Here is a 65,480-nt window from a genome sequence, read left to right on the forward strand (position 1 = left end):
GCCTTGCCACATTTCATCTTACCACTCTCCATAACTCTCACTTTGCATACCACCCCAACCAAAATACCCAACATCTGCCACTCTGTTGTCCAACAAATTTAACAATCCTTCAAAATACGCACTTAATCTCCTTTCTTCATCAATACCTGTTATCACTTCCCCTTTTGTACCCTTCATCAATGTTCTCATTTGTTCTCTTGACTTTTGCACGTTATTTGCCTCCTTCCAAAACATCTTATTCTCCCTAAAGCTAAATGGTACTATCTCATTTGCCCTCTTTTTCAACCCCTGCACCCTCCTCTTAACCTCATGCCACTTTCTCTTATACATCTGTTATTCATATATATCTATATACGTTATTTATGTGAATCTGTATGCCGTTAATTCTCTGCATATATTGTCTTTGTTGCCGGGGCAGCACAGAAATCACATACAGTGGTCCCTCATCAACTGGGAAAACCCCTAGGTTGACAGAACTGCATTTGTCTAGGTATGGCCTTATGGGAAGTAGAAAGTTAGGAGGAGCGACCCCTGAGAGGCTTAAGTCATATTATGAGTGTTTTACCACTGAAACAGTATGTAAAGTAATGAGAAACAATGTGCAGAATTGTATAGAAAAGAAATAAAGCTTTAACATTGGTTGCAACAATGGCAGTACATCAGCTTTAATAATCTGTGCTTGGTTTCTATACTCCTAGGACAAAGCAGACAGCCACCAATGCCATACAAAAGGCTGTCACATTTGCCTTTATGGTTGATAGTAATGACTCACTGATACCAAAAATGGCTCATAACAGATGTTCCCCTATCACCATGGGCAAAGCAGTCGAGTAACTTCATTTTTCTTCAAAAACTCGTATTCTTTGCCCTTCTTGGGGTAGAACAACTCATGTCAGTAGCTTATGCTTAGAGATTATATATGAGGGTTCATATTATGGTAATCTTGAATGGAATGCAATCATCTGATTGTTACTATGAAGTTATGGTGTTTGGTGCTTTTCCACTGATTTCTGATTAGTTCAGTCAACACTGTAGTCTTGATTAGACTTATTCATCCCCACTTGTTCAGTGAACTGTTATAGTTTTAGGATAATGAGAATAAGGCGATGCTAAAATAATGCCTGTGGCTTATAAACAGAGAAAATCTGTATCCCTAAGTATTAGGTGAGATGTGATTGAATACTATGAACACAGTGAAAGTAGGGCAAACATTAGCTCCTAGAATTAAGCAGAATATACCAGTATAACACAAGCGTGGGCTATGGATAGAGTTGTGCGCAGGAGGATGGATGTGCTGGAAATGAGATGTTTGAGGACAATGTGTGGTGTGAGGTGGTTTGATCGAGTAAGTAACGTAAGGGTGAGAGAGATGTGTGGAAATAAAAAGAGTGTGGTTGAGAGAGCAGAAGAGGGTGTTTTGAAATGGTTTGGGCACATGGAGAGAATGAGTGAGGAAAGATTGACCAAGAGGATATATGTGTCGGAGGTGGAGGGAACGAGGAGAAGAGGGAGACCAAATTGGAGGTGGAAAGATGGAGTGAAAAAGATTTTGTGTGATCGGGGCCTGAACATGCAGGAGGGTGAAAGGAGGGCAAGGAATAGAGTGAATTGGAGCGATGTGGTATACCGGGGTTGACGTGCTGTCAGTGGATTGAATCAAGGCATGTGAAGCGTCTGGGGTAAACCATGGAAAGCTGTGTAGGTATGTATATTTGCGTGTGTGGACGTATGTATATACATGTGTATGGGGGTGGGTTGGGCCATTTCTTTTGTCTGTTTCCTTGCACTACCTCGCAAACGCGGGAGACAGCGACAAAGCAAAAAAAAAAAAAAAAAAACACAATGTATATTATCCAGACTCCCAAGCTTGTGTTCATTTGAGCTGGTAGAACAAAGCTGAATGTAGAATAGGGAAACAGTCATAGCCAAAGAAAAAGTCACTTATTTTGCACTAGTGCTCTTTTTAGATTGGTCAACTCTAATCTATAATAGTAAAATGAAAAAAAAATACTTTATCTTAATGAATAAAAGAAAAATCTTATTATAATGATACAACAAAGAAGCATGTGATATTGTCTTACACTTACCATGGGATAAATTAAAAATTTGCGTTAGGAGTGAATGCAAGATAGTTATCTTACCATTCAAAACTAATTTCACAAGTCTTTTGTTTCTCCCTGGATGAGTTGAGGAATATATCACTTGTTTCTCGGTTATAATTCATATATGATGTTTTATTATTTCATAAGAAGTATATGGCTTTTCATTTTACTATTTTTGTGCTCAAGACAAATTTCAGTGTTTGGGAGTCTGATCTGACAAGAAGACCAATGCGAAATAATTGAATTTTCTTTGACTTATGGTATAAAGTATTTTCTCAAGGATACAGACAGGGAGGATATGTAAAAAGAAAGCCCCAGCCACTTCAATACTCTCCCATTGGGCAGAAAAAATACTGCTGATGTGGACAACAGCATGCCATGGTTGGTAAAGTGGTATCTATTACCTTGAGCATTGATACTTGAAATCGCATTAGGTGAGGGACCTTTGTATTATCCTTTACGGCATTTTGATGGTTACCAACCCACAGATAGCATGGGGAGAGACTGTAGAAACATTGTTTAAGGTGCCAGTAATTTCTTCTTGACTCTCTACATTGCTGTTTTCCCAGGATTTTTAGATGCCCCAAATCTTGTACTGTACACTTGCAGTCAGCTGTTGGAGGCTTCCTGTGTCATGAATAGCACATTGACAGTCATTGAGTTAAAGACGGGGGTTTTTACCCTGATTGATTTAAGTATCTTCTGAAATCGCACTTTTTCCCTTTTTAGTGCACTCTCTCTTTTATGTTTCATGATAGAGTTGTGTTAACAGAGTATTCATTATGTACAAATACAATAGAGGGGATTTTGTTCACAAGGAGGTATACATATCTTTATAGTCTTTCAGATTTCTGAGTTCCTAGAAGGGTTATACCCTCATCCTTCAGTTCCATGTAGATATTTAGGTTTTCAGAATTCAAAATATTGGTTATATTTGACAGTCATTAGAATTATGGGGCAGACTTTAGGATTAATTTTCTTCACTGAAATATTCAGACCATTGTAGTAAATCCTGGTCAGTTATCTCAGTTGAGATGTTCTTTCATCCATACAAGTTTCTTGTACACTGTCTTTCTTCACACGATCAACCTGCCTCATACAATCTATCCACAGTCATCTCATTTTCAATATGTTCAACCTCTTTCATTTCTTTGGAATGTAAAGTCCAAAATTCACTTTCACACAACACTGTCAGGATTACTAGACCTTCATACTTACTTATCTTTGTTGTAACAGACCTCTTTCCACATGATCCTTAACACACCTTGAACCTTAGCCCGTTTTTCCACCCTCCAACTCACTTCTGCCTCCATGGCTCCATCCACTGGCATGCCTATACCAAGGTATCCAAAGCACTCTTAATTTCTTGAGGCCTTTCCCATTCACGCCATCCTTTCTCATCCACTTCCTGCATCTCATTACCTTGTGTTCACAGTGCTCTTGTCTCTCTCCTTTAATGTATTTTCCCATACCTTGTTCATGTACTGAGGGTTGAAATTTGAATTTCACTGTTGAGTCCATGTCATTCTTTTGGAAAAATATAGTGTTTTGCTAATACTTATTAAGGATGAATGGGTATGTTTGAAGGAATAGTGGTTCCAACAATGTTGTATGGTTGCGAGGCGTGGGCTATGGATAGAGTTGTGCGCAGGAGGATGGATGTGCTGGAAATGAGATGTTTGAGGACAATGTGTGGTGTGAGGTGGTTTGATCGAGTGAGTAACGTAAGGGTAAGAGAGATGTGTGGAAATAAAAAGAGCGTGGTTGCGAGAGCAGAAGAGGGTGTTTTGAAGTGGTTTGGGCACATGGAGAGAATGAGTGAGGAAAGATTGACCAAGAGGATATATGTGTCGGAGGTGGAGGGAACGAGGAGAAGAGGGAGACCAAATTGGAGATGGAAAGATGGAGTGAAAAAGATTTTGTGTGATCGGGGCCTGAACATGCAGGAGGGTGAAAGGAGGGCAAGGAATAGAGTGAGTTGGAGCGATGTGGTATACCGGGGTTGACGTGCTGTCAGTGGATTGAATCAGGGCATGTGAAGCGTCTGGGGTAAACCATGGAAAGCTGTGTAGGTATGTATATTTGCGTGTGTGGACGTATGTATATACATGTGTATGGGAGGGGGGGGGGCATTTCTTTCGTCTGTTTCCTTGCGCTACCTCGCAAACGCGGGAGACAGCGACAAAGTATAAAAAAAAAAAAAAAAAATAAAGAAAATCTAAAGCTTCCTAATGTTTTCTGCTTTTTAAATGTTTTTGATATGATTGGTCTGACATTAGAGCAGTATGCAAGAGATAATTCAGCATATGAATAGAAAGGATTAAATTTGGGACATTTCATCAGAAATATAACTTGATCCGTTAGTCATATGATTAGGAACTCTTTATTGTTTGATATAGATTACACCTCTCTTGTAAATGTGTTGTATCAAAGAAAAGTAATTAATTTAATATTTTCTTTATAGATAATTGCACCCAACTGGACATGGATGAAGTGGCATTGACACTTGCAACATTTAGTCGTGATTTAGTCTCCTTGGCTGCATGGAAAACTCATGGAATAACCACCAAGGGTCTTCGTGCCCTTGCTTGCATCACTACACTTCAAGATCTGGATCTAGGCTGGGCGTTAGTTTATATGAATTTGTTAAGATTAAATTCCTTAGAAAGATAATCATCAAATGTTAGTGTTGATTTTTTGAAGTTAAAGTACCTCAGAAATAATTTGGCATCTCAGTAACTCTGTGAAATCTTATTTGATGCATTAGTATCTCTTTCATGATGAGAAATCACATTTGATGTATTAGTTTATTACAGTATTTCTTTTATGAGCATGAGTGAAGTTAACAAACCAGTTTTCAAAGTAAAAGGAAAGCTGTTGATAACATCAAGATTCATGTCGTAGCTCAGAATAATTGATTGAGTGATTGAGAGTTTCTGTGTGTATATTACGGGGAGGGAGTTCTGCATTCGTGGGGATCCATCTCTTCATCTTTCTTTGTCATACAACTTAGACTCTTGTGTGCTGACAGCATTTGCTTCTTCATCTTTTTGTTTATTCCTTTGATCCACTTCTCTGATACTGCAAAAGTGCTTCTTCATATTTTCTGGCAAGTTTCCTACTTAATTTTGTATTATGACCTCTGGGGATCCTATCTGAGCACCTAGAAAGAACTGTTTGTTGTTGATATCGTCAAACAAATTTAAGAAATTGGAAGTTGTGATCGAGTATGTTTAAGAGGCAGCACATATATTTAGTTTTGCACACTCACAAAAATGAAAACAAATTATTATAGGAGTTTGATGAATCATCTGAAAGCAAGTTGGAATCTGATTCATAAATCATTGTTTTGAGGTAGAGAAAAAAGCTTTGGAGAGGATGTGAGAGAATTGGAAGTTAATGTAATATGGATCAGAGAAAGAGAGCAATATGGTCCACGCTGTTGCTGATAAGGTAGCTTAACAAGAGTGGAAAGATATTAAATTTCCATAACATTAGAACTTTATGAACTATTTATACCAGTGAAATGATAGAGATGGAGGAATTATTAAAATAATTAAAGATATTGTAAAGCTTTTCATTTCAGAACATGGTGCTTCTTTTCTGGTTGTGAATGCATTTCTTTGAATAATTTGTCTGGCTGTACAGAAGGATGAATACAGTTCACACATATAGGGTGTTGCTTCTTTTATATTCCTTTTCAAAAAACATAGTCTTATTAACTCCCTTGTCTCGAAATATAACATCAACCCACTTGTATGTGGTGTAGTGTTGCTTCTCTCTTCATTCTCTCTTTACAGACATTATAGTGGGTAAGAGAGCTACCTGCATAATTCTCTCTTAGGGTATTTTAGATAGAAAGTGACAGGACCAGGATAGTATGGCCCACAGGTATTATGTGAAACATGAATACATATGAAAAAAAAAAGAATATTAATCATGATATTCATTCTTTAGGGTACATATCTACCATCATTTTTAAAGAATGAGTGAGTTTAAATTTTCTATTATTCCTTTAAAAAAAAAATCATTGGACATTCTTGCCCTTTCACCATCCTTTGGGGTTGGGGATGAGGATTCCAGTTTGCATAATAATTTTGACAAAATATGCATATAAGTACTTGATCCACCCCTATGTAAATGTGAATGGAGTAATACATTTAGATGTAACAAAGTTGGGGATGTGGTAGGAAATATTCATGAAATGGACTGGAAAGTGTAGAAATGAGAGGGGTTAGTTGAAAAGGGCAAGAGAATGCATCTAGAAGGTGAATAAGATTCCAGATTTGGTGCAGGCTCATTTTTTTAGGTGTTTAGTTAAGGAAGAGGAGGAAATCATGGGAAATGTCAAAAAGACAAAGAATTTAAGTGAATTAATAGATTTCCAGAGAAACGAATTCTGCTGTATATGTCTGTGTGTGTATATATATGTATATGTTGAGATGTATAGGTATGTATATTTGCATGTGTGGACGTATATGTATATACATGTGTATGTGGGTAAGTTGGGCCATGCTTTCATCTGTTTCCTTGCGCTACCTCGCTAATGCGGGAGACAGCGACAAAGTAAAATAAATTAATAAATATAAATATAGATATCAATTAGATATTCATAAAGAAAATATTTATAAGTATGTTTCTACAGCTAGTTCATATTTCCTTTGATGTACTTATTTCATATTTTTTCAGTCTTTCAGGAGTAATAACAGAAGGTTTAGGGGAGCTTGTCAGAGGATGCAAAGGACTTAAAAGATTGTATCTTACGGCCCTACGAACACTTACGGATCATGACCTCCACCAGCTAACAACTCAGGCAGGGCAGCTAACTCAGCTTGACATAATGGGTACTAGAAATATAACACCAGAGGCAGTTCATAGGTAAGTTAACGATTTTTACTTTTCAGTTTACTCTTTGTAAATAAGTATCTGCTGTGGTACCTTTATTCTTAGATTCTTCTGAAAAAAAGATACCCAAAATTGACAGGCTTCCATTAATTAAGTAATTATTATGTAATATAAGGTAGAAGTATAGCAAATCCAGCACATGGAACAGGGGATCCGGGATCCCTGCATTCTTGCCTGGCTTGGGGCCTGAGGTTAGAGGCTTCAGTTCTGTGAAGTTGATTCTCAAAAGAGGTGCTGGTATTGTATAGTCTCCCTCTTGTAAAGTGTTTGTATGGTCTGCCCCATGTAAGGTGCTTGTATGATCTACCCCTTGTAAGGTACTTGTGCAGTCTGTCCCATGTAAGGTGCTTGTATGATCGACCCCATGATAGTTGCTTGTATGATCAACCCCATGTAAGGTTCTTGTATGATCTACCCCATGTTAAGTGCTTGTATGATCTACCCTATGCAAGCTGTTTGTATGTTCAGCCCCATGTAAGGTGCTTGTATGATCTACCCTATGTTAGGTGCTTGTATGACCTACCCCATGTTAGGTGCTTGTATGATCTACCCCATGCAAGCTCTTTGTACGTTCAACCCCAAGTAAGGGGCTTGTATAATCTGTACCATGTAAGGTGCTGTATAATGTATCCCATATAAGGTGCTTGTATGATCTACCTAATGTAGGATGCATGTTTGATTTACCACATGTAAGGGGGTTGTAAAATCTACTCCAAGTAAGATGCTTGTATGATATACCTTATGCCCTGGTTCCATCCATTGACAGCACGTTGACCGCTGTATACTACATCATTTTAGTTCTCTCTGTCTCGTGCATTCTTCCCCGTGAGTCACACAGGTCATGAATTCAGGCTGTGGAATTGAGTTATTTGAGAGGAGTGTGTGTTACAACTAACTGGAATGAAGAGAGTAATGAGTTGGTGTATAAGAGATATGGTACGGCAAGGAATGAAAAAGGAACAAATTGTGGAGTGGTAGAGTGGTTGAAAGGTAATACATTAAGATGGAAAATTGCAAGGTGGGGAGTTTAAATGAAGATTGTATCATAGTATGATTGAAGGGTTTAGTGCAAGAGGAAGACCACCTGTGACATGGAAAAATAGAGTGGAAAAGAAGCAAGTATATAGCATGTAATTACTCATACCTGACCTAATTACTCTGAGGGTTTCAAAACTTGATTGACTGGCTATTACTTCAGACTTATTTTTGTTCACTTGTTTAATAGTGCACATGAGATTAGGAAAAAAAACTTGTTTTCGAAAAAGGGAAGCAAAAAGCAAACAGATAGTCAAGGGTATTTGTAGAGCCATTTCTTTTTTTCCAAAATAAGAAATCATTGTCATTAAGTGGTTTATTACATTTATTTTTAACCATATCACATAGAGAACAGAACCAAGATCGGCAAATTGTGAATAGTTATGGAAATGACTAACATGTACTTGCTTGCCTTATTAGGTACCTTAAGAGCTGTCAGCATGACTGATTAGCAAAAATACAACTTTCAGACTCCCAAATTCTTATTCTGTTGATCAGTTGCCCTTATTTTGCTCTTATGAGCTTAATCTAAATAAAAAAAATTACCAAACATCAATTTTACTTCAGTTTCTGCTTCCATGAGTTGATCAGATGTGGCCATTGAAAGCCAAAGGTGGCTTGTTGTGACATCTGTTCCTTTCTCAATTCAGCCAGGCTTTCAGACTCTTTACCTTCTCCAGACAGTCTAACATGTCCCTTTCTAGAGGATAGGTTTTTCATCTCAGAAAATAGTAGATTTGTTTCCCATGTGTACCCTGTTTATGTTTTATTAAGGGCATTTCCCTGATGGGGACCTGTGGCTGGAGAAAAAAATCCCTTCAATGTGTTTCAGACAATTTTTCCAGTAAATTAGCATGGTTGAGATTTCCTTGTCTAGACCCAAATGCTTTGATGAGATTGCTGTGTACAGAAATGTTTGACACTGCAAAGTTGATTTTTTTTTTCATATCAAGTGATATCTTCAACCTCATAATTCACAGATGTATGTGCAATGCACAATATGGAGTATGATTTACACTTATTAAGTTCATTAGCTTCATATACTTCAAGTCATGATGTATAAACAGTTTTTAATTGATATGATACTGGAGGAAGTGAAGTGTTTTAGATATCTGGGAGTGGATTTGGCAGCGGATGGAACCATGGAAGCAGAAGTGAATCATAGGGTGGGGTAGGGGGCGAAACTTCTGGGAGCGTTGAAAAATGTGTGGAAGTCAAGAATGCTATCTTGGAAAGCAAAAATGGGTATGTTCGAAGGAATAGTGGTTTCAATGATGTTTTATGGTTGCGATGGGTGGGCTATAGATAGAGTTGTGCGGAGGAGGGTGGATGTGCTGGAAATGAGATGTTTGAGGACAATATGTGGTGTGAGGTGGTTTGATCGAGTAAGTAATGAAAGGGTGAGAGAGATGTGTGGTAATAAAAAAGAGTGTAGTTGAGAGAGCAGAAGAGGGTGTTTTGAAGTGGTTTGGTCACATGGAGAGAATGAGTGAGGAAAGATTGACAAAGAGGATATATGTGTCAGAGGTGGAGGGAACGAGGAGAAGTGGGAGACCAAATTGGAGGTGGAAAGATGGAGTGAAAAAGATTTTGAGTGATCGGATCCTGAACATGCAGGAGGGTGAAAGGCGTGCAAGGAATAGAGTGAATTGGAACGATGAGGTATACCAGGATCAACGTGCTGTCAATGGATTGAACCAGGGCATGTGAAGCGTCTGGGGTAAACCATGGAAAGTTTTGTGGTGCCTGGATGTGGAAAGGGAGCTGTGGTTTCAGTGCATTATACATGACAGTTAGAGACTGAGTGTGAATGAATGGGGCCTTTGTTGTCTTTTCCTAGCGCTACCTCGCGCACATGCGGGGGAAGGGGGTTGTCATTTCATGTGTGGCGGGGTGGCGACGGAAATGAATAAGGGCAGACAGTATGAATTATGTACATGTGTATTTATGTATATGTCTGTGTGTGTATATATATGTATACGTTGAGATGTATAGGTATGTATCTGTGCTGTGTGTGGACGTGTATGTATATACATGTGTATGTGGGTGGGTTGGGCCATTCTTTTTTCTGTTTCCTTGCGCTACCTCACTAAAGCGTGAGACAGCAACAAAGTATAATAAAATAAAAAATAAGAAAAAATGATACTTTATCAGAACTGTTAAAATATGATTTTTTAGATTACTGTGAAACTCGTCGTTTAGTGTGCTGCAGGTAATGAAACTTTCTTTTTCATTTTCAGACTTCTTCAGAGTTGCCTGAATCTCGAGCTTTTGGATGTAAGTTTCTGTGAACAAATTCATTCCACTTACATACACCAGTGGAATCTTCAGTTTCCCAAAGTTTCTATTAAGGGCGGACTTCGGCATCTAGTTCGCATTGTTTGAAGGTGTAGCTGATTCATCCCATTCTATCTGATAAATATTTCATTTGTCAGTGAAACACTTCAATATTGAACCAGTATATAAGGAACAGAAACTTGAACCAGTCTCCTTTGTTATTGCTTGTTTCATGCACACTACTTAACCAGTTGAAATTTTATGCCTTGACAATACTCCAGATAATTTTTGTCTTGTCTGCAGTAATAGTGAACTGTAGATATTATTGTCTTACACTTGAAATACAGTGGTACACCACTGAAGTAGAAGCACAAAGTAAAAGCAGAGATAATTGCCAGCCATCCAGCAACTCGCTTCTTGAGACATCCTTTTAGGTGTGCTGTTCGTTTCAGACAAGCATTTAATGTCCATTCCCTGAAGCTGGTGCTACTGTAAGTATTAGCTCATCACTCACATGCAAAAGAAAGGCCTTGATAGATCCTGTACTCTGTATTCTATGTTCATTTGTGGTGATATAAGTGGCAGATATTCTTTTCCCTCTTTTGAAATCTTTGTAAAGTACTGTGTGAAGGTCTTGCACATAGGTTTGAATCTTTGTGGTAGCAGTAGGTCCATGGCTATCCCAGCCATTTGTCATTCCCTAGGAGTTGGTTGATTTTCCAGCTAAGGCTCAGTCCTCTGTTCTTGACGCCAATGCAAGAAATGGCAAATATGTATGAAGAAAAAATGTTTATTATACTTCATTGCCGTTCCCTGCATCAGTGAGGTAGCACCAGAAACAGACAAAGAACGGCCCATCCACTCTTATACACATATATATACATAAACGCTCATACATGCACTTATACATACATATACATACCAACATATACACACATACATATATACACATGTACACACATATTCATACTTGCTTGCCTTCATTCATTCATGGCAAAATTCCACCCCACAGGAAACAGCATCACTACCTCTGGCTTCAGCGAGGTAGCACCAGGAAAACAGACAAAAAGGCCACAGTCTTTCACACTCAGTTTTCTAGCTGTCATGTGTAAAGCACCAAAACCACAGCTCCCTAGCCTCATCCAGGACCCACAGACTGGTCCATGGTCCACCCCAGATGTTTCACATGCCCTGGCTCTGTCCATTGACAGCACGTTGACTCTGGTATACCACATTGTTCAAATTCTCTCTATTCCTCAAAACACTTGTCTACTTCCCTATACATTTTCACAGGTGATGTCATACTTACATTTTAATACTCTGTCATCTCTCCATTGGCCTTGATTACCATCTACAGATGTCTGGGAATGGAATTTCCAAGGCTCATGAAGTATTCTAAGTCCATATTTTGGGTCCATAGGGTCTTAATCTCCCGAGTAAGGCAAAGCACTGATGAGGTGTTGCAGAAAGCAGCTGCCTGATTGTATTCTCTGAGCACCCAGTGCACCAAGAAATCTCACATGTACCCACATTTTCCTGCTTCTGGGTGAGAATTCCAGATTTCTCCTTAGAAAGGTAAGAGCCAACAATATTGAAGCACAAGTAGAAGAGATACAGTGCCCAGAAGCAAAATATCCCAAAATGAAGTGGCAGTCAGGAAGAGTAAAGAACACCCTTCCCTAAAGATAGCCTGAAGCACACTGAGGTGGGTTGCTGGTGCTTACACCATTAGAAACACTAGTCTCAGTGACCACATGAATCCACTAATGAATAGAGGATACAGATGTCCTTAACCCTGATCACAGTTATTAAGATTTGTTTCGAGACATCAAAAGCTAGGAAGCTTGTGTTTAGAAGCTGATTCATGTGGCTGTTAGCTATGAATTGATGCCTGGTTGGTCCTTGAATTGTAATTCTGAGGATCATTTGTAATTCAGGCAGATCAGATTTTTGTCCTCATATTGCAGATGATGGACTTTGTCTTGAGATTTGCTGCTTTTCTTTACCAAATTCTAAGAAACTGAAGGTTCCTTCCTTTTTTAATCTTCTGTTTGGAGGATAGGTTAAACGACAAGAATCCATATGATTACTTCATTTTAGTGTAATTCTGGAGAGACTTCAAAATATCAAGGCCTTTCTGGCCTCCTGTTTCAGTACAAGGTAGAGTACACAGAGCTTACTACATATATAAAAATTTCTAATAGAAAGAGGCTTCTCTCATTATTGTGAGAGCTAGTAGACAGCAGACTGCCAACTCATTTTTTTCATTTAATTTGTTTAGTCTGAACTACACAGTGATAGCAGCAGTTGTACCAAGAAGAGCTAATGTTGATGATGGCACCAAGTTTAGATGTGAAGTTGCAAATCATTTGCATCTGATTGTACAATCTTCAGGAAGGCAGTCATTGGATGGCTGGCTGGCATTCATTTTCAGTTTTATTTTGGACTGTATTTCATGGTTGTTCAGTCAAGACTAATTTGATTAAGGATGAGGCTAATTGTGAAGACTTTCACAGGTGATGCAGAATAAGCCTCACGTAATAAGGACACCATATGTCTGATTAAAGAAACAGTACTAATGATGTCTAGATTACATATATTTTTCATATAAGCTAGTGAAGGAGGAAAGGCATACTGTTTATCATAAGTGAAAAGTGTAGTTAAAAACCATTATCAAAGTCTTTTTTTCCTTCTCACTTGTGACATCACATCTTGTCTTGAAATAGATTCCAACTGGGAATAACAGGCTGACTACTGTACAACTGAGTAATGTGGCACCTTTTACCTTATGTGTTTCAACTTTTCATTAGAATATGAAATATTTGGTTAGACAAAGTATGGGTAGATCAGAAATGGTAGTAGTAGGAATGCACAACTTATGCAGTATTATAGAAAATGAAAGAAGGGATGCGGTAGAAAGTTAAGATGAGACATGAGGGTGAAAGTATGCTATGAGGGTATGGATATGTAGATATGACAAAAGTATGTTGACGAAGAATTATGGCAGCACAGTTGAAAGCCAGGGGAAAGATGTAGTCCAGGCAAGAGAAACATTTTGTGAATGAGATATTATCCCTTTCACTGCAACAGTCAGGTGAATGGTTGTTAATGATAGCTGCTGAAATCAACTTTAGTCCACAGCAGCCAACAAATTTTTCCTTTACTGCATTGATCAACTGTCTTCCCCAGACCTTTTTAAATGCCAGCCAGACACCTGTCTATGCTACCAGCTAGAGGCAGTCTTGAACAACATAAAGATAAACAAATGTCATTTGGCTCGCCCAAACAACAGCCGTTTATACCAGTTTTTCTGTGTATTGTCTCAAGCATGATTGTTAAAATTTAAAGTGGATTAAAATGTTATATTGATGTGACACGATGGACAATAACTACTTTATTTTTCAAGATAAACCATTCACATTATTATTTGTAATGTGCTACTTCCAATTTTCCCATTTTTGTCCATGATTTTGCCAATTAGGACCCAGAGTCCTTTCCCAGAGTTCTCTGTTTATCTCAGCTATGAAGATGTGGTTGGTGGGCTTCCTTCATATTTTGGTTCATCCCTTTAATTTTCCCCATTTTTTCCTGTATGATTGAAAATAGGAAAAGTTAGATGGAACAGATGAAATTTTAAATTGAATTCCGTATATAATTCCCTGTCAGTACTGGAATATTTTTTATACAATAGCACAAAATTTTGAGAAGTTATGGTGATATTCTGTAAACAGAATGTAATTTCATGTTCCCAGTATTCATTTGGCATCATAGAGAATCATTGAAGGACCCTTTTGGACAAATTTTGTTTTGTTGTTGATAATATAAATTCTCATTGTTTAATATTGTTCTCAGAAACTTGTATTGCCAGATATGTAAACTTTTTGAAAGTATATTTTTCTTCTGAATTAAGACTTAATCAATCTTAGTTTAGGAAAAACATATTATCAACCAAATTGGGCAGCCTAAGTGCCCTAAAAATTTACTTGATTGTATTATTTGTTTAATTAGGTGGACAGTAAAGTATCAAAACCATTCTTCTTTTATACATTCTTTACTGGATTGAAATATGGTTAGATGCACTAAAGACAGTCAACACACCTATATTTTCTTGTGAATTTAGATTTCAGCCCTCTAGTTCAGGAAAAAACATATCATATACCGAATCGGCCAGTCCTAAGTACATGCAGTAGTGGGCAACTTAGATGTATGCAGTCCCAAGAGAAGGCACATGACCACCCAGAGTGGTCACTAGCAGGTTACTAGTGCCTAATCCTTTTTTTTTGGGGTTGCCAGCTAGTAGAGTATAAAGTGCCCACAGGATTCAGCGTTGGGAAATTACCTGTATAGGTTGATCACAGTAGTAACTTGCTACGTTAAGGGCCAGTCGACACCCATAGCATCAAAGGGTTAAGATCCCTTTTTTCATGGAAAAATAGAGAGAAGATCCCCATATCTGCTGATGCTGTGAAAGGGTTAAAGTCGAAGGGTACACATGTTTATTCTAGAGAAATGGCTACTGCCCATGCACAATGGAAAGGTTTTTGAATACAATTAAAAAAATGAAATAAAATGACATTATTGTTGTCAGTATTATGCATATGCATGAAATATGGAAATCATGCCTTACTTTCACTCAACATGAGTTCAAGACGTGCAAGGTTTAGATTTTACAATGGTGCATTTATATTCAATTGCTTGTTTAGTTACTAGTTTTGTAATATTTATATTTCTAGGTAATTTATTGAAGGCATTGTGCTTTTCTTTCATACCATGTATGTGCCAGTAGAGTTTGGTTGATAGATAAATAGGCAGAATGATATGAGGCCTTATGCACTATATCAGTGCCCTGTAGAGGAGTGATAGAGTAGGTCAGCAGAATTTGAACTGAAGGGATAGTCTCTCATCCACACACATATTGACCAGATTATGATAGTTGTAGTATATATTAAGTGCTTTTAATACAAATATTCCTAATGTTTTCTTTGTAAAGTTTACATTAAGGTTTCTTTGTTTGGTAACCAATTCCTTCCATTCAACAATACAACTGAAGAGTTTAGATTTAAATCAGTAAGCTTGCATTGTGGTATGCACCATATCCTCATTCTGCCACACAACCCAGCTCAGGTTCTCTGTTTCTTTGGAATTGGAACAGACACCTATAAAGTTATATATCTGAAAACTCATTAAGATGCTGTAACTGTTTCAATTTCTTTTTTTCAGAAATGTTAATGCCATTATGAAAGCAATGAATATGTTTTAATTTTTTTGGCAGTAGCTTTTCTAAGATCAAAGAGATACTGCTGTCCTAGGGGTCTGCTATGTAGAAAGAAAAAATATTTTATTTTGATATGATATTTCTCTTTGCTGGTTATAAAAGACTGTGCTTGTATGTTCAAAAAGATGATTCAGAACTAGTAGTGGATTGTATGAGTGGCTTGGCTTTAATATAGGGGAAAGGCTGGGATAAGGTATGTCATGATGGGTATTCATTATTTTACATTGAATTAGGATAGGACTCGAGTCTTATTGTGCTATACTTGCCTATTTGCAATTACTTATGTGTATTGTATTGACATGGAATTATACTTTCATAGGGTTTCATCTCTTGAACATTCTCCATCATAAAACTTTTTTAGTTTATTTATGCTGTCTCTATACCACATCCTCAGTAATTTCATTCTATTCATCCACCACTCATATTCTTTACAAGTACTTCCTTACATCTTTTTTAACAATGTTCCTTATCTCATTTCATGTCATGACCATTGTTTGCTTCATCCCATTGTCTCTCAAAGAATTGTTCATCGTCTATGTCATTGATCTTTAAAACTTATAGGTTGTTATCAGGTCACCCCCTCACTTTTCTCAATTACAATGTCGGCAAATTTAAAGCCTCTATAAGTCTTTCCCCATAACTCAGGTCTCATAATTCTTTTATTGTCTTTGTTGCCATCCTCTGAATCTTATCTGTTAGCTGTTTGTGCTTCTATAAGTGCAGTAACCAACTTGAGAAGCATGTTCTAGTTTTGGCTTTATCTAAGGTATAAGCAGCTTGCTAAATATTTTCTTATCCATATATTTGAATGCTATTCTAACATTAGCCAGGGTACAGTTTGCCTTCATAACAGATTTCTAATATGGGACTGGGGTGAAGCTTAGGGATGATATTGACCTCCAAGTCCTTCTCACTCACAGAATACCTAAGCTTAATTTGTGCCAGTTAATAATTATTGTGCAGTCTTTTACTTTGTCCTGTCCTCATTATATTTGCATGGGTTGAATTTCATCAACCAATGCATCAGACCAACTTTGGAGATGGTTTAGATCCTCTCATAATAACATGCAATCCTCTTCACTTTTAACCTTCCTCATGACCTTTGCAACATCCACAAACATATTCAGGTAGGATTCCATCCTTTGGGCAAGTCATTTACATAGATTACAAAGAGTAATGGGCAGTCCACCCATACATTGCACTGCTGTATGGGTCAGCAGAGGAGTGTTCAAACTCCAATAATGGTGCATAACAGAAAATGGCTAAAGATGAACAAAAGTAAAAGAGAAGTACCTGTGATTGAGCGTAATGATTTTATTATGTATATATGGTGACAGACTTGATACAGGCAAAACATACCTCTATCAGAGGCCATCACGATGATGTGAAACACGAGGTCTGGTAGTAAGCAGACCCTGACTGAAAGAGCTGACAAGGGTACTCTGACATGGATCACACATATGGAGAGGATGAATGAAGAAAGACTTGACCAAGATGATATATGTCAGAAGTGGAGAGAGAGAAGACTACGTAGACAGACGGATGAGATGGAAATGGCTTTGTGGAATAAGGCTCTGACTATTCAAAGGGCGAAAGGCATGAATATAAAAGAATTAATTGGATCCACATGATATTCAGGGGCAATGTACTCTTAATGGGCTGAAAAAGCATATGGTTAAAGTAAACCATGGGATAGTGTGTGGGGTTTGGTTGTGGATGGTAGGCTTAGCTTTGAGTATATTGGACATGGCAGCGAGAGAGTGGATGTTTGCACATGAAACTATTGTTCATTTTCTCTGATGCTACCTTGCTCAGGTAGTAGTAGTTTTGTATATAAAAGAAATATATATGAAAGAAAAAGCCCAACTCTTAATCCTCTGTGAGACATTAATTGATTTTGGGTCAACAGTAAGAAATGTGCACTGCTTTATATTGTGATGCATCTCTCATTGCATACACATATCCCACTCAGCCTTCAAATTAAAGAATTTAGCTTAATATTAATACTAAATTTGTTGAAGTTGGAATGATTTTAAAACAAAATCCAAAAGAGAGATTAAGATTTCACGTCATTCTCTCAAGACAGAAGGGACCCTTCACAGTATAAGGAGGTACATGTAAAATCAACAAGACAGATAGCCTCTTACTATAATGAAGTGCAAACTAACATAATGTCCTTTGCATGTTTTGCAGACTCGGAATTTATCATTTTTGTAATTCCTGTGATTGCTATGACACTTACAAGTTAAAGTGGCATGACTTTAGAATTATAACCACCAGTTTGTAGGAGCTAAATAATGGTACAGGTACACCACCGATTTTCTGGCAACTGATGGTTTGGCACCTCCTTTATTCCGGACAAAATTATATGAGGGAACTTGAAATCAAAGCGGCCGCCAGTCTAGTTTACCAGGTGGCCACAGATGGCATTGTGTGTACGGCACGCTTATTTACATTCTTTACACTGTACTCGTCAGTGGTGATACTAAAATTCTGCGAGATTCTTAGCTTATTTTGCTTAAATTTAACCCTAGCTTTTGCTTCTGAGAAATACGAGTGTCAGTGGTGTCAAATGAAACACCAGTCCATATCAATCCAAGATAAAGTAGAACTGTTGAAAAAATGGACTGTGGTTTTTGTTGCATAAGCTGTGGACTGTGGGTTTTGTTGCATAGACTGTGTGACCTCTATAGTATTGGTTCATCGACTGTTTATGACATAAGGAAGCAAAGGGAGAAAATATTGAAATTTTATGCAGACAGCGATTCCAAGAAGCAAATGATGGTTAGAAAAACCATGAAAGATGGTGAAAGTACTGAGCACGATCGAGTGATGATGACAGCGTCGGAGTAATGGAGTGGACTTTTCAGGTAGCATGATAATGGAGCAGGCTAAGTTGTTCCATAAAGAACTTAAATTACAACATGAGCATGACTATAGTGAAGGATGGCTTCAAAGATTCAAGAAGCGTTCTGGAATTTCCATGAATGAAGTGTGTGGAGAAATGCAGTCTGCAAACCATGAAGGAGCTGTCAAAGCATGTGGATGAATTTACAAAACTCGTAGCTGACGAGCACCTCAGTCCTGAGCAGGTGTATAATGCATACAAAACTGCATTATTCTGGCGATGCACACCTAAGAAAACACTAACAACAGAAGATGAAGAAGACCCCACAGGATTCAAACAAGGGCGTATCTAGGGGAAGTAGCACTTATGGCAAGCACTGAAGTTGCGCCCGTCCAAACATATGACACAAATATTTTATTATTCTTATTACCTCCGCCAAGGAGACTGTGTTTTTACCAGCATCTGTTTGTTTGTCTGTGAGCAACTTTCAACAAAGGTTATGAACAAATTTTGAAGAAATTTTCAGGGAGTCGGAAATGACACAAGGACCAATTGATTAGATTGTGGGAGTGATTCAAATCATCGTCTGGCTCCAGGACACCATTACAGAAATGATATCAATGTGATTCCAAATGCCAAAGATATGTTTTCATGGTCAAAAAATCTAAATCTTTAAGATCTGAATCATTGTCTGGATCCAGGACGCCATTACTCCACTGCTGCCCCTCTTCAAGTGGCACCAGGGCACCAACCCTACCTGCCATACCCTAGATATGCCACTGGATTCAAACAATCTAAGGACAGACTTACCTTCTTAGGGTGCTCAAACATTTAATATTTGTTCGATTTAAATTTCTAGCAGTCCATGGTATACTTTAGACACGTGGGAGATGATATACTTAGTGGGTTAGGGGTGTGTTGATAAATCATTATTATGTGACCAGGGTTGGTCTAGCAAAATGGTTGATCCAACAAGGCTTTGGAACCAAGAGTGCTTGAAAATCGGTGGTGTACCTGTAATAAGGAAAATTTACATAGGGAGTAAGGAAGTAACTATTTGATTACAGATTCATGCACTTTGGTTAAATTTAGTTTTGTTAATGGTTCATCATTATTTCGTTTAATACGAGCTGCTGGTGTGTGGTAGAATGATATTTATCTTCTGTGCAGCCACAGATTGCTGTATGCTAATGTACAATAGTAAACATCACATTCCTAAATTCACAGCCCAAAACAAATATGACTGTAACTTCAGCTGATAGATTTATACATTGTTTATGTACTCATGTCTAATAAAGTTTATATGTTTATCTAGTCATTTTTCAATAAAGTTTGCAAGTGTATTATGGAAGTTCAATATCCTTTGTACATTTTTCTTTTGTGAAATTGGAGAAAGAATATATCCATGCATCTCCTGTGATTAAGTAGGGAGGCACAGGAGGCTGAAAGTCCTTCTTTCCTGCATGTTCATTTTCTAGACATAGGAACAAAGGAAAAGCTGAAAGAGAAATTTCCCTTGAATGCTCATTCATCAGTTTCTATCTCACTAAGGCAAGAAAGGCAAGGAAGTATTTAAGGAAAAAAATCTACATGAAAAAGCCTAACAACAACCTGTTGCATTACACATGCTAAACCTCCTCATGTTTTTGCTGGCTAATTTTAATCTACTCTTGTATGGAATTAGGTATTGTTCCATGAATAACCCAGATGATTTCACATCTCCCGTTATCAGATTGCCCACACAACCTCCCTCAAAACAAGGAGAATTAAGAAACAAGCATGGAATGAATACAGAAACTTTTACATTAGTCATGGCTGACTACACCAAATGGATGACTATACAAAAAAGTAATTGCCAAGAGAAACAGCATTATCCAACAAGCAAGATATGCAGGGAGTACCATGTGCCATCACTTCCTTTCCTGCAAAACCTTGTCATAGGGAGGTACTCTTCTCTCACGACAACAAAGTAACATTTCTAATTTTCTAAATGAGCAAAATTCTCCTCATTCTGTTTATACCATGGCTTTACTCGTTGGCACTCTAGAACTGACACATGCTTTGATGTTTCCCTAGTTGAAGGGGGTGGCCATGGCAAAAGAGTCTACCCCTATTCCTGTCCTTACATGCTTCCTACACATACACTATTCCATGCATTCTTACATCATTTCTCTTCAACTCTATTTCCCCATGTCAAAGGTGATCTTCCTCTCACACTAATTCCTTTACTTGTACTGTCATACACTCCCCTTCTAAACTCTCAATCTTGTATTTTTTCCACTTGCCCAAACCACCTCAAAGTATTACATGCCGTCTCTTGATTATCTCGTCACTTCCATACTTACACCTTTGTCTTTGTTTATTCCATTAAGGGACCCAATGACTCTTCTGTCCTGTACTGCAATCTCCCTAATCTTACCTTCCACATCTCCACCCTTACCCAAGACAGCTCCTACGTACTTAAGTTCTCTCACCTCTTCCAGTATTTCTTCCCCATGTCCAAAATACAGTTTAGTAACACATTCTTTTTTCACTCTGGTTTAGCAAAATCAATACTTTCTGTTTCCTTTCAAACACCATGACTTTACTTTTTTTGCATTCATCTTCAAATGCCTATATTTAAACACATCATAAAACACACTTACAACATTCTGCAACTCCACTCTCAGCAAACAACAGTATTATCCACAAACAGGCTTGCTACTAGCCACTATACCTCAATCCTACAATCTCTGCACCCCCCTTTTCCTAGTTTTGCTTTCATCTCTCTCATCATTCCATCCACACTCTTTTTATTACCACACATCTCTCTTACCCTTTCGTTGCTTACTCGATCAAACCACCTCACACCACATATTGGCCTCAAACATTTCATTCCCAACACATCCAACCTCCTCCACACAACCCTATCTATAGCCCATGCCTCGCAATCATACAACATTGTTGGAACCACTATTCCTTCAAACATACCCATTTCTGCTTTCCAAGATAACGTTCTCGCCTTCCACACATTCTTCAACGATCCCAGAACCTTCGCCCCCTCCCCCACCCTGTGACTCACTTCTGCTTCCATGGTTCCATCTGCTGCTAAATCCACTCCCAGATATCTAAAACACTTCACTTCCTCCAATTTTTCTCCATTCAAACTTACCTCCCAACTGACTTGTCCCTCAACCCTACTGTCCCTAATAACCTTGCTCTTGTTCACATTTACTCTCAGCTTTCTTTTTACACACACTTTACCAAACTCAGTCACCAACTTCTGCAGTTTCTCACCCGAATCAGCAACCAGCGCTGCATCATCAGCGAACAACAACTGACTCACTTCCCAAGCCCTCTCATCCACAACAGACTGCATACTTGTCCCTCGCTCCAAAACTCTTGCATTCACCTCCCTAATAACCCCATCCATAAACAAATTAAACAACCATGGAGACATCATGCACCCCTGCCATAAACCGACATTCACTGGGAACCAATTACTTTCCTTGCTTCCTACTCGTACACATGCCTTACATCCTTGATAAAAACTTTTTACTGCTTCTAGCAACTTACCTCCCACACCACATATTCTTAATACCTTCCACAAAGGTATGTAAATGATGTTCTTTGTGTTTGGCCATCCGCTGCTAAGTCCACTCCCAGATATCTAAAACACTTCACTTCTTCCAGTTTTTCTCCATTCAAACTTACCTTCCAATCAACTTGTCCTCAACCCTACTGAACCTAATAACCTTGCTCTTATTCACATTTACTCTCGGCTTTCTTCTTTCACACACTTTACCAAACTCAGTCACCAACTTCTGCAGTTTCTCACCCGAATCAGCCACCAGCAGATTGGGAATACCTGGTTTAAAAAGAGAGATATACATAAGTATATGTATGTAAGTAGGAGAGATGGCCAGAGAGCCTTATTGGATTGCATGTTAATAGGTGCGTGAAAGAGAGACTTTTGGATGTTAATGTGCTGAGAGAGGCAACTGGAGGGATGTCTGGCCATTATCTTGTGGAGGCAAAGGTGAAGAAGATTTGTAGAGGTTTTCAGAAAAGAAGAGAATGTTGGGGTGAATAGAGTGGTGAGAGTAAGTGAGCTTGGGAAAGAGACTTGTGTGAGGAAGTTCCAGGAGAGATTAAGTGCAGAATGGAAAAAGGTGAGAGCAAATGACGTAATTGGACTGGGGGAGGAATGGGATGTATTCAGGGAAGCAGTGATGGCTTGCGCAAATGATGCTTGTGGCATGAGAAAGGTGGGAGGTAGGCAGATTAGAAAGGGTAATGAGTGGTGGGATGAAGAAGTAAAGGTGTTAGTGAAAGAGAAAAGAGACGTTTGGACGATTTTTGAAGGGAAATAGTGAGAATGAATGTGAGAAGTATAAAAGAAAGAGGCAGGAGGTCAAGAGAAAGGTGCAAGAGGTGAAAAAAAGGGCAAATGAGAGTTGGGGTGAGAGAGTACCATTAAATTTTAGGGATACCAAAAAGATGTTTTGGAAGGAGGTAAATAAAGTGCGTCAGACGAGAACAAATGGAAACATCAGTGAAGGGGCTAATGGGGAGGTAATAACAAGAAGAGGTGAGCTGAGAAGGAAATGGAGTGAGTATTTTGAAGGTTTGTTGAATGTGTTTGAAGATAGAGTGGCAGATATAGGGTGTTTTGGTCGAGGTGGTGTTCGAAGTGAGAGGGTCAATGAGAATGGTTTGGTGAACAGAAAAGAGGTGGTGAAAGCATTGAAGAAGATGAAAGCCGGCAAGGCGGCGGTTTGGATGGTATTGCAGGTGAGTTTATTAAAAAAGGGGGTGACTGTGGTATTGACTGGTTTGTAAGGATATTCAATGTATGTATGGTTCATGGCGAAGTGCCTGAGGATTGGTGGAATGCATACATAGTGCCATTGTACTAGCATAAAGACATTCAAGAAGGAATAATTCCAAGAACAAATGAACAACAGAACAAATCTAGTCAAGGAAATATAGGAAATAATTATATAATATAATTATATGATTATATTAAAATCTATATCGGCATGTACGATACTTGGGTATGACACTTGAGTACGACGGTACGATACTTGGGTACGACACTTGGATACGACGGTACGATACTTAAGCACTATAGTACGATACTTGAGTACGACGGTACGATGCTTAAGCACTATGGTACGATACTTGAACACGACGGCATGACCCTCGAGTATGTAACCTTGAGTATGACTGCATGACCTCTGACCTGACCAATGGTCAATATTTGTACCACTGATACAGACATAATATCTCTGTAGTGGGATGATTTCTTACACCAATACTACGTGAAGTGATATTACAAAACTCAACATCAACCAGAGTTATGGCTACACTACGGTAGACATCTTTACTCTTATATTTTGTCTTTGTAAATCGAGACAACTCCCGGTCACCATGACACCTGACCTCCTGTCTTAATATTTTCTTCCAAATATTAGTATTTTATCTCTGTTAGATATCCCTTCACTAACAACCATATTATCTTATTCTAGTACATTAATTTTTCCTTTTTTTCTTTATTTCACTGGATCTTTTCTGTTGTTTATATATTCTCTCATTTATTCTTTTCTTCTTAATTTTTTTTATGTTTATGTATGTTTTCAGTCTATCTTTCCAACCATATATACATCCAGCCATACATATATACATCTATCTGTCCTCTCATTCACCGATTATGACTATGAGTTAATGATTAGGTAGATAATTTTTCAACAGAAATTGTTATTAATGTATTAAATTTTCTTTTTATCCATTCTGACATTGCCATGTTGCCTGAGGACGTCCTCGTTTCCTTTGGGGTCCCCTGACCTACGGGTCCGGTCGCCTGAGTTTGTTCTTATATCCTATCATTATTATAGAGATCTTTATTAATATTGTAATAGAATGTGTGTATGTAACCTCAATAAGTATCTAAATTCTAGTCTCAAAAGCTTCCATTTTATATATTTATCCATTATCTTAAGTAAAGACTGTTTATTGATATATTTTTTGATGGTAACTTGACTGTTATTAATTATGTGATTCGGTTTTAAGGACAGAAGTTGGAAAATTTGGGTTTAAAAAGCATGTCTGAAGAAAGGTGTTGTGGAAGTCTATATATTTCCACGTATTGTGCGTTAGAGTCCATTTTCTTGTGAGAATAAACCTCTGAGTCAGACTTCGGAGGAAGATTTCATACATGAAAGAAAAGAAAGTGAGAGGCAGGGAAGAAAGTGAGAGAGACATAATGGAAGGTAGAAAAGTCGAGATAATCGTTGGGACGAACGAGGAATTTATTCTTGGTTATGAAGTCACAGCAGACAAGGTAAGACATCATGATGAAGATATCTCATTTATTGAATGATGTGGTAAATATTATGTTGGCTGGTCAGGTAAGTATCTGGTGGCGACCTGTCGCCATGATAGTATCACATGGTAAAGCCACAAGGTTATCAGTCTTATGGAAACTTAACTTTGGTCAATAATTAAATACGTCTGAAGTGCTTCATATAACTTGTTGTGATTACAGAAAGATCTGCTGAACATTGATTGTTAAGGTACCAGCTTAGGGCCAACACTAACATTGTTTTATGGATTTTCATGATAAACAGTAGAATATTTATACTTGACTAAAGTAATTTAGTCAATGGCAACTTGGGTAATAGTTGACAGTAGGGAGGCGGATATTCTATTTGATAAAGTTTTTTTATAAGGAATTTCTTACCAGCGGATTTCTTACAATGTTCAGAATTTATATAAATTCTTCGTATAGAACTTTCAAATCCATTAATTCAGTTCTCATAAAGTGGGCAGGGTTATGAAGTAAAGGAAATTGTGGGATAGAAATGTTAGAAATGAACAGTTCGTGAGTGTACAAAGTGCTAGTAATACACATTCCATTTTAGTACAAAGCCGATAAGAATAATATCAAAGATTAGTCGCCTGATATAGTGTCCTGCTGATAGTTAACAAAAAAGATTTACCGAGTGCTTGTTTGGATACCAAAGAGCTTTACATGGTATCTTGAGATGCAAGTCGAATTATGTTGTTGTACATACTTACTCTTATAATTTGTGTATTCCACTTAATGCTGCCATTTCATAACATTTGAACGTGATAGATCTGAATTTTGCAAATATATTGGATGAATTCAGATGTCTACATGGATTCAGTGATTGGATTAATGCTTTTGAGAAGTGTTCCACACTAGGTTAGATTTCAGTATTGCTGTAGACATAGACTCACACTTTAACTTCCAAACCAATCATGATGCTTTTAAGTTAATTACATGTATGTATAATGATAGATTTTCACTTATGATAGAACCCACAAGGTGTCTGAACTATTGAAATAAGGCAGGTTATATATGTTATCATTGTCATTATTTATCATTGTCATTATTATTATTATCATTATTATTATACTTAATCACTGTTTCCCGCGTCAGCGAGGTAGTGCCAGGAAACAGATGAAGAATTGTCCATATGTATATATATATACATAAATGCCCATACACACACATATACATACATATGCATATACATATCAACATATATACATACATAGACATATACATATATGCATATATACATATTCATACTTGCTTGCCTTCATCTATTCCTGGTGCTGCCCTGCCCCACAGGAAGCATCATTGTTACCCCTTGCTTCGGTAAGGCAGCGCCAGGAAAACAGGCAAAAAAGGCCACATTCATTCACACTGTCTCTAGCTGACATGTGTAATGCCCTGAAACCACAGCTCCTTTTCCACATCCAGGCCCCACAAAACTTTCCATAGTTTACCCCAGATGTTTCACATGTCCTGGTTCAATCCATTGACAGCATGTTGACCCCAGTATACCACATCGTTCCAATTCACTTTATTCCTTGCACGCGTTTCACCCTCCTGTATATTCAGGCCCTGATTACTCAAAATCTTTTTCACTCCATCCTTCCCTCTTTAATTTGGTCTCCCACATCTCCTTGATCCCTCCACCTCTGACACATACATCCTTTTTGTCAGTCTTTCCTTGCTCATTCTCTCCATATGACCAAACTATTCAAAACACCCTCTTCTGCTCTCCCAACTACTTTCTTTTTATTTCCACACATCTTTCTTACCCTTTTAATACTTACATGATCAAACCACCTCACACCACGTATTGTCCTCAAACATTTCATTTCCAACACATCCACCCAGCTCTGTACAACCTATCTATAGCTCATGCCTCACAACCGTATGATATTGTTGGAACTACTGTTCCTTTACACATACCCATTTTTGTTCCCGAGATATCGTTCTCTACTTCCACACATTCTTAATTGCCCCTAGAACCTTCACCCCTCCCCCACCCTGTGACTCACTTCCACTTCCATGGTTCCATTCACTGCTAAGTCCACTCCCAGATATCTAAAACACTTCACTTCCTCCAATTTTTCTCCATTCAAACTTACCTCCCAACTGACTTGTCCCTCAACCCTACTGTCCCTAATAACCTTGCTCTTGTTCACATTTACTCTCAGCTTTCTTTTTACACACACTTTACCAAACTCAGTCACCAACTTCTGCAGTTTCTCACCCGAATCAGCAACCAGCGCTGCATCATCAGCGAACAACAACTGACTCACTTCCCAAGCCCTCTCATCCACAACAGACTGCATACTTGTCCCTCGCTCCAAAACTCTTGCATTCACCTCCCTAATAACCCCATCCATAAACAAATTAAACAACCATGGAGACATCATGCACCCCTGCCATAAACCGACATTCACTGGGAACCAATTACTTTCCTTGCTTCCTACTCGTACACATGCCTTACATCCTTGATAAAAACTTTTTACTGCTTCTAGCAACTTACCTCCCACACCACATATTCTTAATACCTTCCACAAAGGTATGTAAATGATGTTCTTTGTGTTTGGCCATCCGCTGCTAAGTCCACTCCCAGATATCTAAAACACTTCACTTCTTCCAGTTTTTCTCCATTCAAACTTACCTTCCAATCAACTTGTCCTCAACCCTACTGAACCTAATAACCTTGCTCTTATTCACATTTACTCTCGGCTTTCTTCTTTCACACACTTTACCAAACTCAGTCACCAACTTCTGCAGTTTCTCACCCGAATCAGCCACCAGCAGATTGGGAATACCTGGTTTAAAAAGAGAGATATACATAAGTATATGTATGTAAGTAGGAGAGATGGCCAGAGAGCGTTATTGGATTGCATGTTAATAGGTGCGTGAAAGAGAGACTTTTGGATGTTAATGTGCTGAGAGAGGCAACTGGAGGGATGTCTGGCCATTATCTTGTGGAGGCAAAGGTGAAGAAGATTTGTAGAGGTTTTCAGAAAAGAAGAGAATGTTGGGGTGAATAGAGTGGTGAGAGTAAGTGAGCTTGGGAAAGAGACTTGTGTGAGGAAGTTCCAGGAGAGATTAAGTGCAGAATGGAAAAAGGTGAGAGCAAATGACGTAATTGGACTGGGGGAGGAATGGGATGTATTCAGGGAAGCAGTGATGGCTTGCGCAAATGATGCTTGTGGCATGAGAAAGGTGGGAGGTAGGCAGATTAGAAAGGGTAATGAGTGGTGGGATGAAGAAGTAAAGGTGTTAGTGAAAGAGAAAAGAGACGTTTGGACGATTTTTGAAGGGAAATAGTGAGAATGAATGTGAGAAGTATAAAAGAAAGAGGCAGGAGGTCAAGAGAAAGGTGCAAGAGGTGAAAAAAAGGGCAAATGAGAGTTGGGGTGAGAGAGTACCATTAAATTTTAGGGATACCAAAAAGATGTTTTGGAAGGAGGTAAATAAAGTGCGTCAGACGAGAACAAATGGAAACATCAGTGAAGGGGCTAATGGGGAGGTAATAACAAGAAGAGGTGAGCTGAGAAGGAAATGGAGTGAGTATTTTGAAGGTTTGTTGAATGTGTTTGAAGATAGAGTGGCAGATATAGGGTGTTTTGGTCGAGGTGGTGTTCGAAGTGAGAGAGTCAATGAGAATGGTTTGGTGAACAGAAAAGAGGTGGTGAAAGCATTGAAAAAGATGAAAGCCGGCAAGGCGGCGGTTTGGATGGTATTGCAGGTGAGTTTATTAAAAAAGGGGGTGACTGTGGTATTGACTGGTTTGTAAGGATATTCAATGTATGTATGGTTCATGGCGAAGTGCCTGAGGATTGGTGGAATGCATACATAGTGCCATTGTACTAGCATAAAGACATTCAAGAAGGAATAATTCCAAGAACAAATGAACAACAGAACAAATCTAGTCAAGGAAATATAGGAAATAATTATATAATATAATTATATGATTATATTAAAATCTATATCGGCATGTACGATACTTGGGTATGACACGAGTACGACGGTACGATACTTGGGTACGACACTTGAATACGACGGTACGATACTTAAGCACAATAGTACGATACTTGAGTACGACGGTACGATGCTTAAGCACTATGGTACGATACTTGAACACGACGGCATGACCCTCGAGTATGTAACCTTGAGTATGACTGCATGACCTCTGACCTGACCAATGGTCAATATTTGTACCACTGATACAGACATAATATCTCTGTAGTGGGATGATTTCTTACACCAATACTACGTGAAGTGATATTACAAAACTCAACATCAACCAGAGTTATGGCTACACTACGGTAGACATCTTTACTTTTATATTTTGTCTTTGTAAATCGAGACAACTCCCGGTCACCATGACACCTGACCTCCTGTCTTAATATTTTCTTCCAAATATTAGTATTTTATCTCTGTTAGATATCCCTTCACTAACAACCATATTATCTTATTCTAGTACATTAATTTTTCCTTTTTTTTCTTTATTTCACTGGATCTTTTCTGTTGTTTATATATTCTCTCATTTATTCTTTTCTTCTTAATTTTTTTTATGTTTATGTATGTTTTCATGCATCATAGGGTGGGGGAGGGGGCGAAAATTTTGGGAGCCTTGAAAAATGTGTGGAAGTCGAGAACATTATCTCGGAAAGCAAAAATGGGTATGTTTGAAGGAATAGTGGTTCCAACAATGTTGTATGGTTGCGAGGCGTGGGCTATGGATAGCGTTGTGCGCAGGAGGATGGATGTGCTGGAAATGAGATGTTTGAGGACAATGTGTGGTGTGAGGTGGTTTGATCGAGTAAGTAACGTAAGGGTAAGAGAGATGTGTGGAAATAAAAAGAGCGTGGTTGAGAGAGCAGAAGAGGGTGTTTTGAAATGGTTTGGGCACATGGAGAGAATGAGTGAGGAAAGATTGACCAAGAGGATATATGTGTCGGAGGTGGAGGGAACGAGGAGAAGAGGGAGACCAAATTGGAGGTGGAAAGATGGAGTGAAAAAGATTTTGTGTGATCGGGGCCTGAACATGCAGGAGGGTGAAAGGAGGGCAAGGAATAGAGTGAATTGGAGCGATGTGGTATACAGGGGTTGACGTGCTGTCAGTGGAGTGAATCAAGGCATGTGAAGCGTCTGGGGTAAACCATGGAAAGCTGTGTAGGTATGTATATTTGCGTGTGTGGACGTGTGTATGTACATGTGATTGGGGGGGGGGGGTTGGGCCATTTCTTTCGTCTGTTTCCTTGCGCTACCTCGCAAACGCGGGAGACAGCGACAAAGTATAAAAAAAAAAAAAAAAAATGTTTTCAGTCTATCTTTCCAACCATATATACATCCAGCCATACATATATACATCTATCTGTCCTCTCATTCACCGATTATGACTATGAGTTAATGATTAGGTAGATAATTTTTCAACAGAAATTGTTATTAATGTATTAAATTTTCTTTTTATCCATTCTGACATTGCCATGTTGCCTGAGGACGTCCTCGTTTCCTTTGGGGTCCCCTGACCTACGGGTCCGGTCGCCTGAGTTTGTTCTTATATCCTATCATTATTATAGAGATCTTTATTAATATTGTAATAGAATGTGTGTATGTAACCTCAACAAGTATCTAAATTCTAGTCTCAAAAGCTTCCATTTTATATATTTATCCATTATCTTAAGTAAAGACTGTTTGTTGATATATTTTTTGATGGTAACTTGACTGTTATTAATTATGTGATTCGGTTTTAAGGACAGAAGTTGGAAAATTTGGGTTTAAAAAGCATGTCTGAAGAAAGGTGTTGTGGAAGTCTATATATTTCCACGTATTGTGCGTTAGAGTCCATTTTCTTGTGAGAATAAACCTCTGAGTCAGACTTCGGAGGAAGATTTCATACATGAAAGAAAAGAAAGTGAGAGGCAGGGAAGAAAGTGAGAGAGACATAATGGAAGGTAGAAAAGTCGAGATAATCGTTGGGACGAACGAGGAATTTATTCTTGGTTATGAAGTCACAGCAGACAAGGTAAGACATCATGATGAAGATATCTCATTTATTGAATGATGTGGTAAATATTATGTTGGCTGGTCAGGTAAGTATTTGGTGGCGACGTGTCGCCATGATAGTATCACATGGTAAAGCCACAAGGTTATCAGTCTTATGGAAACTTAACTTTGGTCAGTAATTAAATACGTCTGAAGTGCTTCATATAACTTGTTGTGATTACAGAAAGATCTGCTGAACATTGATTGTTAAGGTACCAGCTTAGGGCCAACACTAACATTGTTTTATGGATTTTCATGATAAACAGTAGAATATTTATACTTGACTAAAGTAATTTAGTCAATGGCAACTTGGGTAATAGTTGACAGGGAGGCGGATATTCTATTTGATAAAGTTTTTTTTATAAGGAATTTCTTACCAGCGGATTTCTTACAATGTTCAGAATTTATATAAATTCTTCATATAGAACTTTCAAATCCATTAATTCAGTTCTCATAAAGTGGGCAGGGTTATGAAGTAAAGGAAATTGTGGGATAGAAATGTTAGAAATGAACAGTTCGTGAGTGTACAAAGTGCTAGTAATACACATTCCATTTTAGTACAAAGCCGATAAGAATAATATCAAAGATTAGTCGCCTGATATAGTGTCCTGCTGATAGTTAACAAAAAAGATTTACCGAGTGCTTGTTTGGATACCAAAGAGCTTTACATGGTATCTCGAGATGCAAGTCGAATTATGTTGTAGTACATACTTACTCTTATAATTTGTGTATTCCACTTAATGCTGCCATTTCATAACATTTGAACGTGATAGATCTGAATTTTGCAAATATATTGGATGAATTCAGATGTCTACATGGATTCAGTGATTGGATTAATGCTTTTGAGAAGTGTTCCACACTAGGTTAGATTTCAGTATTGCTGTAGACATAGACTCGCACTTTAACTTCCAAACCAATCATGATGCTTTTAAGTTAATTACATGTATGTATAATGATAGATTTTCACTTATGATAGAACCCACAAGGTGTCTGAACTATTGAAATAAGGCAGGTTATATATGTTATCATTGTCATTATTTATCATTGTCATTATTATTATTATCATTATTATTATACTTAATCACTGTTTCCCGCGTCAGCGAGGTAGTGCCAGGAAACAGATGAAGAAATGTCCATATGTATATATATATACATAAATGCCCATACACACACATATACATACATATGCATATACATATCAACATATATACATACATAGATATATACATATATGCATATATACATATTCATACTTGCTTGCCTTCATCTATTCCTGGTGCTGCCCTGCCCCACAGGAAGCATCATTGTTACCCCTTGCTTCGGTAAGGCAGCGCCAGGAAAACAGGCAAAAAAGGCCACATTCATTCACACTGTCTCTAGCTGACATGTGTAATGCCCTGAAACCACAGCTCCTTTTCCACATCCAGGCCCCACAAAACTTTCCATAGTTTACCCCAGATGTTTCACATGTCCTGGTTCAATCCATTGACAGCATGTCGACCCCAGTATACCACATCGTTCCAATTCACTTTATTCCTTGCACGCGTTTCACCCTCCTGTATATTCAGGCCCTGATTACTCAAAATCTTTTTCACTCCATCCTTCCCTCTTTAATTTGGTCTCCCACATCTCCTTGATCCCTCCACCTCTGACACATACATCCTTTTTGTCAGTCTTTCCTTGCTCATTCTCTCCATATGACCAAACTATTTCAAAACACCCTCTTCTGCTCTCCCAACTACTTTCTTTTTATTTCCACACATCTTTCTTACCCTTTTAATACTTACATGATCAAACCACCTCACACCACGTATTGTCCTCAAACATTTCATTTCCAACACATCCACCCAGCTCTGTACAACCTATCTATAGCTCATGCCTCACAACCGTATGATATTGTTGGAACTACTGTTCCTTTACACATACCCATTTTTGTTCCCGAGATATCGTTCTCTACTTCCACACATTCTTAATTGCCCCTAGAACCTTCACCCCTCCCCCACCCTGTGACTCACTTCCACTTCCATGGTTCCATTCACTGCTAAGTCCACTCCCAGATATCTAAAACACTTCACTTCCTTCAATTTTTCTTCGTTCAAACTTACATCCCAGTTAACTTGTTCCTCAGCCCTACCTGTTAACCTTGCTCTTATTCACATTTACTCTCAACTTTCTCCTTTCACACGCTTTCCAAACTGTCACCAACTTCAGCAGTTTCTCACTTGAATCAGCCACCAGAGCTGTATCATCAGCAAACAACAACTGACACACTTCCCAGGCCCTCTCATCCCCAAACGACTGCATACTTGCCCCTTTCTCCAAAACTCTTGCATTTACCTTCCTGACCACCCCATCCATTAACAAACAACCATGGGGACATCACACACCCTTGCCGCAGACTGACATTCAGTGGGAACCAATCACTCTCTTCCTGCTCGCACACATGCCTTACATCCTTAGTAAAAACTTTTCACTGCTTCGAGCAACTTACCTCCCACACCATAAACTCTTAAGAGCTTCCACAAAGCATCTCTGTCAACTCTCTCATATGCCTTTGCCAGATCCTGAAATGCCCCATTCAAATCCATATGTTTTTCTAAGTATTTCTTGCACACATTCTTGAGAGCAAACACCTGATCCACACATCCTCTACCACTTCTGAAAGCACACTGCTCTTCCCCAATCTGATGCTCTGTACATGCCTTCACCTTCTCAATCAATACTCTCCCATATAATTCCCTGGGAATAATCAACAAGCTTATGCCTCTGTAGTTGGAACACTCACTTTTATCACCTTTGCCTTTGTACAGTGGCACTGTAAATGCATTCCGCCAATCCTCAGGCACTTCACCATGTCAAAAAGTGACAGCCAAATGTGTTATATGGGCAGTCTGATGTATATTGATTGACTTAAAGTTTCTATATTTCCCGGAAACAGCGATTATACTTTGTATGACCACATTTGATATTTTCTTCACAGTGTATTTCAGGTAAATATGTTCATAGAGTTTCATGGTAGTAAATATGGTCTTTTTTATTTTTTTTTTTGTGTTAATGTCTAGATTTTTCAGGAGTCATTCGAGTAATATGAACAATTTTTTGTATAGTTTTTTATATAACTAATATTTTATTGCTTTGATAGAATGCTTAAGAGAGGAATGCCTTGTTGAGTCTGCAGACATTTCATGTTTTGCTAAAGTGATTGCAGGATAAAGATTGCTTTGAACTGGCTTTATATGCTGTTTCATCTGTAAGTGTATGGAAAGTTGAGATAATGTTAATTTTTCAGGATGGGATCATGACAACACAAATGATTACAAGACAAAATTACATCAAAATGACTCTTTTCTCAGTAGATTTATTCCCTTTAAGTGTTTTGCATGTTATCTCTCATTTTTATAGGATGGGAAGGTGCATCTCAAGCAAAGCTTTGCTGACCACTCTCATACTGGCAGTGTTCGTCAGGTTGCTGTCACTGACAAGTTTCTAGCATCAGGCTCCACAGATGAAGTCATTAGGATATTTGATCTTCATTCACGGACTTCAGTTGGTTTTATCATGGAACATCATGGTATGTGTTTTTATTTTTTGTTGTTGATATGAAAAAGCTGTTTGAAATGTCCCAGTGAAATGTCTGATGTAGCATAAAGGAAGAGTGTAACTCATTATCATGGAAGCTGATGATTGCTAGGCACAGTAATTTAAGGCTTTGGATGACATGTCTCATTATTCGTAGAGAAATGGGCAATCTTTCTATGGATTCTTAGAGTGTAGATTTGTTATGTCTCTTCACTTTACAAAGTGTATGGAGAACATTATGTTTCACCCATCTGCTTGTCTGTTTGTGAATACCTTGTAAGCACAATGACTCGAGAACACTACACGATAGAAACAAGATTTATGCCGAATGTAACCCCTATGGAGGTAATGAGCTGATTGAATTGTGACACTTGCATATATTTGCATATTAGTTTGGAAAACTAACTTTTTGCAAGTGATACATCTTAGTAGTGCTGAATGAGGGGTGCTTTAGACTTGTAGCATGTATGTTCTGTACTTAACAAAGACAAATATCAAGGCATGTAAACTTTTGCACATTAATGAGGTCATTTTTTTTCATCAAGCTTGCTTCTTATATAGACAATGCAAGTGCATCTTTTTTCCTGTGGTATTACTGTAGTTTATTTGTTGCTTTTACATAACTTCTCTCTACTAGTTAGTGATCAGGAAGAATGTTCTCCAGCCCAAGCTTTCAGATTGGTGTTATAGGTTGTACCTCTTTAATCTGGCAACCTTAGGATCTGGCCATTACTGGACCACAGATAATGCTGGAAAATTGAAATTGACCCCTTTAAAGGCCTTTGGGTGAACACTTACCAATTACAATCAGTTTGGTTTAAAGTGTTTCTGCAGCATTTCTGCAACCAAGAACTTTTACCCTGTTTTGGAATCCTTACCCCGATGGAGACTTCTCAGTATCTTGGGTAAGGGTTTTTCGTGGCATACAACGCTAATACAGGGGAGATTAATCAGCATCATGCACTTGTTTTAGGACTGTAAGAAATTAACAGGACTTTTAATTAGTTCGGCTGCAGTGTAAACAGTTTTTGGTGTCTTAGTGCTGCTAATTACTCTGACCTAGTGGCAGATCCACAAACTAATGGCAGCAGATACGAAATGCGCTATGCCATGGGAGTTTCCAGGCCACAGAGCACCGGATTCTATAGAGAGGTACAATCTGTAGTGTATGTACAACTGAAACAAGTATTTTACTTTTTATTTCATTGTATCTGGATCTTCATTTGATTATTGGATATTTACCATTTATTTTTTTTTTTTTTTTTTTAACTATTTGCCATTTCCCACGTTTTTTGGAATATCCTCACCTGGCCCCCTCTGTTCCTTCTTTTGGAAAAAAAAAACGAGAGGGGAGGATTTCCAGCCCCCCGCTCCCTCCCATTTTAGTCGCCTTCTACGACACGCAGGGAATACGTGGGAAGTATTCTTAATCCCCTATCCCCAGGGATAACCATTTATTATAGTTCATATTTTTTCACAATTTTGATGTATGCACAGCATGTACTGAATAGTAAACACATGGAGGACTATTTACTATGTCAGTCTTTGGCTTTAACTTCGACACTTTGGGTATTGAGAAAAGTTTCATACAGTTTGCTTTGCAGAGCCTCAAATGCTAATGGTTTTCATGTTTTTGTGATATTTTTTTCAATGAATAAATTCAAAAACCTTTAAAGGACTAATCCCTGGACATTTACAGTGGGAGGGGGATGCCAGCATGACTGAGCTGTGTCAAAAAATTGAAAAAGATTCTAATTTTATTTGAGGAAGGATAAAGAAAAACTCTAAATCTATTATATATATTTGTTCATTTCCCCCATTATGATGTGTGCATAACTATCATTCTACAGTTATTTCCCTATGCTTATTATAGTTGCTTGTGATATAAGGCATCTCTGCATATTGATAAAGGGCACCTTCCATATTAAATGACTGTTACAGAAGGCAGTTTTCACAATAGCAGCTAGATGTCCCAGTGAGATCAGATATATTGGTCCATTTTGTTATATGAAAAACTGAAACTAGGATTTTTTGTAGAGCTGATTATAGTTGCTTGAGACGTAAGACACCTCTACAAACTGATAAAGAGCACCATTTGAATGAGTGTGGTAAGAGGCCAGTATAGATACTGTCCCAATGGAGAAAAATCAAGTATGTATGGGTGGTCCTTTTATGTGATAATATGATATCCCTGGGATAGGATAGAAAGAATACTGCCCACTTTCCCTGCGTGTTGTATAAAGTGACTAAGTTAGTTGGGATGTAAGCTTGAATGGAGAAAAATTGGAGGGAATGAAGTACTTTAGATGTGGGGGAGTGGTCTTGGCTCTGAATGGAACCATGGAAACAGACGTGAGTCATATGGTGGGGCAGGGGGCAAAGGTTCTGGGAACGATGAAAAATGCATGGAAAGAGAAAATATTACATTATCTCGAAGAGCAAAAATGGATATGTTTGAAGGCTTAGTAGCTACAACAATAATATATTGTTATGAGGCATGGGCTATAGATAGGGTTGTGCAAAGGAGAGTGGATTTGTTGGAAATGAAATGTTTGAAGACAGTATGTTGTGTGAGGTGGTTTGATCAAATAAGTAATGAAAGGGTAAGAGATATGTGTGGTAATAAAAAGAGTGGTTGAGAGAGCAGAAGAGTTTGTGGTGAAATGATTTTGACATATAGAGAGTGAGTGAGGAAAGATTGACAAAGAGTATGTATGTGTCAGAGGTGGAGGGAACAAGGAGAAGTGGGAGACCAAATTGGAGGTGGAAGGATGGAGTGAAGATTTTGGTCAGTTGGGGCCTGAACATGCAAGAGGGTGAAAGATTTGCACAGAATAGAGTGAATTGGAACAATGTGGTATACTGGGGTCGATGTGCTGACAATGGACTGAGCCAGGGCATGTGGTGGGACCTGGATATGGATAGGGAGCTGTGGTTCTGGTGCATTACACATGACAGCTCAAGAATGAGTGTGAGCAGATTTGCCTTTCTTCGTCTGTTTCCTGGCACTACCTCTGATGCAGGGGGTGGCAATGCTGTTTCCTGTGGGATGGGGTAGTGTTGAATGTGTACATGTGTATATATGTATGTTTATGTATATGTATGTATATATGTATATGTTGATATTGCAATAGGTCACAGTGGTGTGTGTGATCTAGTATTAGCTGATAACCATGAGGAAAATGAAACACGAGAAGTTCCCAAGTGCACTTTCGTGTAATGATCACATCGTTAGAGGAGATACAAGAATGAGATAGAAGATTTAGAATAGTCAGTTGATATACAAGGAAGAGAAGCAGCTAAGACGCTGTTGGTAAACAAGTGACACCAGTAACACTTGTTTACCAATGACATTTTAGTTGTCTTCCTTGTATATCAACTGATTGTTCTACGTCTATCTTATCTATCTATGTTTATGATGCCCATTCCCTCAAATAACTCCCATCAAGGGGCGACCATGGCAAAAGAGTCAACTTATCCCTGTCCTTACATGCCTTCCTTGCATGCACCATTCCATGCATTCTTCCACTATTTCTCTCCCTCCAGTATTCCTCCACCCTATTTGCCCATGACATGTGGTCTTGCACTCACACCACCCTTTAATTTTACTATCATACACTCTCCTTGTAAGCTCCCTGTCTTGCATTTTTTCCTCATGCCCAAACTTCCTCAGAGTATTATGTCTTCTATCTCATTCTCGTATCTCCCCTGATACTTTGAGCATTACATGAAAATGCACTTGGGAACTTATCGTGTTTCATTTTCCTTGAGGTTATCAGCTAATATGTTGATATGTATATCTGTGTATATTAGTGGATGGGTCTTCATCTGTTTTCTGGTGCTACCTCACTCACACAGGAAATGGCGATCAAATATGATAAAGTAGTAGATAAATCTTTAACATCAGTTCACTCTGGGAACTTCCATCACAGGGGTGGCAACAGCAAAAGAATTCCACATATTCCTCTCCTTACATGCTTCCCTTGCATACACCATTCCATGCATTCTATCCCTTCAATACTCCTCGACACATTCAGTGTATTTAGATATATTTGATGTATTGTGATAACTGTTCTGACATGCCTTCCACGCATATACCATTCCATGCATTCTACTGTCGTTTCTGTCTCCAATACTCTTCTACATATTCAGTTTATTTACTTGTATTTCATTCGTTGTGGTAACTGTCACCAATGAATTCACTCATAAAGCTTGCCCCTCTTGCTAATCCTCCACCTTTGCTTCACCACCCCACCACTGTTTCCATTGAGCAATCTGCTCATTACCTTTAGTGCTATTATACAGGCATCGATGTTATGTTGGCTCACATGTTTGTACATCTCCTTTGCTGTTACTTGCATTTCTTTCATTTAATGGGAAACAGGAAATTTGAAGATTTTTTTCTTTTTGTCAAATGCATTTGTAACATTACAATTCACCAGCAAAAGAAGCAAGGAGGAAGAGGGTAATTTTTCTACTACTCATATGATTGTGTTTTGCTTTCTTACTGTAGCATGATTTATTAATTATTTAAAGTGTATTTTGAGCATGCACATTCTAATATCAGTTAATTATCTCTAGGAACCATCACAGACTTGGCATTCCATGGATCAAAATATTTATTCTCTGCAGCTGAGGATGGCAATATATGCATCTTTCAGAAAGATAAATGGCAGGTAAATTTTGACAATAAGGCTTGAAAGTCATGATTTTTGTGTGTAATTTTCTGTAACCCATAGTATTTTATAATCTATATTTGCTAGTTGATGCAGAATTACTTACATTATGGCATGCTTCTCATATCTAACCTATTTAGATTCACACTGCAGTTACATCATTCTGATGATCATTTCCATATTCCATGTCTTGGTTTCTATTAAGCTCATGGGGATGGGCTGCAGTACTTAGAATGCTGTCCCTCTTCCTGTGCATGAAAATAAAACATTTCTTTGTATTTTGCTCTTATACCTGTTCACTATTATTTGCCTTAGGAAGATGACTGAATCTTAGAGGAGTAGGTAGTAGTTGGCAGGCAGCCAATGACCAGGGGTATGTATTATTACCAGTACTACTCGCCTGGGTATCAGGAGGGTCAGTGACGTGCTTAGTGAGCCAGTATTTTAGTGGTTGTCAAGTTGTGCTCCTCTGACCCAGGTAGCTGTCTTTTCTTTCTGCCTCATTAACATGTAGACTACTGGCATTCTGTCCCCAAACATACAATCTCTCCTTGTCATATGTAACACTTGACAACACTTCACCCATGCAGCTTATTCTTCACAGCTCTAGATTTTCCTACAGAGTGCCGTGTGCTAGCCCTGCCTTGTGGCAAAATGGTAGGGGCAGTAGATAGAAGGAGTAGGTAGGAACATTTTAGGCAGATACATTTAGTAGAAACATTTCGTAGAAGTTGTAGGGAGGAGCATTAGATAGGAGTAGTCATTAGGAACATTAGGTAGGAGCCTCTGCAAACACTGCACTAGACTTGTCTTCTGCCAGTGGCCTGTTAAGGGTGAGGCACTAGAGGCTAAGAAGTGGCACTGGAGTTCTTTAATTATGGAGTTTCTGTTGCTATGAACACCCCCTTGAGGGAGATCCAGTTGGAACAGGCATCAGAGATCTAGATAGATAGTCTTAGAGAGGAAAAAGCCTTGCTTGACTCCTTCCTCTGTTCCATCTTTTGGAAAGCATTGGATAATCAGCACCCTGCTCCTGTCCTTCCTTCACAGATGCTTTCATCAATATGCAGGAGATATATTGTTAATGTTTGTTCACCCTTATCCTTAGAGATTACAGTTTCTTTTCTAATTTCTTTTCTAATAAGTTTGCAACATGTCTTTCTGTTTTTGGAGTGGCCATCATTTTTAGTTGGTATTGGTTTCACATTCATAATATCTTAAAACATATGACAGTGGATAGGTTTGATTGTCATAGGATAATCAAACTTAACATTTGCAGGGTATCCACAAAAGATGTTTGCATTAGTAGACTCATAGCTTGAAGCATTGGAGTGAGTGTTACATCATTTTTATGAGCAATGAATCAAATCAACCTCCACTTCAGCACATGGGCTGACATTCACTCATTGTATGCTGATATGTAGTCCATGACACATTGTTTTGCGGTATGTTTACCAAGTTTTTATGACCCTGCTTTAAGTGTTTGAAAAAGCATCTTACATGCTTAGCAGATTGCCTAAGGGGCTTACCTTGTAGATGTAAATAATATAGGGGCTAATTTCCAGTTGTATTTAATTATCCAGAAATTGTTAAAGAACTCTGAGGTAAATCATTTTGATAGGAAAAGAGTGGTTGATCCATTATACAGTTGCAGAAAGGCCTAATCAGAGAGACAGCTGGAGATAGAACAAAGTGAAGGAGGGGGACCTCAGTTATGCAGTGTTAATTCTCACAAACGGTGCAAGTTTTTATGCTTTTGATTCACACAGTTGAAATGGGAACAGTTAGTAATAATATATAGGCGGCGATTATTGATGTTTTACCATTTCTTGATCCTTTGGCCTTTGTAGTGGATGCTTTTTCCATGGTTAGAAGTCTGTGGATACCATTTTCAGTGCAAGTAATTAGTAATTGAAGCACATGCTTTCATAGTGAGCTTTGGTATTTTGTTATTGATACGGGAGTTCCTGAAAGAGCCACTTTTTCTTAGATAAGGGACACATTATGGTTCAGCATTTTTAGGTGAAAGAATTGCATGCTAGAATTTACTGGAGAAATGATGAGTTGGAGTGTTCAAATTTAATCTGAGCATTTTGAGAATAGTTCTAGTAAGATTACATATTAAAAGTAGGTTTTGTTAGTAGTGCAGACATAATGATAGTTCAGGTTGGATGATAGTTTGAGTGGAAGAGATGTTGGCAAGGCCCTGGATGCTTTTAAGAAGTTTGTAGACTGAGAATTTAGTGGCTCACAGGGGAAAGATGGATATATGTGAAGTTATGGTAGTCCTAACAGTTTTGTATGGACATGAACCTGAGGCTTTGAATGCAAAAGAAGGGAAGAGGGTGGATGTGTTACATATTAGATGCCTAAAGATAGCAATGTGAGGAAAGTTGTTCATGTAAGCAATGGCAATGTAAGGGAGAAGTGTGATTGAGAGGGTTGATGAGGGTGTTTTAAAGTAGTTCAGAAATATAGAAAGATGAGCAAAGATGGACTGACTAAGAGGATCATTTATCAGAAGCAGAGGTTAGTAAGGAGATGGGGAGGATTTGGAAGAGGATGGAAGAATGGAATGGAGAAGTTTTAGGGTAATGGGGCTTGAATATTTAGCAGGCCAGAGGCATGCATGGGATAGAATGAAATGGATTGATGTATTTGGAGGCAACATGCAGTTAATGTACTGAACCAGGAATATGGAGCACTCAAGGCAAGCCATGGAGTAGCCTGTTGTGCTTGGCTACAGATGAAAGGCTCTGGCTTCAAGATGTCATATATGACAATAAATTGTGGCTTTGTTCTAATAAGGCTGTTGATCCTTTGTCCTGGTGCTACCTTGCTAAGGCAGGAGAGGCAGTAAGGTATATCTTTTTATGTTTTTAATTGTTAAAAATCCTGACTCATTTGTTTAACCCTTTAACCTATACAAAATAGTTGTTTGGATTACCCATCACTGAATTTTTTAAGACTTTCTTCATTAATAACAAGTAGTGGTGAAGTGAGAAGGAGATGGAGTGAGTATTTTGAAGGTTTGTTGAATGTGTTTGATGATAGAGTGGCAGATATAGGGTGTTTTGGTCGAGGTGGTGTGCGAAGTGAGAGGGTCAGGGAAAATGGTTTGGTAAACAGAGAAGAGGTAGAGAAAGCTTTTGGGAAGATAAAAGCCAGCAAGATGGCTGGTTTGGATGGTATTGCAGTGGAATTTATTAAAAAAAGGGGGTGACTGTGTTGTTGCCTGGTTGGTAAGGATATTCGATGTATGTAAGGTTCATGGTGAAGTGCCTAAGGATTAGAGGAATGCATGCATAGTGACATTGTACAGAGGCAAAGGGGATAAAGATGAGTGTTCAGATTACAGAGGTATAAGTTTGTTGAGTATTTCTGGGAAATTATATGGGAGGGTATTGATTGAGAGCGTGAAGGCATGTACGGAGCATCAGATTTGGGAAGAGCAATGTGGTTTCAGAAGTGGTAGAGGATATGTGGCTCAGGTGTTTGCTTTGAAGAATGTATGTGAAAAATATTTAGAAAAACAGATGGATTTGTATGTAGCATTTATGGATCTGGAGAAGGCATATGATAGAGTTGATAGAGTTGCTCTGTGGAAGGTATTAAGATTATACAGTGTGGGAGGTAAGTTGCTAAAAGCAGTGAAAAGTTTTTATCGAGGATGTAAGGCATGTGTACGAGTAGGAAGAGAGGAAAGTGAGTGGTTCCCAGTGAAAGTCGGTTTGCGGCAGTGGTGCGTGATGTCTCCATGGTTGTTTAATTTGTTTATGGATGGGGTTGTTAGGGAGGTGAATGCAAGAGTCTTGGAGAGGGGCAAGTATGCAGTCTGTTGTGGATGAGAGGGCTTGGGAAGAGAGTCAGTTGTTTGCTGATGATACAGCACTGGTGGTTGATTCTGGTGAGAAACTGCAGAAGATGGTGACTGAGTTTGGTAGTGTGTGAAAGAAGAAATCTGAGAGTAAATGTGAATAAGAGCAAGGTAATTAAGTTCAGTGGGGTTAAGGGACAAATCAAGTGGGAGGTAAGATTGAATGAAGAAAAACTGGAGGAAGTGAAGTGTTTTAGGTATCTGGGAGTGGCTTTAGCAGTGGATGGAACCATGGAAGCGGAAGTGAGTCAGAGGGTGGGGAGGGGGCGAAGGTTCTGGGAGAATTGAAGAATGTGTGGAAGGCAAGAACGTTATCTTGGAGAGCAAAATTGGGTATGTTTGAAGGAATAGTGATTCCAACAGTGTTATATGGTTGCGAGGCATGGGCTATAGATAGGACTGTGTGGAGGAGGGTGGATGTGTTGGAAATGAAATTTTTGAGGACAATATGTGTTGTGTGGTGGTTTGATCGAGTAAGTAATGAAAGGGTAAGAGAGATGTGTGGTAATAAAAAGAGTGTGGTTGAGAGAGAAGAGGGTGTATTGAAATGGTTTGGTCACTTGACAAAGAGGACACATGTGTCAGAGGTGGAGGGAACAAGGAGAGGTGGGAGACCAAATTGGAGGTGGAAGGGTAGAGTGAAAAAGATTTTGTGCAATCGGGGCCTGAACATACAGGAGGGTAAAAGGCGTGCAAGGAGTAGATTGAATTGGAACAATGTGGTATACTGGGTTTGACGTGCTGTCAATGGATTGAACCAGGGCATGTGAAGCATCTAAGGTAATCTATGTAAAGTTTTGCGGGGCCTGGATGTGGAAAGGGAGCTGTGGTTTTGGTGCATTACACATGACAGCTAGAGACTGAGTGTGAACGAATGTGGCCTTTTTTCGTCTTTTTCTAGCGCTACCTCGTGCGCGTTGGGGGAGGGGGTGCTGTTTTTCACGTGTGGCAGGGTGGTGACGGGAATGGATGAAGGCAGCAAGTGGGAATATGTACATGTGTATATATGTGTATGTCTGTGTATGTATATGTATGTCTATGTTGAAATGTATAGGTATGTATATGTCTGTGTGTATGCGTTTATTTATATACATGTGTATATAGGTGGGTTGGGCCATTCTTTCATCTGTTTCCTTGTGCTATCTCGCTAACATGGGAGACAGCAATTAAGTATAATAAAGAAATAATCTCTTTCAGTGTGAAAAGACTTTCCAGGCTCATAATGGAGGAGTGACAGGTTTGGCAGTTCATCCAACAGGAAAACTGGCTTTGTCAGTTGGCAGAGACAAGAGCCTTCGAACATGGAACCTCATCAAAGGAAGGAGAGCATATATTACCAACATCAAAACAGGTCAGCCTTTGATTTTTGTGCCTGGTAGTGAACTATGGATATAGTTGCTTTAGGGCCTGCTGTGGAGGCTGTTCTGTATGTTACATTGAATAGAAACCTATCCCATTGAACCTTTCTTGTAAACCTTTCTTGACTCCTTCTGTTTCCCCGTTTAGAAAGTTGAAATACAAGGAGGGGAGGGTTTGTAGCCCCCCGCTCCTGTCGCCTTTAGTTGCCTTCAACGACACGTGAAGAATGCGTAGGAAGTCTTCTTTCTCCCCTATTCCCAGGGATAAAATAAATATGTGTTTTAGATATCTGGGAGTGGATCTGGCAGCAGATGGAACCATGGAAGCAGAAGTGGATCATAGGGTGGGGGAGGGGGCGAAAATCCTGGGAGCCTTGAAGAATGTGTGGAAGTCGAGAACATTATCTCTGAAAGCAAAAATGGGTATGTTTGAAGGAATAGTGGTTCCAACAATGTTGTATGGTTGCGGGGCGTTGGCTGTGGATAGAGTTGTGTGCAGGAGGATGGATGTGCTGGAAATGAGATGTTTGAGGACAGTGTGTGGTGTGAGGTGGTTTGATCGAGTAAGTAACGTAAGGGTAAGAGAGATGTGTGGAAATAAAAAGAGCGTGGTTGAGAGAGCAGAAGAGGGTGTTTTGAAATGGTTTGGGCACATGGAGAGAATGAGTGAGGAAAGGTTGACCAAGAGGATATATGTGTCGGAGGTGGAGGGAACGAGGAGAAGTGGGAGACCAAATTGGAGGTGGAAAGATGGAGTGAAAAAGATTTTGTGTGATCGGGGCCTGAACATGCAGGAGGGTGAAAGGAGGGCAAGGAATAGAGTGAATTGGATCGATGTGGTATACCAGGGTTGACGTGCTGTCAGTGGATTGAATCAGGGCATGTGAAGCGTCTGGGGTAAACCATGGAAAGCTGTGTAGGTATGTATATTTGTGTGTGTGGATGTATGTATATACATGTGTATGGGGGGGGGTTGGGCCATTTCTTTCGTCTGTTTCCTTGCGCTACCTCGCAAACGCGGGAGACAGCAACAAAGTATAATAAAAAAATAAATAATATATATTATTCATTTTCTTATGCTTTGTCACTGTCTCCTGTGTTAGCAAGGTAGCACAAGGAAACAGATGAAAGAATGGCTCAATCCACCCACATACACATGCATATACATATGCACCTATACGTGCCTGTACATTTCAACATATACACACACAGACATATACATATATACACATGTACATATTCATACTTGCTGCTTTCATCCATTCCTGTTGTTACCCCACCACATGAAATGGCACCCCCCTCCCCCCACGTATGTGTGAGGTAGCGAAAAGACAACAAAGGCCACATTGGTTCACACTCAGTCTCTAGCTGTCGTGTGTAATGCCCCAAAACCACAGCTCGCTTTTCACATCCAGAAAAGGAGAGAGAATGTTGGGGTGAAGAGAGTGATGAGAGTAAGTGAGCTTGGAAAGGAGACTTGTGTGAGGAAGTACCAGGAGAGATTGAGTGCAGAATGGAAAAAGGTGAGAGCAAATGATGTAAGGGGAGTGGGGTAGGAATGGGATGTATTTAGGGAAGCAGTGATGGCTTGTGCAGAAGATGCCTGTGGCATGAGAAGGGTGGGAGGTGGGCAGATTAGAAAGGGTAGTGAGTGGTGGGATGAATAAGTAAGATTGTTAGTGAAAGAAAAGAGAGAGGCATTTGGACGATTTTGCAGGGAAATAATGCAAATGAGTGGGAGATGTATAAAAGAAAGAGGCAGGAGGTCAAGAGAAAGGTGCAAGAGGTGAAAAAGAGGGCAAGTAAGAGTTAGGGTGAGAGAGTATTGTTAAATTTTAGGGAGAATAAAGAGATGTTTTGGAAGGAGGTAAATAAAGTGCATAAGACGAGAACAAATGGGAACATCGATGAAGGGGGCTAATGGGGAGGTAATAACAAGTAGTGGTAAAGTGCGAAGGAGATGGAATGAGTATTTTGAAGGTTTGTTGAATGTGTTTGATGATAGAGTGGCAGATGTAGGGTGTTTTGGTCGAGGTGGTGTGTGTATTGAGAGGGTCAGGGAGAATGGTTTGGTAAACAGAGAAGAGGCAGTGAAAGTTTTGCGGAAGATGAAAGCTGGCAAGGCGGCGGGTTTGGATGGTATTGCAGTGGAATTTATTAAAAAAGGGAGTGACTGTGTTGTTGACTAGTTGATGAAAATATTCAGTGTCTGTATAGTTCATGGTGAAGTGCCTGAGGATTGGCGAAATGCATGTATAGTCCCATTGTATAAAGGCAAAGTGGATGAAGGTGAGTGTTCAAATAATAGAAGTATAAGTTTGTTTAGATATGTTATTTTTATTTATTATACTTTGTCGCTGTCTCCTGCGTTAGTGAGGTAGTGCAAGGAAACAGACAAAAGAATGGCCCAACCCACTCACATACACTTGTTTATACATAAATGCCCACACACGCATATATGCATACCTATACCTTTCAACGTATACATACATATACATACACAGCCATGTACATATATACACATGTACACACTTATACTTGCTGCCCCCATCCATTCCCATCGCCACCCCGCCACACATGAAACAGCACTTCCCTCCCCATGCGTGCATGAAGTAGTGCCAGCAAAAGACAACAAATGCCACATTTCATTCACACTCAGTCTTTAGCTGTCATATGTAAAAAAAAAAAAAAAAAAAGGAAAGGAAAATTTTAAATCCTGTTAAGTCTTTGCCTTGCAATTTTTTATATTTCCTGTCATATTTATATACTAAGATGAATTGTTTCTTTCATAACTTTTTGTTGACATTATATGCTGTGTTTGAGTTGTAATGAAATTAACATCATTATTTCATTACCTGTCTTTATGTACACAATAATTTTCAAATTTTTTTTCCTGTAGTTGTTGATAGTGTCCACTGGTCTCCACCTGGCACACATTACCTTTTGGTGAAGGGCAGCTGTGTGGATGTGTATGAAGTTGCTTCAGGTCAGGTGACCCATTCTGTTGATTTTAAGGAATGTGTCCAGTCACTAATATTTGTCACGGTATGTCTTACAGTTACAGTCACTAATATTTGTCACGGTATGTCTTACAGATATGATAATACAGGTACACCATCGAATTTCCGGCAACTGATGATTCAGCACCTCCTTTAGTCTCGACAAAATTACATGAGGCAACTCGAAATTACTGTGGCCACCAGAGTAATTTACTGGGCAGCCATAGATAGCGTTATTTGTAGGGCACGCTTATTTTCATTCTTTACGCTGTGCCTGTTGGCGGTGATACCGCAATCCTGTGAGATTCTTTGCTTATTTTGCTAAAATTTAACCCTACCTATGGCTTCCAAGATATATGAGAGTGTCACTCGTGGTGTCAAACATAAACACCAATCCATATCAATCCAAGATAAAGTAGAACTGTTAAAAATGATGGACCGTGGTGTTTTGGTGCGTAAGCTGTGTGACATCTACAGTATTGGTTCATCAACTATTTGTGATATAAAGAAGCAAAGGGAGAAATATGGAAATTTTGTGCACACAGCGATTCCAAGATGCAAATGACGATTAGAAAAACTATGAAAGATGGTAAGAGTACTGAACACAATCGAGTGATGATGGAATGGTTTAGACAGCGTTGGATTGATGGAGTGGACTTGTCAGGTAGCATGATAATGGACCAGGCTAAGTTGTTCCATAAAGAACTTAAATTACAACAAGAGTGTGACTATAGTGAAGGGTGGCTTCAAAGATTCAAGAAGCATCATGGAATTTCCATGAATAAATGTGCGGAGAAAAGTGGTCTGCATACCATGAAGGAGCTGCTGAGTATGTGGATGAATTTACGAAACTCGTAGCTGATGAGCACCTCAGTCCTGAGCAGGTGTATAATGCAGACAGATACTTTACACATGGTATACTTTAGACACATGGGAGATATATGATTAGTGGTTTAGAGGTGTGTTGATGGATTATTATTACGTGACCATGGTTAGTCCGGCAAATAGGTTAATCCAGTAAGGCTTTGGAAGCAAGAGGGCCGGAAAATCGGTGGTGTACCTGTATCTGCTTTTGATTTTAGATTAGATGGGCTATACCATTGCATGATATTTGTAGACCTCTTGGTTTTGGTCAGCTTGAAAGCATTAAAGTGGAAGAACATCATTGATGAAAGATGTGTACTCTGTCTAAGTAAAGGAAGTTTGAGGAGACATGAAAAAAGATGAAAGCTTTTAATTTCTAATTTCTCAAGTTTGGCAGCCTTGGGGCTGAGCACTTGCCAATGATTTGATTTTGTAGGATTATCAGTATCAGTATTGCTAGGGGGACATGATAGCAGGTCAGATAATGGATGATAAGGCACCACTGTAGACTAAACACATTACAAGTGTGTATTATTTAGTTTTAATTTTTGTATTGTTTACACAAGCAGAACTTTATTAATTTATGATTGAATGCACAAATATATAGATTATCACCAAAAGTAAGAGCACTGTTATTATGATAGTTTTTTGTGATGCTTTATTTGAGATAACAGAGTGATTGCTTACATAAGACAGCACAGAGCATTAGCATGTGATTCCATCATGACTCTGTGACTGCATGAAATGGAATGAAGTGGGTTCACAGGTAAACAATTTATGTGACTATAATGGAATACCTTTAGGCCAGTGTAAAACTATAGCCTAAATAAAACTCTTAGCATTTTTAATCGTCTCACCCATAATTATTATCTTTTTCTCAAAAAATACAAAATTTTATACTTTTGTTCTAGTTATATCTCTACCTTCTGTATACAAATATTTTTGTTCTACTTCATTAGAAAATTTTGATGTATATAAGCTTTCCTTTTGATCACGACCCTTGTTTGTTGTATTATACAATACAACAAATAGTTTTCCCATGACTGTCTATGGGTGACTGTGATGGTAGCATTTTTGTTGCTATGGTTGTAGGTTGCTAGTGATATATGTAGATGAGTGGTGAAAACCAACATAGCTAATATTCCAATTCCAGATGATGGCAGAAGAATAGGCCATCAAATGAGGTGTGGAGCAGCAGGCAGTTTAGTGCATGTTATGCACAGAGCAATAAAAGGGTTAATAGGTATGACAAAATGGAATAGTGTTGATCCTGGCAATGTACCAGTTAAGGGACATTACATTGTTAACTTTGAAATTTGAGTGATTTTCTTTTGCCTTGATAGTTTAGTGTTTAGAGTTTTATTAAGATTGGATAGGTGAGGTATTCATAGGTTCTTTTGATTTCTAGAAGAGTTCCATCTGCTGCTTTGTTAATCTCACTTTTCCCAGATCTTCATGCTCACTGCTATCATCTTATCACAGAATGAAGTATGATGTTCATAAAAAAAACACTTCTTTATGTACTAAATTCTTGGTGAAAAACAAAATGATTTACAATCTAAGGCTAAAAATGTGGTGTCCGAAACTGGTACATTACCCAGACCTTTACATCCAAAGGTTGTACTGTTTAAACTGGCTGTTAAAGGGGGTTGTTTATCTATCTATCTATGTCTCTGGTGGCTGTTCCTTCCAGGAACTCCCATCAAGGGGTGGCCACGGCAAAAGAGTCTCCTCTTATCCCTGTCCTTACATGCCTCCCTTGCACACACCATTCCATGCTTCTTCCTCTGTTTCTCTACCTCCAGTATTCCTCCACCCTATTTGCCCATATCGCAGGTGGTCTTCCACTCACACCAATCCCTTTAATTGTACTATCATACTCTCTCCTTGTAAACTCCATCTTGTATTCCTTCTACATGAACAAACCATACTACATCTCCCATATGGCCTTTCGTTTCTTTCTTCATTTCATCTGGGCACACCACATGTCCTTCTCAAATAGTTACCTCTGTGCCTCATTCCACGTCCATGTTTTGACTGCATAAGTCAGGGTTGAGAGGACTATGCTGTCTCTTAATCCTCTTTTCACTTCCATACTTACACCTCTATCCTTCATTATCCTGTTAAGGGACCCAATGACTCTTCTACCCTGTACTGTTCCCTCCCTTATCCCTCCTTCCATATCACCACTCTTACTCAAGACAACTCCCAGATACTTAAATTCCCTCATTCCTTCCAGTCTTTTTCCCTTGTATCCACAGCACAGTTTAGTACATTTCTTTCTTTCACTCCATATGATTTTACAAAATCTGTACTTTCACTATTTCCTTTCAAACACCATTACTTTACTTTTACTTGCATTTACTTTCAGTCTCCTCTGCATACACACATCATTAAACACACAACCTTCTGCAACTCTAACGTCTCTTCACTCTCCACAAACAACACAGTATCACCCACAAACATGCTTCCCACTAGCCACCATTTCTCACCGCCACACTCCATCTCTGCACCCCTTTTCCCTAGTTTTGCTTTTATCTCTATAATCACTTTATCCATTTTTTTTTTTTTTTCGCTGTCTCCCGCGTTTGCGAGGTAGCGCAAGGAAACAGACGAAAGAAATGGCCCAACCCACCCTCATACACATGTATATACATACATCCACACACGCAAATATACATACCTACACAGCTTTCCATGGTTTACCCCAGACGCTTCACATGCCCTGATTCAATCCACTGACAGCACGTCAACCCTGGTATACCACATCGATCCAATTCACTCTATTCCTTGCCTTCCTTTCACCCTCCTGCATGTTCAGGCCCCGATCACACAAAATCTTTTTCACTCCATCTTTCCACCTCCAATTTGGTCTCCCACTTCTCCTCATTCCCTCCACCTCTGACACATATATCCTCTTGGTCAATCTTTCCTCACTCATTCTCTCCATGTGCCCAAACCATTTCAAAACACCCTTTTCTGCTCTCTCAACCACGCTCTTTTTATTTCCACACATCTCTCTTACCCTTACGTTACTCGATCAAACCACCTCACACCACACATTGTTCTCAAACATCTCATTTCCAGCACATCCATCCTCCTGCGCACAACTCTATCCATAACCCACGCCTCGCAACCATACAACATTGTTGGAACCACTATTCCTTCAAACATACCCATTTTTGCTTTCCGAGATAATGTTCTTGACTTCCACACGTTCTTCAAGGCTCCCAGGATTTTCGCCCCCTCCCCCACCCTATGATCCACTTCCACTTCCATGGTTCCATCTGCTGCCAGATCCACTCCCAGATATCTAAAACACTTTACTTCCTCCATATATATATATATATATATATATATATATATATATATATATATATATATATATATATATATATATATATATATATTTTTTTTTTTTTTTTTTTCATACTATTCGCTATTTCCCGCGATAGCGAGGTAGCGTTAAGAACAGAGGACTGGGCCTTTGAGGGAATATCCTCACCTGGACCTCTTCTCTGTTCCTTCTTTTGGAAAATTAAAAAAAAAAAAAAAAAAAAAAAAAGAGAGAGAGGGGAGGATTTCCAGCCCCCCGCTCCCTTCCCTGGGGATAGGGGAGAAAGAATACTTCCCACGTATTCCCTGCGTGTCGTAGAAGGCGACTAAAAGGGGAGGGAGCGGGAGGCTGGAAATCCTCCCCTCTCACTTTTTTTTTTAATTTTCCAAAAGAGGGAACAGAGAAGGGGCCCAGGTGAGGATATTCCCTCAAGGTCCCAGTCCTCTGTTCTCAACGCTACCTCGCTAATGCGGGAAATGGCGAATAGTATGAAAGAAAAAGATATATATATATATTCCAAAAAAGGCCCAGTCCTCTGTTCTTAACGCTACCTCACTAACGCGGGAAATGGCGAATAGTTTGAAAAAAAAAAAAATATATATATATATATATATATATATATATATATATATATATATATATATATATATATATTTTATCATACATAATCGCTGTTTCCCACATCAGTGAGGTAGTGCCAGGAAGCTGACAAAGAATAGCCCATAACCATTGTTTCCCGCATCAGCGAGGTAGCGCCAGGAAACAGACAAAGAATGGCCCATCCACTCATATACACATATACTGACATAAATGCCCATATATGCAAATATACATACCTAGACATATCGACATATACATACACAGACATATACATATGTACAAATGTACATATTCATACTTTATCCCTGGGGATAGGGGAGAAAGAATACTTCCTATGTGTTCCCTGTGCGTTGTAGAAGGTGATTAAAAGGGGAGGAAGCAGGGGGCTGGAAATCCTCCCCTCCAGTTTTTTACTTTTCTAAAAGAAGGAACAGAGAAGGGGGCCAAGTGAGGGTTTTCCCTCGTAGGCTCAGTCCTCTGTTCTTAACGCTACCTTGCTAGTGCGGGAGGCAGTGAATATATGTGAAAAGAAAATGCACTTATACTACCTAAACGTATCAACATATATGTACACAGATATGTGCATATGTATACACATGTACATATTCATACTTTATCCTTGGGGATGGGGAGAAAGAATACTTCCCACTTATTCCCTGCGTGTCGTAGAAGATGACTGAAACGGGAGGGAGCGGGGGGCTGGAAATCCTCCCCTCTCAATTTTAATTTTCCAGAACAAGGAAAAGAGAAGGGGCCAAGTGAGGATATTCTCACTAAGGCTCAGTCCTCTATTCTTAACGCTAACATGGGAAATGGCGAATATGTATGAAAAAAAAAATAATCATGCTTGCTTACCTTCTTTCATTCCTTTTGTTACCCCGCCCCTCAGGAAACAGCATTGCTATCCCCTACTTCAGTGAGGTAACGCCAGTAAAACACATATAGAGTAGCATTTTGGTCGGGGTGGTGTGTGAAGTGAGAGGGTCAGGGACAATGATTTGGTAAAGAAAGAAGAGGTAATGAAAGCTTTGCGGAAGATGAAATCCAGCTAGTCGGCAGGTTTGGATGGCATTGCAGTGGAATTTATTAAAAGGGGTGAATGTGTTGTTGATTGGTTATTAAGGACAGTCAATGTATGATACCATGGACCATGGTGAAGTACCTGAGGATTGTACAAAGGTAAAGGGGATAAAGGTGAGTGTTCAAACTACAGAGGTATAAGTTTGTTGAGTATTCCTGGGAAATTATATGGGAGGGTATTGATTGAAAGGGTAAAGGTATGTACAGAGCATCAGATTGGGGAAGATCAGTGTGGTTTTAGAAGTGTTAGAGGATGTGTGGATCAGGTGTTTCTTTGAAGAATGTTTTTTATTATTATACTTTGTCGCTGTCTCCCATGTTAGCGAGGTAGCGCAAGGAAACAGACGAAAGAATAGCCCAACCCACCCAGAAACACATGTATATACATACACGTCCACACACGCACATATACATACCTATACATCTCAACATATACATATGTATATACACACACAGACATATACATATATACACATGTACATAATTCATACTGTCTGCCCTTATTCATTCCCGTCGCCACCCCACCACACATGAAATGACAACCCCCTCCCCCACATGTGCGCAAGGTAGCACTAGGAAAAGACAACAAAGGCCACATTCATTCACACTCGGTCTCTAGCTGTCATGTATGTGAGAAATACTTAGAAAACAGATGGATCTGGAAAAGGTATATGACAGGGTTGATAGAGATGCTTTGTGGAAGGTTTTAAGAGTATATGATGTGGGAGATAAGTTGCTAGAAGCAGTGAAAAGTTTTTACCAAGGCTGTCAGGCATGTGTATGAGTAAGAAGAGAGGAGAATAATTGGTTCCCAGTGAATGTCAGTTTGTGGCTGGGGTGTGTGATTGGTTGTTTAATTTTTTATGGATTGGGTGGTTAGGGAGGTAATTGCAAGAGTTTTGGAGAGAGGGACAAGTCTGGAGTCTGTTGGGAATGCTAGGAGCCTGGGAAGTGAGTCAGTTGTTGTTCGCTGATGATACAGCTCTAGTGGCTGATTCGTGTGATAAACTGCAGAAGTTTGTGAATGAGTTTGGAAGAGTGTGTGAAAGGAGAAAGTTGAGAGTAAATGTGAAGAAGAGCAAGGTTATTAGGCTCAGTAGGGTTGAGGGACAAGTTAATTGGATTGTGATGTTGAGTGAGAAAAATTGGAGGCAGTGGAGTGTTTTAAATATCTGGGAGTGGACTCAGCAGCAGATGGAACCATGGAAGCAGAAGTGATTCACAGGGTGGGGGAGGGGGAGGTTTTGGGGACAATGAAGAATGTGTGGAAGGAGAGAATGTGATCTTGGAGAGCAAAAATGGGTAAGTGTGAAGAAATAGTAATTCCAACAATATTATGTGGTTGTGAGGCATGAGCTATAGATAGGGTTGTATGGAGGAGGGTGGATGTGTTGGAAATGAAATGTTTGAGGACAATATGTGGTGTGAAGTGGTTTGATCAAGTAAGTAATGAAAGGGTAAGAGAGATGTGTAGGAATAAACAGAGTGTGGTTGAGAGAGCAGAAGAGGGTGTGTTTGGACATATGGAGAGAATGAGTGAGGAAAGATTGACAAAGAGGATATGTATGTCAGAGGTGGAGGGAAGAAGGAGAAGCAGGAGACCAAATTGGAGGTATAAGGATGGAGTGAAAAAGTTTTTGAGTGATCAGGGCCTGAACATACAGGAGGGTAAGAGGCATGCAAGGAATAAAGTGAATTGGAATGATGTGGCATACCGGGGTCAACATGCTGTCAATGGACTGAACCAGAGGATATGAAATAAAACGTATGGGGTAAACCATGGAATGATCTGCAGGGCCTGGATGTGGATAGGGAGCTGTGGTTTCGATGCATTACACATGGCTGCTAGAGACTGAGTGTGAACGAATGTGGCCTTTTTTGTCTTTTCCTGGTACTACCTCGCTGAAGCAGGGGGTGGTGATGCTGTTTCCTGTTGGGCGAGATAGCGCCAGGAATGGATGAAGGCCACGGTGACATTACGCAGCCCTACCTAACACCTACATGTATCCCAAAACTTTCCCTCAGCTTTCCATCCACTGTTACACATGCATTTGCTCCTCTATATAAGGCTTTTATACCATCCAACAGTTTTCCTCCTATGCCATATCTCCTTAACACATCACACAAAGCATTCCACACAACTCTGTCATATGCTTTCTTGAGATCCATGAAAGCTGCATACTTTTTACCTCATGCTAAATTCTTTTCATGGTTATCTTTACTCTAGAAATCTGATCCACGCATCCATCCCCTACATTTCCTAAAACCTCCTTGCTCTTCACTTAATCTGCATTCAGTCACTTCCATCACTCTGTCAATTGACATTCTTGCTTACACTTTTTTTTGGTACACATAACAGACTTATTCCCCTATAATTGCTACATACATCCTCTGCACTTTTTCCTATGAAAAAAGGAACGATAATAGCTTTCTCCCAATCCTCAGGCACAACCTTCTGTTTCCATGCTAAATTACGTATAAGTTGCATCCACTCTATCACACTTTCTCCTCCATACTTCAGCATTTCAGCCATAATCCCATCCACTCCTAGTGCCTTTCCTACCTTCAGCCTCATTATTGCCTTCTTACCTCCCTCTTTGCTCTAGGCCCCTGCAATTGTATCCTCTTCCTTTCCTCCTCCATACCCATGCATGTAACAACAGCTGCCTACCTTTCTCCCACATTCATCAGTTTCTAACAAATGAGCTTACATGAATTTATATCTTGAATGTATTTTACAGAGAATGTGAGGCTTAGGATATTTTTACATATATGATATTTATGCATGATCAAGGTAAGGAATTTCAAGGGGCATGGTTACAGATCGATATGTGGAACCGGGTTTAACCAGAACTAGCCAATCTTCCTTCCCTTTTGGAGTTGATAAATGAGTGATTGGTATAAGAGAGTATAATGCATATGTGTGTATCATTTTTATATCTAAATGCTGTTTTCTATGGTAGCATCAAGAACAAATGACTGAGTCTTCATGGAAGAATCCTGTCGTAGTTCCTTCTGTTCATAATCTTGGAAAGAAATAATATAGGAGCAGAGGATTTTCATCCTTTTGCATGTGCTCCTCTTAGTTGCCTTATACAACATCTAGGAGTTGCATGGGTTGTATCTTTCTCCCTTATCCCATGAGAGACGTATGTCTATATAGAAAAGAAAGGGCAGCATGAGTGTAGATTTCTTCCTGTGATACACAAATAGTAATCACAGTTATGATACACTTAATGGTGGATTGTGATATTATAGGAGCATTACAGTTCACCTGCTTTGTGAATGAAACAACACTGGTGTCATGATTTTTTAAATTGATTGCAGCTGCCTGAATATCCCATTATTCTAACAGTCATGAGTAAAATGTTCAGATTCACATACCCATTGATATTTTTGCTATTATCCCTAGTTCATATAACCTTTGTACTATACATTATTATTTTTTTTCACTTCACAGGATGACATCATAGCTGTTGGTGGAGAAGGCAAAAATGTTTGTCTTTATGATATTAAAACAGAGATAGAGCTTTTCCAGTGGACAGCTCATAGCATGCGGGTCAAGAGTCTACATCTCATCCCACAGGAAGCAGCCGAAAGATTATGGCTAGTTTCTGCTTCCTCTGATGGAACTATAAAAGTGTGGGGTCTTGAGGTAAATGATGGAGCTGCAATTCTTATACACTTACTTTTTTACATACTTGTCTTATCTACAAGAGTAAGATAGCATCAGGAACTGAGCCTCTGTGTAAATACACTTGCTTTGCTTGTTTTTTCAGATAATGTTGATACAGGCTGAAGAATTTCCAGCTACTTGCTCCTTGCTCTCTTTCTTGTCTTTTATGATATGTAGGAGATAAGAGGGGTGGTATTCTTTTTTCGTATCCCCAGGGTTAGTGATATGCAACCCCAGGTTCCCTTCTATAGGGACTCCTGCAGTTTTAAGGCTGTGTTCCATATAGAAGCAGGGTAAAGTGGGTTCCTGTCGTATGGGAAGGTCCTCAGTGATGCTGTACCCTTTCTGTTTGCTGACGATGATACAGACTAGTCAAAGGTGACTTCATGCTCCAGTGTTACTGCTTGCTTGGAGTAGAGGAGTGCCAAGGACAATAAACATTGAAACACTTTCCAGCCATTGTAAATAACATCAAAACTAGTGCCTTTGGTCCACAGACTACTTCATGGTTTACCTTTACTTCTTATTATCTGGTTTGACAGCACATTACCCTCCATATAACACTACTATCCTGCTCATTTTATCTTGTGTAAGTATACTCATTTGCCTTTCTCACTTCAGCATGATACCATCAGGAACATGCAAACTGGGGCCGTGTTTTTACACTTCCAATCTTTAGCTGTCATGTGTGATTCACCAGAACCAGAGACTGCCATCCACACCCAAACCTACAAATTACTCAATGGTTACTTTGATTGCATACTGTTCCCTGGCTTAGCTCAGCTAGCCGACAGCATCCCTCTACTGCATATTTCACCGTATTGTTGTATTCTTATAGCTCTCCTGACTTTCATCTTCTGTATGTTGTAGCTGTGCACAGTGGCAGTATCATAACTAATGAAGTTAGGAGGTACTGCTGCTGTGAATAGTCTCAAAATTGGAAAAGGTTTTAAGTGTCAGTACCTCAAGGGGATTCTCTAGCTTTCTAGAGTATACATGTCTCACCCCACCTTCTTGTGGTGACCTTGTTGATATGCCCTTTAGGGTTGGAACTCCATCAGGGCAGTCCTTTTGGATACAGACAAACACCTTAGGTGTGCTGGGACTTTTTAGTTTTTAGGACAGTTTTTTGCCTCATATCTCTGGAAACACTGTGCTGGAGTTGCCCTCTGCCAATGGCCCGTCAAGGGTGAGGCACTAAAGGCTAAGAAGTGGCACGAGTCTGCCAGTTATGATGGGAAGTAAAAGAGACGAGCGATTGAGGTTGATGGTGCTGAATGTAAATGAGATGACTGTTGAGAGTAATAGGAGGGAGCTTATGGAGAAGTTTAAAAGTTGTAGTTTGGATATGCTGGGGATTGGGGAAACCCATGTCCTTGGGTAGGGTGTGTGGAGTGAAAATGGAAATGAATGCAAGTTATGGGAGGGCATGGAAGGAGGAGTGGCATGGACTTGAATGATAGAAAATTATCAGGGAAGAGGGGAAAAAAAGATGTGGAAGTCTGCTATAACCGAGAGTGTGGGAGGGTGTTACAGAGCATGAATGGAATGGATCAAGAATAGTGCGAGTGAAAAGAAAGACGAGGATTGTGAAGTATGCATTGGTATTTGTATGTGCACCTGTAAATATGAAGATACTACTAGGTAAGGATGAAATGAGGCATTTCTGGAGATATTTGAGAGATTATATAAACGGTTTTGAGAATGAGAGAAATGTGGTCATAATGGGTTATATGAAAACAAAAGTGAGATGTGATTAAATTGATGAGATGGTAAATGAGGAGTGCCTGGAATAAATGAGAATGGAAGTTGTCTTGTGGATATTTGTGCTGAGAGGGGTTTATTCCTTGTAAACATCTTTTTTAGCACATGATGATCCACAGATATACATAGATGAGAAGTGATGGAGGGGAAGAGCAAAAGGCTTTGATTGACTGTGGCAGTGGATGAAAGATTGAGAAAGGCCTAGCTAGATTATAGAATCGTGAGAGGATTATTTGGAGACTGACCATTTCGCAGTTCATGAGATGAGGATCAGGGAGAAGGGCAGGTATGGTGTAAGGAAGAATGAAGAGATAAAAGTGTTGGCAAATGAGAAGATGAATCAGAAAAAATGTAGGGAGGACTATGAAAGGAAGGTAATTGAAAGCTTAGATGGAAGTGCAGTGACGTAGGGATGCAGTCTTGTGTGAATGAGGTGTCTGCAATATTTATAAAGAGACTATTCAAGGTTGTAGAATTAGTAGATAGATACAAGGTCATGAGATATAGGCATAAAAAAGGCAGTGCATGGTAGACAGAAGAGATTAGGAATGCTGTAGAAGAGAAAAAAAGGCATTTGATAGGTTTCTTGATAGGAATATACCAGTGAAAGTTCAGCAGAGGAGGAGGGTAGGATGTAAAATATGTAAGTGGAATGTTAAGAAGCTGATAGAGGAAAGCCAAGAAAGAGTAGATGAATATTTTTGGAAGAAAGCTGAGTGAAAAGTTTCAGGATTATGATAAATCATGCTGGAAGGAGGAGAAAAAGGAAAGGGGTGGATGTAAGAGTGGAAATGTTAATGTGAGAAGTGAGGAAGGGGCATTTCTGAATCAAAAGGAGGAAGTGAAAGGAAGATGGAAAGAGTATTTGAAGAACTGACAAATGTGGAAGAAGGGGAGGCAGCTGTTGTTACATGCATGGGATTGGAGGAGGGAAGGAAGAGGATACAAGTGCAGGGGCCTACAGCAAAAAGGAAGGTAAGAAGGGCAATGATGAGGCTGAAGGTTGGAAAGGCACCAGGAGTGGATGGGATTATGGCTGAAATGCTGAAGTATGGAGTGAAGTATGGTGTATGGAGTGAAGCAGAAGTTTGACAGGTAGTAAAGTGGTTTTGATGAAAGTCCTGAAATGGGAATGAGTAGGGCCTCTTTTCTGGGGGTAATATGAGATGGGAAAAGTTTGAGAATTACTAAGTAAAGTTTGTTCTTTACAGTTGCTGTCACTTTCATCAGCTCCAAAACTCTTAGGAGAAGTGGACACTACATGTCGTATCACCTGTATGGATATTTACCTACCGTGTCAGGAAGTCCTCAAAACAAGTGCACTGGCAACAGATGATGTAGAGAATTCAGACAGAGGGGACACTGGAGATGTAAGTACAACACAGGAGAAAGAAGTTAGTTCCCAGAAAAATGGAGTACAGCTTAAAAGGAAGAGGAAGAAAAACAAGAAACAAGATAGTGGAGAACCTGTTGTTAATTCATCAAGTAGAAAATTGAAAAAAACAAAATCTGCATAGGTATATTTTAATTAATAAAATTTGTAAAGTTCTTGTGGATTTAACTAAGCACACATAGGTAAAAGTCAGACTCTTGGGTAAAGGGAAACAATCTTTATTTTCTTCTACCATCATATGTAATTGCTTTTCCTGTATATATAAGGCAAAGAAAAAATGAACGTCCTCCTGCCAAATAATGAAAAAGCAATCACTTAAGTCCCTCTCCAACTGTGATGGATGTGAAGTTAAAGCTCTGTTGAAGAATTTCTTCCTGATGATGGCTATCAATTTTTTTTCATGTGAATATCTTTAGTTGATGTGCACAAGTTCTTTATGTGACTGCATCTGCAGGGAACCAAATACTCTTTGTTCTTTATATATAAAGTACTAAGATTGAAGTGCATTGATAATTTAAGTATTTGAAATGAGTGATTTATTGATATTGTAATGTTTTAAATACATTATACATGGCAGCAAGAGATTGATTGTGTAACAAATAAGACTTTTTATGTTTCTGAAGCAACTTTATTAAGGTGGGAGAAGCAGTTACTGTAGGTAAAAAAAAGTTTTCAGCTTCCAAGATTTAACATACTAAGTGTATATATACTCATATATACTCATGTACATATTCATACATGCTGCATTCATCCATTTCCATTGTCACCCCACCACACATGCAACAGCATCCCCTCCCTCCGCACGCACATGAGGTAGCACTAAGAAAAGACACCTAAGGCCACATTCGTTCACTCTCAGTCTCTAGTTATCATGTGTAATGCACCGAAGCCACTGCTCCCTTTCCACATCCAGGCCCCACAAATTTTTCCATGGTTTGCCCCAGATGCTTCACATGCCCTTGTTCAATCCATTGACAGCATGTCGACCCTGGTATACCACATCATTCGAATTGACTATATTCCTTTTACGCCTTTCACTGTCCTGTATGTTTAGGTCCCGATCGCTCAAAATCTTTTTCACCCCATCCTTTACCTCCAATTTGGTCTCCCACTTCTCGTTTTCTCCACCTCTGGCACAGATATCTTCTGTCAATCTTTCCTCACTCCACTGTGTGTGACCAAACTATTTCAATACACCCTCTTCTGCTCTCTCAGCCACACTCTTTTTATTACCACACATCTCTCTTACCCTTTTCATTACTTACTCGATCAAACCACTTCACACCACATATTGTCCTCAAACATTTCATTTCCAACTCATCCACCCCCTTCCGCACAACCCTTTCCGTAGCCCATGCCTTGCAACCATATAACATTGTTGGAACCACTATTCCTTCAAACATACCCATTTTTGCTCTTTGAGATAACATTCTTGTCTTCCACACATTCTTCAATGATCCCAGAACCTTCGCCCCCTCCCCCACCCTGTGACTCACTTCCGCTTCCATGGTTCCATCCACTGCTAAATCCACTCCCAGTTATCTAAAACACTTCACTTCTTCCAATTTTTTCCCCATTCAAACTTACCTCCCTAAAAACTTGTCCCTCAACCCTACTGAACCTAATAACCTTGCTCTTATTCACATTTACTCTCAGCTTTCTCCTTTCACACACTTTACCAAACTGAGTCACCAGCTTCTGTAGTTTCTCACCTGAATCAGCCACCAGCGCTGTATCATCAGCGAACAACAACTGACTCACTTTTCAAGCTCTCTCATCCACAACAGACTGCATACTTGCCCTTCTTTTCAAAACTCTTGCATTTACCTCCCTAACCACCCTATCCATAAACAAATAAAACAACCATGGAGACATCATGCACCCCTGCCGCAAACCTACATTCACTGAGAACCAATCACTTTCCTCTCTTCCTACACGTACACATGCCTTACATCCTCGATAAAAACTTTTCACTGCTTCTAACAACTTGCCTCCCACACCATATATTCTCAATACCTTCCACAGAGCATCTCTATCAACTCTATCATATGCCTTCTCCAGATCCATAAATGCTACATACAAATCCATTTGTTTTTCTAAGTATTTCTCACATACATTCTTCAAAGCAAACACCTGATCCACACATCCTCTACCACTTCTGAAACCACACTGCTCTTCCCCAATCTGATGCTCTGTACATGCCTTCACCCTCTCACTCAATACCCTCCCATATAATTTACCAGGAATACTCAACAAACTTATACCTCTGTAATTTGAACACTCACCTTTACTTCCTTTGCCTTTGTATATATATATTGACGTGTTCACTATAATGTTCTTAGCACAGAACAGTTGGATTGTTTCCATGTTCTTCCTGTTATAAATTCCACAATGTTATCATGGATCATCCGTCATCACCCGCTGCTGGTGTACTGCTCATCCGTCATCATCTGCTGCTGGTATACTGCTCATCCTTCATCATCCGCTGCTGGTGTACTGCTCATCCGTCATCACCCGCTGCTGGTGTACTGCTCATCCGTCATCACCCGCTGCTGGTGTACTGCTCATCCTTCATCATCCGCTGCTGGTGTACTGCTCATCCGTCATCATCCGCTGCTGGTGTACTGCTCATCCGTCATCACCCGCTGCTGGTGTACTGCTCATCCGTCATCACCCGCTGCTGGTGTACTGCTCATCCACGTGTGCTCAACTGCTTCATTAATCATCATAACCTACAATGTCATCCATATTACTCCATGAAATGTGGATGAAAAAGTTTTCTTAATAATAATAGTAATAATAATGATAATGATAACAATAATAATAATAATGATATAGTAATAATAATAGTAATAATGATAATATATTATTTTGCCCACGGATAATTAGGCTCTTAACCCCTTCCTGACCCCCCCCCCCCCGGGTGAACACCATCCAGGGAGGAGGCTTCCCCTGGTGAGGTGATGGCTGGCTGACCCCGAATTACTGTCTTAATACCAGTAACCTAACTACCCACCATGAGAGTTACCACAGTTTCATCGTCGTGTCTCTTAATCAGTACAAGTACTTGGCCGGAGATGTCGCTGAAAGCCGACCTCCAACAAAGGTCATTGAACTTAAAGTTATTATAGCGAGGGTCGCCTCCCAGCGACTCGCTATTGTCATGGTGGGGGGAAGAGGGGGGGGGGAGTTGTGGTGGAGGAAGGGCGGGGGTGTAGTGGTGGTGTAGTGGTGGTGGAGAGAGAGATGGGGAGTATAGTGGTGGAGGCGGTGGTGGTATAGCTGTGTTACGGGATAGTGTTGCCTCGTCTCTTTTTATCCAAAATGGCGAATATATAAAAGAAATGATCATTACTTCACAAGAATATGGGATCCTCATTGTGTATTAATATCAAAGATTTATGCTTCTTTATTTCAGAGTAATTTACTGTGTAATTACCCATAGTATTTAATGACATTTTGTAATTACATTTTTTGGGCGTGTTTATGATTACCTTCGTCTGTGTATGTAATTACCAGTTGGTACATTGTTCCTACCGTTATAACCAGTTAAACTGCAGAATTTATCAGTTGTACTGATAAGTAGGTCCTCTTATCTTGGGCTTATCGTAAAGTGAAGAATTGTCTCTATATTACACTGCTCAGCTGTCTGTCTGTGAGAGCGTTCGTTATATTTAGAGATAGTATTATTATTTATTATATTCGTAGTATGTTTATATGATGGCTGAACACCTGCAGACCAGGATATATATATATTCTAACTTAATTATATAGAAATATGTCCTAACGCGTAGCTAAATGTTCAAGTGAGGCAATGTAAGAAAACGGAAACGACAGAAAACGGAGTCTAATAGGGCGCGGACCCACCTTGTTTACATCGATTTAGAGAAAACGGGTTTGGTCAATTATAACCAGACTTTAATGAAAATGTTTTTAAGGTAATCTATCATAACCTGGGTGTTATTATCATAAACGCAGTCATAACATGCGTATACCACATCTCTACAACAAATGCTTATTAGATGTGGTAGACAATGATATATTTATTGATATAAATTGCATATGGAAGTGTTGAATAAGTGGTAGATCCAGTTATGGAGGTAAGAGAGAGGTGTGGGTTATGATGTTAATGTTTGTGACACAGTGTACACACACACTCATCTCATCATGTCAAAGATATAAAGATAAATTTAACCTTTAATCCTCAATACTGTAGACCATTGTTATGGTAATACAGGAAGAACAAAACACAATGTATATATATTGGTTCTACTTAATTTAGGACTATTTGATGGTGTTTCTCTTCACGTTGAATGGAAGGTTATAACAATCTGTTGTGAGTGATGGTCAAGTAGAAGAGATACATGGCACAAAAAAAAAACCGAGGTATGCTAATTCAGGCTCGTGTATTCAAGGATCAGATGACCTTGACGAGGCGCAACAAGGCCTGCCAACGAGCCCCACGCAGGACCAGCCACACACGAATGGAGACCACCTTACCCAGCTCCTGACCTGCTCCAGCTACCATATATATTGTGTCTTCCTCACCTGAACACGAGCCTGAGTGTGGCGCACTGCCACCAACCAAGATGGCGCAGGAGGTGTGGCGCCCAGGGTGGGTGAGGTCCGTGTGGGCGGGGCAACCAGCCTCCCACCCTGCAGTACCTCCACAAACACCACTGTGGCCACAACCCTGACTGTACCACAAACACCACTGTGGCCACAACCCTGACTGTACCACAAACACCACTGTGGCCACAACCCTGACTACCACAAGCACCACTGTAGCCACAACCCTGACTGTACCACAAACACCACTGTAGCCACAACCCTGACTGTACCACAAGCACCACTGTAGCCACAACCCTGACTGTACCACAAGCACCACTGTGGCCACAACCCTGACTGTACCACAAACACCACTGTGGCCACAACCCTGACTGTACCACAAACACCAATGTGGCCACAACCCTGACTACCACAAGCACCACTGTAGCCACAACCCTGACTGTACCACAAACACCACTGTGGCCACAACCCTGACTGTACCACAAGCACCACTGTGGCCACAACCCTGACTGTACCACAAGCACCACTGTAGCCACAACCCTGACTGTACCACAAACACCACTGTGGCCACAACCCTGACTGTACCACAAACACCACTGTGGCCACAACCCTGACTGTACCACAAGCACCACTGTAGCCACAACCCTGACTGTACCACAAGCACCACTGTGGCCACAACCCTGACTGTACCACAAGCACCACTGTAGCCACAACCCTGACTGTACCACAAGCACCACTGTGGCCACAACCCTGACTGTACCACAAGCACCACTGTAGCCACAACCCTGACTGTACCACAAGCACCACTGTAGCCACAACCCTGACTGTACCAGTGCCTCTACAACCACGTACACTCTGCACTGTTCCCAGCTACAACCTGATAACCTGACATT

The 65,480-nt window shown here is 39.4% G+C and overlaps 2 protein-coding genes across 3 annotated transcripts in view; both read left to right on the forward strand.

Annotated features, from left to right (window-relative positions):
- The window catches only part of Fbxl4 (F box and leucine-rich-repeat gene 4), a 54,015-nt gene extending 42,064 nt beyond the window's left edge, over positions 1–11,951 (forward strand). Inside the window, exons 10-12 of one of the 2 annotated variants that reach the window (XM_071692634.1) lie at positions 4,567–4,729; positions 6,792–6,980; positions 10,283–10,565. In XM_071692634.1, the coding sequence (XP_071548735.1) occupies positions 4,567–4,729; positions 6,792–6,980; positions 10,283–10,427 (497 nt within the window). In that variant the 3' untranslated portion in view covers positions 10,428–10,565. Of the gene's footprint in view, positions 1–4,566; positions 4,730–6,791; positions 6,981–10,282 lie in introns of both variants that reach the window. The other variant, XM_071692633.1, reaches the window with a different exon arrangement.
- Positions 11,952–30,521: 18,570 nt separating this feature from the next.
- Positions 30,522–60,173, forward strand: LOC139765278 (p21-activated protein kinase-interacting protein 1-like). The gene is made up of 7 exons (XM_071692635.1): positions 30,522–30,795; positions 34,218–34,386; positions 38,976–39,070; positions 44,145–44,298; positions 47,205–47,350; positions 56,646–56,840; positions 59,837–60,173. Exons 1-7 carry the CDS (start codon positions 30,670–30,672, stop codon positions 60,140–60,142), a joined length of 1,191 nt encoding a protein of 396 aa, XP_071548736.1. The 5' UTR covers positions 30,522–30,669; the 3' UTR covers positions 60,143–60,173.
- Positions 60,174–65,480: the final 5,307 nt, after the last annotated feature.

The sequence above is a fragment of the Panulirus ornatus genome, chromosome 53 (assembly GCF_036320965.1).
Source record: "Panulirus ornatus isolate Po-2019 chromosome 53, ASM3632096v1, whole genome shotgun sequence".
NCBI lineage: Eukaryota > Metazoa > Arthropoda > Malacostraca > Decapoda > Palinuridae > Panulirus > Panulirus ornatus.

What these genes read in the sequence shown, in the direction of transcription:
- LOC139765278 (XM_071692635.1), top strand. Translation starts at nt 30,670, where the DNA reads ATGAAAGAAAAGAAAGTGAGAGGCAGGGAAGAAAGTGAGAGAGACATA. An exon ending in ATGAAGTCACAGCAGACAAG is followed by an intron (nt 30,796 to 34,217) that starts GTAAGACATCAT and finishes TCATTTTTATAG; the next exon opens with GATGGGAAGGTGCATCTCAA. An exon ending in AGTCACTAATATTTGTCACG is followed by an intron (nt 47,351 to 56,645) that starts GTATGTCTTACA and finishes TTCACTTCACAG; the next exon opens with GATGACATCATAGCTGTTGG.